The following is a 72,089-nucleotide window of genomic DNA, read 5'->3' as shown; positions in this document are numbered from 1 at the left end:
GTGGAGGGAGCAGGTAAATGAAATACATCGTTACTCTGAGGCTGTGCTTAAGGAAAAGAAACATCCATAAACTGCATACATATACAGAAACGGTCTATTACGGAATGATGTATAAAAGTTATTGCCTGTCTGGGGAATGACATGCACCCACTGGCGTCAAGGAAGAATGATTTCGTTGTTTCCAATCAATGTACCGGCACCTGCCTCCTCATTCTATCATTAAAATGCAGTTGTGCTACCATGTAGTGAGAAAAGCTAAGGGCAGATGACATATTTTAGGTGACTTATGTGCAGCTCTGAACTGGAACAAGCCGTGTACAGCGTAATCTTCGAGGCTGAAGGGACTCTCCATGAGAAAAGAGACGCATACTAATAATCGGGCTCGTATCCTGTGGCGTAACTACGGGGGGGGGGGGGGGCCACGGGGGGGCACGTGCCCCCCCCCCCCCCCCCCCCATCCACTGGAAAAAAAACACAAACAAACAAACTTTACCAAAATGGTAAGGTAGTAACTGCTTTTGAAATCTACATGAAAGGGTGATCAAGAAATAAGATATTTTCTAAGATTTCTTTTAACCATAATTAAAGAGGGATATAGTGTGAAACATTGTTCAAAAAGCCCGGAGCCGACAAAAGATTGTGATTCACCGTCAGACCTGGTTGGCATCCTGAATATAAGCAGGGTGTGTGCAGTGTACTCAGAACATCTGAACGGCAAAAAGAGTGCTGCAATGTTGCGCAATGTGATGTAGAATGTACACCTTTGTACCTTACGCTTCGTTATATCAAAGCTAGATCATTGATTTTGCAGTGTTGCTTTACATTCTAGTCTATATTAAAATGCCTTGCATTGCCAATAACAAAACTTGACCTGGCTATTTCGTAAATTTCCATGTATATAAAACACACACACACAAACACAAACAATTAGGGGATGCTCTGAAGTGCAGATTTTGGACATCTTTCCCCGCTTGGTCACTTCGACACCCCCTCGCTGGTCAGACCTCCCCCAATCATGAACATAAACGACACCCTCGACTACCAATGGCGGATCGGGGGGGGGGGGGGGACCGGGCGCCCCCCCCCCCCCCTTAATTTCCAAAGCGAAAAAATATAGCTACTAAACGGCAGTTTTTGGACTGTAACACGCCAAAATTTTCAAGCTCGCTCGCTCCGCTTGCTCGCATTTAATCGTTATGCCATTCTCCTGATGTTGCTGCCAGTAATTGCCAGCAGTTGCGCCCGGTGCGCCCCCCCCCCCCCCCCTTATTTCCAAAGCGAAAAAAATATAGCTGCAAATGGCGGTTTTGGGAAGGTAAAATGTCAAAATTTTCAAGCTCGCTCGCATTTAATCGTTATACCATTCTCCTGATGTTGCTGCCAGTAATTGCCAGCAGTCAAGCGCGCCCAATGCGCCCCAAAGCGGAAGATGTAGCTAGAAACGGCAGTTTTTGGACTGTAAAATGTCAAAATTTTCAAGCCCGCTCGCTTCGCTCTCTCGCATTGTATTCGTTATGCCATTCTGATGATAGGGGATGCTCTGAAGTGCAGATTTTGGACATCTTTCCCCCGCTTGGTCACTTCGACGCCCCCTCGCTGGTCAGACCTCCCCCAATCATGAACATAAACCGACACCCTCGACTACCAATGGCGGATCGGGGGGGGGGGGAACGGGCGCCCCCCCCCCCCCTTAATTTCCAAAGCGAAAAAATATAGCTACTAAACGGCAGTTTTTGGACTGTAACACGCCAAATTTTCAAGCTCGCTCGCTCCGCTCGCTCGCATTTAATCGTTATGCCATTCTCCTGATGTTACTACCAGTAATTGCCAGCAGTTGTGCCCGATGCGCCCCCCCCCCCCCCTTAATTTCCAAAGCGAAAAATATAGCTACAAACGGCAGTTTGGGGACTCTAAAATATCAAAATTTTCAAGCTCGCTCGCGTTTAATTGTTATGTCATTCTTCTGATGTTGCTGCCAGTAATTGCCAGCAGTCAAGCGCGCCCAATGCGCAACCCTTAATTTCCAAAGCGAAAGATATAGCTACAAACCTCAGTTTTTGGACTATAAAATGTCAAAAATTTCAAGCTCGTTCGCTTCGCTCGCTCGCATTTAATCGTTATGCCATTCTCCTGATGTCATTCCAGTAATTGCCAACAGTTGCGCCCGGTGTGCCCCCCCCCCCCCCTTAATTTCCAAAGCGAAAAAATATAGCTACAAACGGCAGTTTTTGGACTGTAAAATGTCAAAATTTCAAGCTCGCTCGCATTTAATCGTTCTGCCATTCTCCTGATGTTGCTGCCAGTAATTTGTCGTTTCACACCGTCATTTCCATAATCCATGTAAGCAGGGAGGTCACCTCCCTGATGTAAGGAAAACTTACAATGTTGCTCAATGACTGCGCTGTAGAATGTATCACATTCCGTTATGTATTGTAGTCCCCATTATTGTTTGCAGACTGACAGCGCACGCACACACGCGCGCACACATACATACACACGCACTCACGCACAAGCATACACACCCTCAAAATCACTTTTCCTCGAGGTGCCCCCCCCCCCCCCCCCAATGTCTTGACCCACGGTACGCCACTGATCCTATCATATCAGACTAGACGTATCTCCGCAATGCTATCCCTTTTTATACACCCATAGTGCAAAGGATTTGACGCCAGATCCGTGAGTTTTCACCATGATGGTTGCAGCTTATAGTGTATATTGTAGAACAATGGAGGAGGTGGAATGCCACGGAAGCTGAAAGAACTGTAAGTATGTCTAGAAATATTTGGTAAGGATGACAGAATGAGTCAGTTCCAACTGTTTCTCTATCATGTATAGAGACACATCACAGGCGCGTAGTGAAAACTATTTTGTGTCTCACTATGGATCCTGCAGAAAAAAAGAAATAATTAAATCATAATATTTGACATTGAATCATTAAATGATGTATAAATGATGTACCTAAAATGGAAAGTTACAATCCAAGCAAATAGATTATGGAAAGTTTGAAGTGATTTCCAGTGCAAACATTTTGTTCATCTGGGAACCGTTTCATGAAAGTTGTCAGCCCTGACAAGTTGTCAGTCACTGACAATTACCATGGTAACAGTCAGTGACAAGAGCTTCTCAGCCAATCAAAACCAAGGATTTTGCTGAAATTGTCAGCGCTGACTAAATTGATGAAACACCCCCAGGAGTAACTTGTGGAGTGGTTGGGAATCTAAGAATAGGTCTGTTGAATAGTTCGTCTTGGTGGTCGCTCTTGCATGCATGGGAAACGACAGCTGCCGAAGGACTTTGTACAGATATTTTTGAATGGCAGAGATTTTGCTCTGCTATTCAAATAAATCATGAAAAGTTTCAATCCATCCACTGATATGACCAAGGAGGTTTTATACATGGAGTTCCAACTGGCTGTAATTATTCAAACAGTTGTCAGATTTCCATTGATGTACAAAAGAATTCCACAGGTGCACTTGTGCCTTTGATAATCGATGTTCGACGCCGCCGTCTTGCTGAGCAATCTGAAGATTTATTTTGAACGTTATCATAATGTTGGCCATATTTTGCCTATTTATTCATTAAATGAAATGAAATTTCACTTAATGATATAATATGTTTGAGGAGTTGTGTGGACCAGCCCACTGATGATGTAATACAAAGAGATGAGTGGGGCCAGCTCGCTCCCTGTGGAATGTGGATAACAAGGGTTACGATGTATTTGGCCGCTAGAGGGCGGACTGCGTAACATTTTTGCTGTGGGAACATGGGGTTTCATCCGCTATACAAGAAGCCTCCTTTTTGTGAAGTGGCGTCTTTTTGGCACTGCGCTGGACAGACACACGGACTTTATTTTTTGTGTATGTTTATTGAAATGCCGACTACGAGAAGTGCCGCCGATATCATGTGTGTCTTTTCAAGAGAGCTTTGTATATCTCAGAAGTACATGCATAATGACAATACATTGTAGTACAATGTACGCCTATAAATTCGCTATTCGTAATGCTGAAATGTTGACAAGTTCAAGTCATTGTTGAAAACTTATCCGTTTACTCATTCTTAATTTTGTTGCTGTTGTTGCTGTCGTTACATCATAAATATTATGTTTGTTGCTGTTGTTGCTGTCGTTACATCATTAATATTATGTACATAATGCTGTATTTTACCTCAATACCATACTTTTTTTCCGGATTGATGCGCTTAAAAACATCAGTATTATGCGATATATAAATGTTATTCATTATCATTGTCATTACAAATTACAAGAATGTAGGGCCAGCTACTTGGTGCAAAACGCCCTGTGTTTTAACATGCAGTTTTGTGTTCCGGAAATCAAGAGTCTTCTCTTTTTTTTTAATCCCTATACAACGACGTTTCGTTTGTTTAATAATCAGCTATAAAGCCGAGAGTTGTTGTTTTTTTTTCCTCCATCTCCATATTTTCGCAATAGTTATCACCCATCTGCCACTTCATTCATTTTTTATCGTAATATCGCAGCTTGAGAAATGCATTCATTCAATTTTGTCCTACACATCTGTATACATAACAATGCCCATTGCCTTATCTGAAATAATATCCGCTTGAAGTTCTCTAATTAAAAGGAAATAATTCTCAATAAATGGTAGGTAGGGCGAAACTGGGGAAGTCCTTCAAAGATTCGGTAATTGGAACCAATGTGTTTTGTTGACCCATAACCTCGACAGACATGATTTATTCAGCTTTGACATACCAATGATATGATTTTCCAAAGATAGTGATGCGTTTATTATAGTATGAACGTGGCGTTTTGCTTTGGTTAAGATGTATAGGTGAATTGAGTATCCCGAACAGTGAAAAGAGTCCACCCGGCCCATGCTTGAGTTGTTTTGCTGTTTAGAGCAAAATCAAACATAAACTTCTTTTTTTTTTGGGGGGGGGGGTCTTCTTCTTTTTCTTGAGAAGTACAGTCAACCTCCTGGTGCACTACAGATAAAACTCCATAATCACATACGTCATTTTTGTTCTGTGTCTCTTTGTTATTAGGCCTTATATGGGCCTACATAACTTGCTGATATCTCACTAACTATTTCATCTTTTGTCAGACTGGGGTAACAAAAAAAAGTAAAAACAGTTTGGATACATAAGAACGAAAGGGCATATCTTATGCCCAAATGCCACTACAGAGCTCGAGTATCAGCGGAGTGTTGGCCTTGATTGTTTAGTGTCGGTTTCGTGAGCCTTTTCTGCGTAGTGTTGAACTCATGGGCTGTATGACTCGTGAGCCATAACTTTAGTGGGCTGTATGACTTGTGAGCTGATGTATAACTCGTGGGCTGTATGACTCGTGGGTGTTGGTCTCGTGACGTGCACCCTTGGGGCACGAAAGTGCACTGATAAATCAATTTCTATTAGGGGCCTAATCTATATTGTCCTTGATCAACATACATACACACAAACGTGTATGCAAGTATATCAACGTTAGGCATGTTAGGCCTATATTGTTACTTGTGTATAATTATCATGATTATATGACAAGTCTAAAAAAACAACACTCTATTATGACATCAACGTGAACAGTCTTTCAAGTACAAAGAAATTTTATTCTGCTTACCTACGTGTATAATAATCCACTGTTCTCGTAAACAAAACTAAATATACACTGCTTTCGTTTCCATATTACAGTTAAGTAAAGAAATCTTTTTGAGACTATAATGTTTGTAAGAAATTCGAACAATGATTGATTTATTACCTACAACACTGATTTACCATCGCCCCAGTCATAAGACTTTCGACTTCGAAAGTATTCTTTTTAATTTATGTGAGTGTATTTGTGTGTGAATACCATTGTATCATAGCGCTTTTCCTTTGCTCCAAGCGAAAATGATTACGTTCCGCCGCATCGAAAGCCGACGTATAATAATGTTATCCTAATCCTAAAACCTTCGTATCTTGATGAATCGTGAGTTTTCACGAAGGGAAATTGGTGGAGATTGCTGCCATTCAAATTTTCACGTAGCATTCTGTAGTGCTTCCTCTTCTGTTCATTCTAATTTCCCCTTATGAATAATGTACTTGACTCTCCATTGTTGATACGGTATTGACGTTCCACGTAATAGGCGAGGCAAGTTAAGTTTCACCATATTGTTAGTATTCCAATGTCTCTATAAATTACAAATCGTCATTTGTTCATTATTTTATCCTTCTGTCTTCTTGTTTGTTTTTATCTTAATGTATATTTCTAGGAGAATTTCATTCATTTTTTTCTGTGTTTTTTTTTTTTTTGAAGGTTTAATGAAACTGACTGAAATAAAACAGACTGTCAATAGAGCACAAGCCGGTTGAGTTCTGTTCGTGAGATAATAATATACTGCCAAATATTCTATAGATTAAAAATGGCAGGACAGGAGACATGACAAAGGAGTCGATCTTATTGCGTAGAAACATCGCAAACAGTTTTTCCTGCAAACACCCCAAACACTGTACGCATAATCTTTTTCGTCACGTTTTTGTGACAGGTAGGGCGTCTGCCCTTGTCATACTTACTTGTGCCGCCAAGTTTGAAAATCGTGCACATATCGAAATTCACGCTTTGCTCATAATATCCTGTCGAAGTTATTAATTCTACAGTATCAAGACAATCCCTTGTGAGAGAGGAGAAATGAAATGGCTTTCAAAGGGCTGACCTTTGTTTAGGAAGGTCGGCTGTATGATTTATTTTCATCGATTTTGGCGAAGATTTTTCAAGAGGCATTAAAATGGATGAACTTCTAAAAACACCCTCATTGTCACAGGGCGCTGCCGCCGCACCACCCCGTAACTGGATCAAAGGCTTTCTCTTCTGAGAGTCTACAAAGTAGGCGAAACAAATGCTTCTTCAGTTCAATAATTGCGTGGTTTATTGTATTGAATTTTGAAACGTATCTACAACATTGGAATAAAAACAGTGATTAACAAACCTTGACAAAACTGTTGCCAATTAAGAGATACATTCAGTTAATGTTATCGCTAAAGTCAGTTGGTTCTGGTTCTCGGATGAGATCATCTGTCCTCGCCCATGGGTCCTACAGTAGTTTCATCTAACTTGAGTACCCCCTTTGGGCGCGGAGTCCCTTCGATCCCTGTCTAGTAGACTCTTCAGTCCAGTACAGTTAGAGCTTACTCCAGCCTAAAACTCCTTGCTCCAACCTTAAACTCGGATCCTTGCTCCGACATTAACCGCCAACTTTCGTTGGCGTTTCTCCCCTTTCTGTGCAAGTTACTTTCTCCCTGGCCCCTGACGCAACCTCCTTCGGGTTGATGAGAGATTTCTCTAGTGCTCAGACTCTCAAACGTACACTGAATGTGGCCTTTTGCCACCACAACCTCTTTCTCCTTGTTCCGAATCAATCTACCAAAGGGTAGACCAGTATGTCGGCGACACTGATGTTCACCGAACCCTCCCGACGAACTGGATACACACGTAATGATTTCACAAACAATTTTGTACTCTGGTCTGAAGAATTTTGGGTTTTGCATCCCGGTTTTGTTCTCCAAAATTTCCTTCTTAACTACACTTGTCTATGTAGGACCAATCACTGTATATTAATTTATTAAACAAGTTATCTTATTGGAGGGGGGATTAGATGGTTCAGAAAACTTTCTACCAATTGGTCAGACTGGACACACCCCTATGAGTGACTTTTCCTTAATTTCAAAGAATTGTTTTTGAACATGATTTCCAAAGAAGGAGGATATTCCTCTGACGTTAGCTGACCACTGCAGCTGGGTGTGACTATCAATTTCTTAACCTATGCCTCTTCTGGGCTGTCCTCCCACTGGTGGACATTTGGCAGGTTTATGACCCTCGCCCCTGGTAGCGGTCTCCACTTGGTGTGAGTCACCCTCTCCCTCTATCTTACGCTTTATTACACTCGTGCTCCTGACGTAATGAGGGCTGAGGGGTTACTACCCTCTTGCTTCCTGTGCAGTGTAAACTCATTTTGATGGATGCCTTGCACATAAACATAAATTTGATGTAAAAGGGCTGATAAGATTATCAGTGGGACTTTCACATGGACAATGTAACCTACCATGTCGTGACACTCATCACATTTTTTTTTCATGCATTAAGTTGGCCATAGAGTCCAAGCCGTCTACGTCATAACCCCATGACTTTAGGCTTTCACGGGAATTTAAACTTTGCTCTACCTTCCTGTACTTTTATCTTGGGCTTAACCCTATAAAGCCCAAGCTATTTTGACCCTTCCCAGGCCCATACAAGGGGGAGGGGGCACATTGTGCCCCCTATATAATTTCGTTATTGTGTGATGTTTCATCGTCATATTTGGCACATGGGTAGAGCAACTCATACTCTACATGACCGCATACTTGAATTTTTCAAGGTCACCCATAGAGGGCGCTATTTACGAAAATATAAAGAAATACATAGGAAATACGCTAAAAACATGATTTTTCTGTATAATTTCTTTATTCCCAGTATATATGTCTTATCATAGACCAATATTTTTCATTTGCCGCAAATTATGTGCAAGTCAAAGCTCATTATTAATTTTTGTTATAGTTGAAATATCTCAAGGTCACCACATGGGGGCGCTATTCATAACAAAATAAAGAAATACATTATAAGACTTGTGATGTATTGTTTGGGATAGGTACATGCATAGTTATCATATTTCATATTCCCATAATATTGGAATTTTAAGTTTGCAGATTGATAATGTGATAAACAAATGATAATAGAGGTATAACTTGGGTGAAGGAATCAAAATGACACAAAATAGAACCGCAATCTTTGGAAAATACTGTTATTTTCAAGCATCTCTATTATATGTATTGTTTTATGCTGTCGTCACAGAAAAACAAAGGAAATAATAGGAAAAAAACATTTTCAGGGCCATAATTACTTCACATTTTGCTTCTTCATCAAATTTCAGCCAAGAAACGCCCTTTTCATACATTCTAATATTGTTAATTGGAATTGGAACAGAAAAATACGCAAAATCTGACTGACATGGTTGTCAGTTTATGGTTGCCATGGCAACCAGCCATATCAAATATAGCTAGATTATATATCAAAATGTTTGAAATAAGATTCTAGGAAAAGTCACCAATTTTGGTTAAAATTGGATTAAGGGCAAAGGAGTGGCGAATGAAAATCTGGTAGGGGGCACAATGTGCCCCCCCCCCCCTAATTGGGGTTTATAGGGTTAAAGGGAAAGTTATAGACTTTTTCACTATGAAGTTTTCACGTATACTCTCTCCCTCTCTCTCTCTTTCTCTCTCTCTCTCTGATGACTGCATGAAAAGATTGTCCACGACTGAAGACCAAGACTCTTGATATAACGCAGGGACGATATTGACTATGACGATGGCGGTAAGTCGAACGATTGTCAATATTTGAAGGAAATATATATATACGCCATAAAGAAGTTTGTGTTCCATTAATTGTAAGGGTGTTATGTTTGCCACAGTTACTAACCAAGAAAAAAGGACAATGATAATAAAAAAAAAATGATATGTTTATATTTGTAACGCGCCAAATACAATGTTTCTAAGCTCAAAGGAGAAGAGACGAAAGGAAAGAAAAGAAAAAATGAAAAATGGGAGATATTAAAAAATTACACGTATAAGTAAAGAAGTAAAGGACATATTTATATCAGTGTCTATCACTGAATGGGCAGGTAATACAATTAGGTCTACGCTCAGTACATTGGCGGGGGGTGGTATTGAAAAAGTGGATTTTCAGAAGTGACTTAAATTATTTTACTGATGGGGCTTCTCGTACAATAAAATGGGGAGATCATTCCATAACTTGGCTGCAATAACTGCAAATGAGCGTTCTCCATGTCTTGGTTCGAAGTCCCAGCAGCAATTGAAGGAATAAACTTGTAAAGATAATTAAAAAAACCGCCCGTAATTCTTTGACCAAATGAAGGTCAACTTTTCTTTTGGAGTCATGCAGATCTTATTTCTTTCAAAATGCCATCTTATCTTCAGCCATCATCACAGTGTCAATATAATTATTTATTGAATCATGCATTTAACTGTCAGGATTGTATCGTTATTTAACCGATATGGGTCTGTTTAACATCATCTGAGAATTAATCATGTTACGATTTGACCGACAAAATTTTGGCAAACAGTCCTCTTCTTTATTGATTCAGTGGTTAGAAATAATTTGGTAAACATCACTTCACTTGTACAGATCACGATATACAGCACAGGATATGACAAGATTTAGACTTGTGACAGTGAGCCCAATTTAGGGTATGATGGATTCCCTCATGTGAGTGAGTATATGAAGAGATTTCTGATTGTATGTATGACTAGCATAATTACGCTACATATGCATATACATATTACTTATACGTGTATATACGTATGTATATATATATATATATATATATACATACATATATATATACATATATATGTATATATATATATATATATATATATATATATATATATATATACATATATATATATATATATATATATATACATAGATCTTCAGGCAGACTCCTAAGTCTGCCTGAAGATCGCGACAGCGTGAAACCACCAAATTTCCAAAACAGTTATCTTCTGGTGGCCCAATCGGGCAACTGCGATTCAAAATGGATTGTTATGTTTACCTTTATATCCTTTTCAGACCTAAAAAGAATGCAGATTCTAAAATTTAAGTGACCCGAATGGGACGCATGAGAACAAAGTTATCGCCGATATTTAATATATATATATATATATATATATATATATATATATATATATATATATATATACCTTGCGCCGCCCCGCTATGTTAATTCTGGTTTAGTCCATTGCTGTCATTGTATAATGATTAGAAGAAGAAGAAGGAGTCTTGAGTACGCCATTTGTAGTTTCAACAAGGTTTTAATTCTCAAAATTTTCAGCCCGCCTCGGGCCGAAAATTTTGTGAATAAAAACCTTATTGAAACTACAATTTTAATGGCGTACTCGAGACTCCTTCTTCTTCTATAACATCATAACATACGAAGTCCAACACATGGAAAATTCCAAGATAAACATTATATATATATGTGTGTGTGTGTGTGTGTGTGTGTGTGTGTGTGTAGAGAGAGAGAGAGAGAGAAAGTGAGAGAGGGAGAGAGAGAGGCTGTCAGTGAGAACAATTTGAAGATCCCCGTGCTTTGCTGCGACGTCGTTCCGGGTTTTGTTATGTCATTCTTGTCTTTTCTACCACCCTGCTGCATGTAGTTATAAATCACTTCTTACTATACATGCGTTTAATTTCTCTCCTTTTGCAAACATCTTAGATGTATAATTTGCGCCCTGTTTCATTTTTTATATGATTTGATTGAGGTGATTTGATCTCTGCGTGTTTTGTAAACCATTCAACATAATTACAAACTATACATAATGCGTGACTACTAAAAACTCAAAACATAGTTAGTTTGTACCATTTGTGTTCATTCACATTATTGACATGACAAAACTAGAGGCCAACTGTTCATTACATCGATGGGGAATAAAATTAATGCAAGGGACCTCTGTAGTAAGAAATTCTTCATCGTGTCTCGAAAGCCAATGTGCATAACTCCAGCAATATTATAATATCTATACCGCAAAGAAAAATTATATGAGGATCCTAGAAGTATGTCAAGCATTTATCGAGTTGTACTCGATATATATGTCAACGGATCATCGCTCTGTCGGACCTTTATGAATGTATATTAGGAGTTTTAGATTATCATAAGGTCTTTAATTTTGCTTAATGTATTTAACAACAAATCTAATTTTCAGAATAGTCAGACAACTTATAACAAACCAGCTGATAACGTCTAATCCAAATGAATGATAATCAACGTTACTGACCAAAGTCTGTAAGTTTTTATGAGAAGCAATTAAAGTCGTCACGTCGGCGCACAGAATAAACTTAAAAACAGTTTACTACATTGTATGTGTATGTAAATAACAATAATGGTCTAGGGATCGAACCCTTTGTATAAAGTTCACCTGATGATATGATTTTGGGATCGGAGGAATACCCTTGATACATAGAAAACAGTTTCGGCTAGACAAATCACTATTTAACCAAAGATGGGTTATGCCTCTCATTCTATAATAATTCAACTTTGACAAAAGTATTGAGTGCAACAGAAAATCGAAAGCCTCGAAAATCGAAAACATTAAGATGCCTAGAGACAGTTATTGAAGTATACAAAAGAAATAGGGGTGAGTACACTGTAACATCACATGATGAAACAGCATTTGTACAGCACCATTTATTTGTAGAAACATTCAAAGGTTGACTCCAAATTACTCAAAATTTGATCATAAAGATTAATGAGTGCAAATTCAGCGGGATATTTTTTTCCTGAATCCACATTGCTGAGGAGTTAACTAACACTCGTCAATTACATTATGTACAGAGTCGTTAGGGTGAAGGTTTGTCTCTTTTCAGTAACTTATTCTTCAGCTATATGGTCTAAGGATTGATAAGGGTCATTATCATAAATATGAAAATATATTACATTTCATTGTTTCTGCCTCGTAAGTTTCTTTTGTTTTTAGATCCAATGTATAGATCTTACTGAAATTATATCTATTTTTCTCGTGATCAATGCCAGCATTGCATCAAAGTCTTTAGATGAACCACAGACTTCATAAATGTAACCATGATATTCACAAACATTAAGAAAGATGTTTGATACATGATGTAGGGCCTATGTGGAATCTGAACACAGTATAATCTTCATCGCTAGAAAAACCGCTTGTTGAAAATCGCTTGATTTTAATCGTGATGCAAATGCTGCCTAACTCTGCGAGAATGTCTAATTGGCCACTGGAAATGGCACAAAGAATGTACATATGCCAGTATATCATGCGAAATAACAACCGACCAATCTATGTTTATGAAAAATAATTACGAATTTTGCGATATCTGTCAGTCAGTTTACATCGTACTACAATGCTTTGGGCAAACAGTGTAAAGCGCGATTTTTTTTTTTTTTACATCCACTAACTTGAATTTGTAATTCTTAATCATTCTCATCTTTATTCTACATATTTACAGTTAATACATCAATTTCCGATGTATATCGCTACACACCTTTCGTGACCAAATTAGAAATCGTTACATTCACTTCTTCACTGTTATCATAGTTTTATACTCTAATTATGTCACACGAACTGTCATGATACAAGAAAAAAAAAAACTGATACGCACTGACTGTATAACTTCTGTGTTCTATTTTTTTTTTACTTCGTGTTCTGAAATTAATGGATTTAATTTATAACGTTACCACTTTCATCAAAACAGATTTTTTTTATGCAAAACGCTTGGTTAAAATAGACACAAATTCACCTAAGTTTTAACTCGTCTGCGTATAGGCTTGTAAATGATCATACATTCATTGGTCAAGGTAAACGTTGTGCAGTTTCATGCAAACTGTAGGCCATATTATGAATACAGCGAATCTAGTGAACGAAAATGTGTAGTGTCAAGGGCACACTGTGACATAACTAGCATACAAAACAATGTCTGTCCAACCAAACATTTTATAGAACACATCATGGAGTACTAGCAAGGCATACAATAAGCGTTTTTGAATGACAAAAAGAATGTTTGTCGGTGACGCGCTAACCTTAATTACATGTTAAAGTTTTTATTAAGAACTGTTGTACAAGACTCGTCATTCACTGTCGCAATGTTTGATTGATTCTTCTTCTTAGACGTTTTGCCGCAAAGTTTAGATAGACCCTTGCGAAATCTCCTGTATTGGAAGGTGTATATAAATGGATTGATACACATATTTCCAAACGCTAGAAAAACCGATAGTTTATAAAGCAACAAGTCTGCGAAATTCTTGTTTAGAACAGAGTAGTACATGTAGATTACTTGATTAGGGGTCCAGCATACCACAAAGAAAACGGAAATGAAAAAGAGGGTCTTTATGACATTCTTCCTAGCCCTGGTCTTGGCGTCAGCTGTCGTGCGCTCCAGGGCTGTGAAATTAGATTTGTTTCTATCGTGCGTGGCGCCTTCAGCCCTCTTTACCACACTCTTGCGTAGTTTACGCAGTATTCCGACATGCACGTACATCACAACAATGACGGGGAGAATAAACTCCAGAAAAACACCCAAAAGCCCGAGACTGACCAGATGTAACCGACTGGGAAACTGAAATAGCAGACACATGTCGTCTTCGACAGATGTAAACCACAAGAGGTTTTGCTGATACAGAAAACCGATTATCCAAGGAATAGGGGCGATTACCTTTGCGCGATGTGAGTTGATCTGGCTCCGATATTGGATCGGGTACATTATGGCGTAGTAACGTTCTAAAGTCATCAGCACGAGGTTAAGAGAGCTAGCTACGATCAGAGACCAGAAGAGAAACCTTGTATTCCAAAAGGCACAGATGAATCGTGCCAAGAGAGGAGAATCATACGGCATTGCAGGGAGAGGAATGACGTAGCTACCGATGAGAAGAACAGATGTCATCATGTCGACGAGCGACTGGTTGGCAATAAAAAGATTTGCGACATCGCGGAGATCGTCCACCATTGCGATAACGAAAAGAACAAGGCCATTGCCCATTATACCAACTGCGCCGAACAGACTATAAATGACGGTTGTCAAGATAGCAAAATCGTCCACTCCCTCAGTCGTTGAAGTTTGATTCATTTTTGCCGATATCGATTTCAGATTAAGACAAGAGCTGACGGGGAAAAACGCAGTGATCAGGCCTGTCTCACAGTGCATATATCAATAATGGTATCAGCTAAGCAGTGTTTGAAGATGTTCCGAGGAGTTGGCGTTACTGGAGTTGCGTTACCGAAGGTACATTCAGTTGCAGCGTCGGTTTAACTGAACTGAGATAATCGCTACACAGACAGACATGTAATCACCCTTGAGAGGATAATTATGATTCAAAGTGGTTTCAAAGCTAATGGTGTTGGAACTTCTTTGAAATATGGTTTAGGTTTGTAATTACTTTAGAATTGTTAATGCCTTATTTTGTATGCCACTTTAGATAGCGATCTCAAACCTTTTTTTTTTCAAAAATTTTCTTCTCGACGGTACTTCACGTCAGTGTATATTGCAGAAGATCAACTGCATGACGACAGTAATTTCAAGTCCATGAAAATTGGTGTTCACGTCCGCTTCCCACCACAGCTCACTCTGCAAAGACACTGGGATGCGGAGGATTAGTAAATTCCTTCTCTTGTGAAGAAGGCGTATTCTGAGCATGCGTAGTGTGAGATGGCATTTGCTGGGAAGCTCTCTGCCGAACAATGACTTAATCATATTCCAAAATATGTTTGATTCATTCTGTCACCTCCCATCTTCAGCTATGTGCATAGTCTTCCCCTTGTCGCACGCAACGTTTGTTTGTTTGTTTGTTTGTTTGTTTGTTTGTTTGTTTGTTTTTCGGCCTCTTGAAAACTCATCGTCACGCAAACTGCGTTCATTTGTTGTTGCAAGGCTGGCAAGATTCAGAATGGTCATGGTTGTCCACACCTGATTATTCATGGTAATTTGAGGAAAAGTTCCCAGAGTGCCCCCATATCAGGCTATATATCTGTAGACTGACGACAATTATTCCTTTTACAGTCAGTGGAGGGTGAATGGTAAAGAGCAAAGCATCGCATTTATTGATATTGTTACTTGTTCCATCGTCGCGTTTTAAAGAAGTATTATCTCCTGCTCTTTCACCATACTGTGGTGTAGGATGCGTGGTAGAAATGTTTTGACTTTGTGAACTTGTGTGTGATGTACATTTATATCCAAACTTTCCAGCTTGTGAAGAATTATGTTACCCTTGGTCTTACCTAACACATGTTCTTGTTTCTATGGAACTGTATATGAGAAGCTTTAGAAAGAGCATATACACATTCGCCAAAAGAAGCTTGCCAATCATTCAGGAACAAATTAGACTATTTTATATGGACTATTTTTTTTTTAAACAGTTATTTTCAAGTTATTTTATTCTATCCGTATCATATATTAAGTAAAATGACATTGTACAAGTTTGAAGCACAGCGCGCCTTTCTTTGCAGAGACAGCATAATACAACGGCTAATTCCCAAGACCCAGCCGTCAATATCACGAAAATAAAATGCACTTGGCCGTGGTTCATATACAGTGGGATCAAGATTATGGAAATGTTTCTCCTGATTGCTCAGTAACCAGCAATTACTTCTATGAACCAATAATCGAACGAGTGATACGCATCGTTTTGCTTAATCAGAATATATATCCCAGACTTTGCTGTTTTGTTTTATGAGAAACTCAAATAGGAGTATCGACTGTAACATAGCTATATAGAAAATATGCTACGTAGGGGATCTTTAAAAGATCCGTCGTAGAATATACAATATTTCCACTAAAATCAACGCTTATTATGAAGGCTCTACAATGCTCGCAGACCCCTTTTTAAAGGAGACTTCCGGATAATTTACATCCTTATGCATTTTACCATTTATAAATATTGGTTATACTGGGCCGACAGTTGCAGAATAATCTTTTATTCAGTGATTGGAATGAGGAACAAGGATGTTTTCAAACTTTATGATAAAATTGATAAAAACGAACTGCGCTGGTTGTTCAGCGAGTGGTATTGCAATGGAATTGCACTGACTACATTACTGGAATAGTTAAGCCTCCTAGATGATGTCATCAGCCCTGTTCAGTGTACTTTATTACTGCATGGGTTTGGGTTTTTCAGAGTCTTGGTTAATCTGCTAAAGGAACATAGTAAATTCCTCAAATCTACGGATATACATATAGCACTTATATACTACATGATGTGAAATGAAGTGTCCCTTTAAGAAAAAAAAATATAATACAGCCAGCATGAATACTATTGTGTATGCACACTTATTTAGAATTGCAAAGTATATTTTCATAAAAGTGAAATGAAATCAGATGTGTGGATTGAGTGAATGAAACAATATTAGTAGAACACATCAGTGGTGTTTGAGGAAAATAGGACAATCCGTTCAAAACTTGGTATTTTTAAAGTTTTGGTATCGCCATTGCTGGATGAGGAGACTATAGCATTTCATGTTATTACAGTTTGACACCAATAAAAAAAAAATAAACGGAAAATTCCACAAAATGTCTGTTTTGTCAAAAGTGCACATTCCTTCCACTTAATACTGATGACGTATGTTGAGGGTACTATCATTCCCCTGTCTGCTTTCTGAAAGAGACTAGCCATGTGATCTCTTATTATGCTAGGAAATTGAAAGATGTTTAATTTTCGATATTTTTCTTTATCCAGTTCTCTTACTGTAATGACATGATGAATAATATTGTTGTATATATCATTTTATATAGCCAACAATGCTTGTACAAAACTTAAGAAAAAAAAACTTTTTGAACGGATTGTCCAATTTTAGTCAAAATTTACTGATCCGTTCTACTTATATTTCTGCATTCACTGTGCATGTTCTACGTATATTTCTACATACACTTAATCCACACGTACATACATATTTGGGTCTCCTTTGGATTCTATCATAACACCATCCTTCGAGAAAATAATATAATCTTCGGAAATAACAAGAAGCAAACATTCTTTAGAATTATTGCCGATGCACAGTGCATTGCAAACTGAAACCGGTTAGCATTCAGTGCTTCAACGTATCAGTATCAACGAGAAGGTTTATTCTTCTATCATGCCCGAAGTTAATCAAGAGCAAAGGGCGAGGGAGATGTGAAATATATTTTGTAACTTCCTTTTAAACGATTATTTTATTCTTACAGTATAATATTTTCAGTATAATATTTTGTGATTCGTTATTCTTTATGGGATTTTTTTTTCTTGCGCTGAAATGCCGGAGTGTCTTTTTGTTTGTCTGTTTGCTTGTTGTTTTTTGAATTACGCTCGAAGTACCTCGACCGATTCTTTGGAATTCAATTCAACCATCTTGAGGTTCAGACGAAAAAGAATCTTGAGTTTACTAAGTGTATCGATTGACTTTGCGCATAAAGGCTGAGTTTCAATGTGACCCTTTGCGTCTGCTTATATAATGGTACTTCTACGTATCGAACTTTTTATTAAAATGGACACTCGCTTCAGCGAAAAAAAAAATTCAAAGAGAGCTGGCTGCATTATAGCATGTACTGTACGACAAAGAATGCAAGTCAGGAAGTGGCTCCACTTATTTTGTAGATCAAAAGAGTTTTAGAATTAGAAGCATGGCAGTTGCTCGTAGAAATGGTCAATTGAACATTGACTTTCCAAACATTGGTTACCATGGTCACAAGAATATATGGCAAACTGCTTTTTCATCATGTGTTTTTTTTTTTTTTTGTCGACTGGTATGCCGGTATGTATCGATGTGTACTCACCCCCTCTTCGGTATGTTTGAAGTTGGTGTATTCATCAAAAAAAAAAAAAAAAAAATCATCGCCAAGATAAGTTCATCTCCCACGCCAAGATAGATTAATAATCAATGCTTCTTATTAAGGTATTGCATGCATGGGCGATGAGAATGGGTAATGTGTTTGCCCTCCTCCTTAATGGGTATATTTCTGTAAAATGAATAGTGAATGAGAAATAATTAGTATCTGTCTGTGGTAGCATGATGTGCCATAAGAGTATACAATGACATATTTGAAAATTGTTTTGTCTTCACACAAAGTGTATTGTGATTTAGACGTCATATAGGTTGACGTTTATAATGTTGATTCATCGGCCGCTGCAGCCAAGATGATAAGTCATTTCCAGAATACAGACGCGAATATTTTTTACGTAAATTGCATGTTATAACGTGAGATATTTCGCCGTTATTTTCGAAGTACATCTTCCAGGTGAATAGAGAAAAATGGAAAAATAACCCGATATCAACGTGCCTTTCACTCTAATTTCCTTACCAGCGAGCAAACGGGTGCATTTCATCATTTCATCACTACAAAAAAAAAAAAAAAGAAAAAAAAAGAAAGAAGAAAATTGTCAATATGGATAGGCAATTTCTATATACACTTCTACCTCAAGTCAGGGGACATCAAAGCAAAACAATTTAAGTATACGTACCAGTGTATTTCAATCTAACTGAAATAGACACATTAAGAAATATCGCATGGGAAACCCGGGATGGGAAAGTGAAAAACTGACACACGTCATCCTCTTCAGGTGCGCTTTTCTATTACTGGGCAACATCCGTTTCGATGTCTGTGAAGAAAGTGATACATGTAATTGCATTGACAAGGTGTCTAGATATTTGGTTCTAAATTCCTTGGATAGTGTCTGATGTTTGTCATAAATTTTTATCACAAGATTCCAATAACTGATAACACCTCTATCATAACGCTATCATAACGTGTATAAACGACAGTTTGTTTGTGTATTTATCCAATTCTACAAAGCAATTCCTATTTTCATAAGACGGTTTCCATCGCTAGCACAAAAATTAACTTTCAGTGATAAAAAAATACAGAAAAACATATGAAAACAAATAAATTCATACGAATTGTAAATCATACAATCAGGTTTAAAAATTGCCATTATTTTCATTCCTGAATCACTGCCATAAGTCAAGTGATAACTAGCTTCCAATCTACTTTGCACTTTCAGTTTATTTAGACGAAATGTTTTGCAAAATATGTCATAACACGCATAATACTTACGAAATGACAATTAGTGAATATTTAGAAATGTAATTAAAGGCAAAGCATTTACTCCATTCTCCGATATTCGTCAAACTGTAACTTGTCAATCTTATATGCACAGAGCAATTACGCAGAATCAATGGGAGACGTGCTGCCCCTCCCCCACCAAAAAATAACCAACAAACACTAACATACAACAAACAAACAAACAAACAGATAAAAAGTATTCCCCTCTATTAAAGGTAACAACATCAATAAGTCGCCTTTTCAAGCTTTAGCAAGCTCTCGTTTCATAGGTCTTCAGTCACGCTGTAACCTCTCACTGTAAAGTGGAAATTCTGGTGATTACGCCACCACATATACGCACTGATAGGGGATCTATAGCTTTTGTGGCATTTAAGTGACATAGCCTGACGGTCTGGAAAGAAGAATATGTTCAAAGTGCCTGATGAACTGATGGAGTGTGTTATCTGGCTGTATCATGTTAATAAAAATAAGTTATTAAAATCTAAAAAAGAAGAAAATAAATACTTTGGCAGAGATCAAGCTGTAATAAACAGGATATTATGTCTCCATCAAATTTCAAGAGATAATTGATTGTACGTGAAAAGACAGAATTTCTAACGATGTGTATCTGCAGGTGTGCTTTATCACATCAAAACCAAGAGTGTGCAACTTAACTGGTGATGACTGAAAGGATAGAGATTTTGCATGCTGCAATGCGCAAGTGGTTTCAAGATCTTCTGCACTGCAAAACTGTGGTCGGTTCTGGATGTATCTGAGTTGAGAAATGATTCCCCAATCACAGAATATGCAGTTGAGTCGGCTACTAACAGAGGGTCAATCCCTCACTTTGCTTGGATTTGTGCACACCTTTGGGTACAGAGTCATAAAGAACTTGAAGGACACAACAGAGCAATATATGCATATGTGTTGTATGACAAGGAAAGCAGTCATGAAGTTACTACATTGTACATGCATTATACTTAGGCCTGGTTCACACTTTCAGCAACAATCAAACTAGAATTCTACTGAAAAGAATGATAAATACACCAGTTTGACAAGTGTCTATTTGCAACATTTTTTTTTTTTTGGTTTTATTTCAGTGAGTACAAGCAAATATCTCACAGATGGATGAAGTCTTTTGACCATTGGTATTTGGTATGACATGTAGCAGTGACAAATACTTTTCAAAATCTTTTCTTAACTTCATCTACCAATGTAAAATGATGAGTTTCACAAAGTAATATACATGGTAATTGTACTACAAGTAATGCCCAAATCAACTATGTGTTCAAGAGATATACATTGTATTCAAAAATGTTTACAATATGATTATACTGTATGATGATAATATGCTGTCATCAGCAAATACATGTAATCTCTAATCAAGGTAATGCACATTTGTTTGATTCTACTAGCTCATGTGAGGACTATTACTGTGGTCTTTTGGTAATGTATTCATAACAATGAACAGTTTATTTTGAATTAATGAAAACAGAAATATACAAAGCGAGCATGGTGTCATCATCTGACGTATCACGAAAATAAGAATAAAAATGAAAAGACCAACCTGAGCCCTGTTTTATGAAGAGTTAAAATTGATTATAAAGTTGATTTCAACTGTAAGTCTACGGCAGCCTGAGTGGTAAGGAAATTTAAAATCTATTCTATCTTTTGATAAAACGGGGCCCTGGAGTTGAATTAAGCATGATCACAAATCAAACCAGACCATATCTTTAAATGAACACCATGATGACATGCAAAACAGAGACTGAAGCGAGTCAGAATAGACAGCCTTCTAGTGTAGTAGACAGACTAGATACATCAGGACTTTCACATCTAAATGTAGCACTACAATCTACATAGGGATTCAACAGATAGAAGCCATATCTGAACATTTCTGTTTCCAGTACGGAAGACTTAACTTTTAGTCATCAGTTAAACAAATATAATGATTCCATTGACTTTCAGCACAGGTGAAACATTCAATATCTACAACTGATAGTAAGCATGTAACCTATTAAGTCTCATAGTGCAAATGTGGTTGATCCCTGCCAAAACAACATGCTTTACTTTTTCTTCAGTACGATATACTTGTATATCAATCATCTTCTCCATAACTCAAAACCCATTCAGTGATCTGTGACTTGAGAGAAGGTCATTACTAGTACCGAGTGTCTATTGATTTTGCCCATATAAAATGTTAACCATAACATTAAGGCAGTGTCACAAGTTTTGTTTCGAACACTTTCAACCCCCTCCTCCCCACCCCACCCCCTAAAAAAGTAATAAAATAAAATCCTTCTGCTTTCTCAGAACTGATATATTCCAATGAAAAGTTCACTGCAAATGTCTTGAACATCAATCGTAAAAGAGAGATGTCAGTTCAGTTGTGTTTATTTTCACAGATTAAAATACTTTTAGGTAGCATTTAAATTGAATCAAAAATAGCATTTAATGTCTTTCACAAAAGAAAATACATTGTGTAGACAGAATTAGACAAAGTATTCATGGTGAATTTAGGAGGCACATCATAGTTTGTATCATGCTATACAACTTCAGTGCTACTTAAAAGACACAAGGATGACAACTTAAGCCACTTATAAACCACTTGTATGTGTATACTCAGCAAAAGTGGGAATGATTTCAGGACACACTTCACTCACTACCATGCTTTCTGTTCATTGTACTAATTACCAACTCAGATTCAAACCTGGGAGCCAGCCAGTGTGCACTGCAAAATCACAGTATCAATGCAAACTAGATTTTCTGATCAATACTCTTGTGATCATGTCTCACATAGCGTTAAGTCATAAAGAATACAAGACCATGAATTACCGGCCTACAGATTCCATGCATTTGCCAAATATCTCAAAATTGTGATTTTTTTTTATTTTTTAACTCAAACATGTGGCAGCACAATGTTTTTCTGAGCTAAAAGGAGTGCAAATGCAGATAACCATAGGTAAAACTACATCTGCAATGACTGCACAAGCAGTCACACATGATCTTGAATGAATAAATATAATTTATGAATTATTCATCATACAGCATACAGACAGGTTAACAGTATGGAAACTAAGTCATTACAAAGTACGACTTATCTACAAATAGCCACAGATAATCAAGAGTCATGATTTCACTCTTGTCAGAATTCAGCAGAGCATACAATGGATCATACTTGCTTGTAGAAAATGTTCCAGACTTTTTTATTGTTAGTCAAGAAAGATTAGGAAATTATGTTGTCACTAAAGCCGTAGTGTTCCGAGTCGAGGCATCTTAACATCCTTATCATATTCACACCACGTTTTCATCTTACTAGTATTGCCCTTAGATGTATTAAATACATTCAAATTTTGAATGACAGATATTAGAATGTCAAAAAAAAAAAAATGCCAGTTACATCTCCTACACCCTTCTTGTACCTTGTCATGTTCCTCAAAGGTCTTGCCTTGGCCCCTATTATTTACTCTGTACATGGGCAATCTTCACAAGAATGTTCAGAGAAATCCTAAGTGTATCTTGTCACTGTTATGCAGATGACAAAAAAACTTTACACCCTATTCAAGCTTGATGCTGTGGCTCAAGTGCAAAACCTCTCAATTCTTGAAGCTTAGATGCTGCAAAACAAGAAGACATAACTAATTGCGAATGTATCATCAATAAGTGAGAAAATTATAAGGGTTTTTCTATGGACTTGTTTTAAGAACGAGGTGACTGAGGTGGGTTAAAAAATGTAAAAAACTGTTCAATGGCTGCTGCAAATTCTCAAATATCCCCCTTCTCTTGAGAGATTTATAAAAGCTACCAGTACACCACAGAATTTCATGTTGATGACTCGTACAGCACTCAGAGGTCAAGTCCTGAGATGCATTTCTAAACTGCTAATGCTGAATTCTTGTAAGCATATCCAAAACCTTCATAGTTTCCAAGGTACATTACTACTAGATATTCTACATTTGCAACAAAAATAACATCAGAGGTTTGTGGACTGTATGTGCATAACTCAAACTGTAAAAGGAATTAGGCCTACCTCCACAAATTAGAAATTCAAGACCGCTTCACTCTTGAATCAAAATTACAAACACATATTTTTTTTCATCATGTATCTGTCATTCATAATTTCAAGTACTGCTGGTATTCAGAATGTTTTGTTACCATCAAAATGAAACAATATGATGGGTAAATAAATGATTATGAAGATTAAATCAAAACATGCTGGATTAATCACATTCATTAAGTCAAATGTATAGACAGTGCAGGACTGTACATTCTAGAAACACATGAATGCTTGTAGGCAGTGATACATTCACTTGGCATTTAACAACTACTGTATATACACTAAGTTATTTGTTTTTTGAGAGCTATGATATAAAAATATCGAAACTTCATATGAAATTCCATGCTAATCAATCCTCTCCAAAGGATCAAGAATAATTAGAAATTTAAGAGTTCTCAGAAGTAAGTATACTTGTGTTTTGTCTCGTTTGTAACTTTTGTTGATGTCATCACTGAATATACATTATGTGTATACAGATACACAACAGGTGTATGCTTTAGGGGAAAACTCCATAACATACAATGACATCTTACCTATTGCCTCTACAATGTGAAATGAACAACACAGAAATTTGATCAAAATATTTCAACATACTTGTTTTTAAGAAATAACCATACATATTTCAGGAACATGGTACGTTGTACTGATATCCATGTGGGAATAGTGCTAAACATTTACACTCTACTGCAAGTTGCGGTGTTTTTGCTTTTATTTGCTCTCCTAATGAGACAACATTAGAATTTATGTCATTATCTTTTCACAACAAACTTCATAGTTTGAAATATCCAGTTACACTATCCAAACAATTACTCTGATTTGAAATGCTTCAATTCAATCTCTCAGCCATGACCTGAATTTTCACTTCTTGTAATAATAATTTATTGTAATCATGTTCATTATAACAGGAGTGCCCTGTGTACAAGCTTTGCCTTCAGAATAAACCCTTAATTTTTTTTTTTTCAACCCGTTCCTGTGGGAGTAACTGATAAACGGGAACCTGGTATACCAGGTTCCCAAGATAAAGACAAGAGTGCCTGCTTTCATGGCCTAAATTCATGTTTCTTTGTGTTATAAAGTCCCCAAAAATGGGTTTGATAAAAAAGGCAGAGTTAATTCTATCAGCATTTGTTCTCTTTCTGTTGGAAGAATTCATTTATCACAGTATTTTTTTAACTTTGTTCTGATTTAGTTTGCCCTTGCTCTGCTACAAAACTCGTATGAACATGTACATTAGCAATTAAAGCTGATCACAGTAGATATCTGTATTCGCTGACCCCAGTCATCGCATTTTGGTGCCTGATTTGTGTAGAACAAAAGAGTCTGTGAGCCCATCAGCGCACGCTCTATTCATACATGGCACCCGATCGATGTTTCTATTGTTCAAGGGCACATATAGTTGACCGTGGGGAGAGGTTGCATGCACCGCTTGACTGCTTTCGCACTGGTGGATTACCAACCTGTCCGTTCTCTGTCAACGGGCAAAAAGAATCTTGTTTGGGGACATTGAAGGTATATAGAGAATTGCAGAAGGAACGGGTTAATACACAATCACAATTCCTGATCCACAGGTACTCAAACAGAACTGTCAAACCTGTTGTGTTGGAGAGGAAAAAAAGATAGATGTGGATTTTACTGGGTGCAAAACTATATTTCCTTTGTTCCACTTGGGGCTAAAGCATGATTTAACCTTCCATCTATTCTTAAGTTATTGTTTTAAGTTAATGGTTTCATGTTTCCTTTCAGAACGTGGTCTATTCAAGTCAAGAAATGATAAGCTAAGGTCAAACATTGATCAACTAACATGGTGTATAAGCACTGTTAAAATAATACCTTATGAGTGCATTCTGTCTTACATATAACTGGTCAGAGAATCAATTGTCAATTTAAGATCATACATTATATCACCTGCTCTCAATTGATACTACAGAAATTGGATGAAATGTCCATATAATTTGTTTAAAAAAAAGTTTTTCAGAGATTCCTTCTTGCACATTTATCAGAATATCAGTAATACCACTATTGCATAATTCACTACAGTGCACTCCTGTTATAACTAACACAGTTACAGCAAAACTCTTGTTCCAACCAAGTAAAATTTAGGCCCTGAAAGTTTATCTATACATCTTTAAATGTTATATTGTTTGATTACAGCTGAATTTTCTATACTGAGAAAAAAAAAAACTGTTGGTCCTAAGTACTACTTTACAATTGGAGACCCCTGTATATGCAATGCTATTTCTCTCTACTTTCTTTGAAACACTGATGTATTACATACAGGAACATTCTTTCTTTTACATATTATGCTCCCTCCCTATCCTTTTCTCTTAATACCTTAACTTAGACACATAAATTAAGCTCCAACAGAGAATCAATCTCGTAAACATGCCATTGTACTGTAATGAGAGCTTATGTGTATCCCTGGACAAGAAAGGCACCTTTGCCAGAAGGGCATGTCACGGAAAAAAAAAAAAAAAAAATATATTGATCTGAAATATGTCCATCTTGAAGTCAAGTTTATACCTATATCACCCACAAGTTTACCTCACTCAGCGCCTTTCAACTAGGAGCCAAACATCGCCACCATTCTTATTGGCCACATGTGATACAAGTCCAAACACCTGTTCTGTTTCCTGGCCAGGCACAAGGCTGATTTTGAATGCACGGACAAACCATGCAAGAAAGATGGCCACCTCCTTGTAAGCAAATTGCTGCCCAGGGCACACACGTCTGCCGGCAAAGCCAAATGGTTGAAAGGCATTGCGATGCCGATTTTTCACATTTTCTGCAGAAAAGTTGTCTGGGTTGAATCTGATATGTGCAAAGAAGAATAAAAGAAATGGGTAAAATTCGAACTTGAATCAATGGCTCTAAACAGTCTTTTTTATTATGCTGAAGGAAGGAAGTCAGAGCATGATTCAAAGCAAATTTTAATCATATTGGATGGCAACAAATGGAATAGCATGAAAAATTGGCCCCAAAGAGTGTCAAATTCACTGGTATTCCATGAATTAAAGCCATCCAATATAATCATTATCATCCATAATCATCTACAGCAGTCATAATCTGTACCGAGGTACTGACCTGATGTCAAATTCGTTCTGAAAAAGAAGCAACTCACACTTTGCGTATGTAGCGAAGATATTTGTGCACTTGTGAGCTGTAACAAGAGTTCGCAAACTTAGTACAGTAGCAAGCACTCACACACTCAGCAGGCTAAAACATCCTATATACCTGTAGATAACTCAAAATTTTGCTGTTTTCTCAGGTAAATAAAAGAGTTGGAAAGATAAAGAACCTTTATCCTGATATATCATGTAGGGCCTACATTGTCAGCCTGTGAAGGTGATGCATTATCCATGCTTCTGTTACATAGGCTAAGCGGGCTGTACCCTTTCACAGAAATATGCATAATCAACATGGAATTTTTGTCTGTACAGCCTGGAATAGCTTGAAATCCAACTGGACTGCCTCTCAAATATCCCAGACCACAAACATTTTACTGTTAGGCCTGCCTTGAGGTTTCATGCATTTTCATCTTTCATAGCAGATTGTCAGGCTGAGAAAATGAATCATTACAAAACCTTGGCACATTTCATTTGGTATTCAGCAGCTACTTGTATCACTGGCTTACTATCTTAAGAAAACATCTGAGAAACATCATGGTTCTCTAATACATTTCTCATACACACAGTGGGGTAGTTTACATTGCTACATGTCATAATGCTATCAGTACTGTATACACTGTTATTTTCGCGTACAGATATTTTCGCAAATGATGAGGTCATAGACATTTTTGCGAGATGTTGTTTTCGCGACTCAACGCCGACGCTTACGTTAATGCTCTATTAATAAAATGCATGAAGTCATTTTCGCGAGTTGTTAAATTCGCGATCCAACTGTGATTCGTGAAATTCATGAAAATTAACCCCTCCGAAAATAACAGCTTATACAGTATTCCAAAACACACTCTTATCTACTTTTGCATGAATTTTAAACATGTAACAATCAATGACTAGTTTGAAGAAATGAGCACTCACATTTGCCTGAGTGTCATTTAATTTGTTCCCTTTTCAGAGACTCCAACACCAAGCACCATCTGATCTGGAGATTCTCCCGCCTGAAACCCCTAGCAAAGTTGATGTGCACAAAGCACACATAACGAGCGCAAAGCGCGAACTTCTTTGCGGCCGGGGTCTAGAGTTCTAGATGCTCTCTCGTGCTATCTAAGGCTTATTTTTCAACATACGATGGCAATAAGTAAGAAATCTTTTCCAACAAGAGACACAGAGCCAAGGCGGAAGAACGGGAGATTTTGAAAAAAACTGGCTTTCAGCGGGAGATCTCCCGTCGAAAGCGGGAGAGTTGGAGTCTCTGCCTCTTCCAAAGAGATTCTCATATTTTAATTTACTTCGTACTGGACCCACCAGGTTCATGCACACACTGAATTAAATGCCTCCTTAACAACATGTAAAAGTTCATATCATAAAGAACTGCGGACAATACTTACACCTCTGGATTAGGGAATGTTTTCTCTGACCACAGAGAGACACCAAGGGCATGCACAACAGGAGTCTGTTTGTGAAGCAAAAAGGGGAGAAAAGTCGATTAGATGAATTAGCTTCAAAATGATTTACTTCCAGTATTCCTTTGAGTACATGATTAAAATGTTGGCATTCCTCTTTACTGGCAATAGAAGCATAACATTTTGTAAAGGTGGCATTCTTCTTTTCTGGCAATAAAAGCACAATATTCTTGCTGGGCAACTTCATCACAGACTATCTTTTCAGTATCAAGTGGCTGAAATATTATTATTCATAACTTAATCTACTTGACAGTACAATGTCTCACACATCCTTTCCACAACTGTAACTTCAGAGTAACTTCAGAGTAGATGGTCTGCAATATATAATAGCCAGCTCAATAAAAATCCCATAAATTTTAATTCTGCATTGTGCCATCAGGATTACAGTGACCTTAGCCTTCATGTACCAAGCATGATATGGCCTTACCACTGAAAGAGGATCCTTGCCTTGCAATTGGCACTATACATTCCTTGTATTGGCTTTACTCAACAAGTTTGGTGCGGTGTCATTTTATCATAGTTTTTACATTGTTAAATATTAAATATCAAATATTAAATATCAAATATCTTTTTGAGCCCTTTATTGTTCAGCCATAATTGAAATGACTGAATAGATATCCTGTTTCTCACTTAAATTTGCAAGTTTCTGCACATTTTAATTTTGTGCAGAATAAATGAAGTAACTCAGTTCCATAAAATATTTCCCTTACATACTATATGCAGTGAAATCCAGTGGAACCAATTCAATGATGAAATTATAATTACTGCAGCAAAATTAGATACAAGAATTCTCTTAAAAGTATATCATTTGGACTTGGCCGCCCACATTCAAAAATATAATTGGGCCAAGGCATGTGGATACATTGGTAATTTACTTTCTGGCTAAGAAGCAAAAAAGCTTGAAGTGCTACAAAGTCTTTTTTTTTTTTTCTGTTGTTGTTTCTAGTTGTTTTATCCTGATGCAGGACATCCCTAATACTACACAAGGACAACTCACACATTGTGGTGACCCTGGTCATACAATCTATTATATGTTTAAACAAGCTTTGGCATCTTCACACAATCGCTCCACTTGTTGTGATACCTCTAGTCAGCAAAGGTGGTATTATCAATGTCATAGCTAGATGTAAGTGTGATTTCATTTTAAAGGGTGTGTACAGTTCTGGTTGAGGTGAAGATTTAGCTTTTAACGTTTTGCGAGATATTCAGAAACCACTTTATGAGATGTCAAAGAGCGTGCAATTCTAGGGGGTATCAAAAGCTTATTTGATGAAAATCGGTTTCGAAATGGATGAGATATCCAAAAACAATGTGAAACAAAGAGATCCTAATAAAAGGCGTGGCCTGTCGTCTTTTATCATTATCACTTTTTGGACATCTCAGCCATTTGAAAACCAATTTTCATCAAATAAACTTTGAATCCTTCTTAAAATTACATGCTCTTTCATATTTCATAAGAGGTTTCTCATTATCTCACTTAGGAATGTTATAAACTTGAATCCCCACCTCAACCAGTACTGTACAGTCCCTTTAAGGATTATCAGTTTGGACTTTTCTATCTCATAGCTGCCTTGAAGTTCTAAGAACATTTGCATCCAAGTCTGAAAGCACATTTCGGATAGCCCTCATCAGGGAAAAAAGGGGGCTGGTGTGCAATGATTGATATTCCTGCAAAGTTGAGGGTAACAGCCAACATGCGAGCAGGAACTTGTGACAGGAACATTACTTGTCTGGTGTAATGGGTTCCATAGTCCAAACACTGTCCATACATGGACAGGTGACCACAACATTATGCCTCAGGTCAGTCTAACAATTTTTGTAATGATTTAAAGGTGACCTAAAGGCTTGTGAAGACTTTTTCTTTATCTGTTTTTGCTTTAAAACACATGGCAATAAAATATCTGTAGAATGGCTACAATTGATGTGAAGAGGAAACCAAGAAGTAATTGATAGCATTTAAAGGACAAGTTCACCTTCATAAACATAAGGATTGAGAGAATGCAGCAATATTAATAGAACACATCAGTGAAAGTTTGAGGAAAATTAGACAATCGATGCAAAAGTTATGAATTTTTAAAATGTTTGTCTTGGAACTGCTGGATGAGAAGACTACTACAGCTTGTGATGTTATATGCGTACAACAGTATAAAGAAAATGTAAGGAAAATTCAACATATTTTCACTTTTTTCGCATAATAAAAGAGCTCTTTACTTGCCTCTTTCCAAAGGCAGGGGGAATAATATTACCCATAACATATGTCAGTAACAAGTCAAGGAAATTTGTACTTTTTTCGAAAGATGAAATTTTGTGAAATTCTCTTTATATTTTCCTTATATTGTTGTACTCATGTGACATCATATGCTGCACTAGTCTTTTCATCCAGCAGTGACTGCACGAAAACTTCAAAAATTCATAATTTTTGAACGGATTGTCTGATTTTCCTCAAACTTTCAATGATGTATTCTACTAATATTGCTACATTCTCTCAATCCTTCTGTTTATGAAGGTGAACTTGTCCTTTAAAGAACTGATCAAGTATATAAATTCTGTGTGCTACTTCCTTCTGTTTGTGTATCTTAAAGATACATGACTTGCCAATACCTGTGATAAAAACACCTTGATGCAAGAATCATTAATTTGAATAAATATGCAGTACATGCTGCTATAAGGATTAAGAATCACTGGCTATCAGGCTGTAGCTCACTGGTCTGGAAATCAGGATGTTGTTGGTTTGAGTTAAACCTGAGTACGTATGGCAATTATTTTTATCACGGCTACTACTTAACACTGAATCATGAGTGTTATTCATGATGATGTAGGGCAATTTATCAACTAAAATCCGACATCTCCTATCTGGCCGCCCTTTAACCGGCTCTCTCTATTATGTGGATGTGATTTCGGCATAATTTTTGTTTTTGTTTTTGTTTTTTCAATCTTACAATTATGGGGAAAAGGGGGGTTTCAAACTCAAACAAAATTCCTACAAAAACTCACATGAATCACATATCATTCCCAACAAAACTAACATATATTCACATTTAATTTTCATCTAAATTACATGCATCACGACATTCACTACCCCTAAATCACTGCAGGAACATGAACAGAAATTTTTTCATTAAATCAGGGCATGGTACAGACGATGGTCCATTGAGCAAATTATCAGAGAATTCTGAATGCAGACAAGCTGACGAGGACATGACATGTCCATGCAAAATTAATACATGTGCATGTAGCTACCATTTGGGAGGCAGCAGCGTGTTTTAAACATTGAGTCTCCCATATCCTGCTAAATTGCTTATCCAGATGAGTGCTGGTCCCGACATGTCCAGACAGGAGAAGCCGGACTGTATGTCAAAAGTCTGGAAAGACTTTGTATATACAGACCGGTATTACCGGACAGTATGGTAATTCTGGACACCCACATCTCTGTGTAATAATGACATTCAATAAGCGTGGGACTTTGTAGACTACCCTTACAGAGCATTGTATGAGCTGAATTCACCAAAAATGTGACACAAACATGTAGAAACACCAAGAAATTCACATTTCACCTCAGATTTAGAAGAAGATGTCAATTTATCACAACATCTTATCGCATAAATTGTTTGCAATGTTCATGTAAGACCTTTTACTGTACAATATGAAATTTGAGCCTCATTTGCTGATTTTCTCTATGTCATCTGCTCAGTACAAATGTGTACAATGAATTGTGGGTATAAATTGTGATTCTGGTGCATGGACAAGATGTGGAAAATGTCTACATGTTCAATCGATCCCACGGAAAAACAGATTGAAATGTCTTGAAACATTGCAGAAATCATGAGGAAAATTCAAGAACCAGTTTAATTCTTTGCATGTGGACTTAGCACCTGTTATGCATTAATATATATTGTACTTTTCATGTCTATCTTTGTGTGAGACAGACACTCCTTGTTCTATTCACCCTGCTGATTTAAACTGACCCTAACATAACCAATGCTCTGGTAGCAAATTGAATGATGCACTTACCCCTTTAGGAATTACATGACCACCAAGTACAACATCAATATCTTGGACACGGGCAGCGAATGGAGCAAGAACAGAAACTCTGAGAGTTTCATCCAAAACCTGTCTCAAATATCTGTGTTTGAAGAAAAAATAATTATATCAGTAAATCCCATATCTACCACTAATCATGAGTTTACATACCCTGGTACCCTCTCCACTTGATGGTGTTGATGGTTTTTGTCACACAACTTGGGTGATAATGTCGTATTTGACTTCTACTGTAAGCAAATGTCATGCAGTCGGAAAACATAATAAAAGACCTAGTAAACTATCTGTCAGTGTAGATGCATTTTTTTTTTTTTTAAATAAAAGGCATACTATTAATACTTAAATTAGCATTTTTCTTTTACCATTATAACTGCTCCTTATTATTCACACCATTACACAAAACTACAAGAATATAGTTTTAAAGGCAATGGAAATCCAGATGCTTTTTTTTGGGGGGGGGCATGGATATATTATTGACATATAAGGGCATGCTGCAATGATGACTATCTGACCATCACTGGACAAATTTTTCTGGTGTGACTGCTTCAGGGAATAAGGGGCTAACATAACAACGCAGAGGCAAGACTACTGTCTGCAGCAAAATGGGACTTGAAATTGGGGGAATAAAATACGAAAACAAAATTGACATCCCAAATTTAAAAATTCCTTCTAAGGTTGAGTAGCTTACGTCATATCTGCAATGTGATCCATTGTAACATCGCCAGTCTTCCCAACAATCTTTGTCACATGATCTGCCAGTTTCTCCTGTACCTTTTCATCTTGGGTAAGGAAGAACACGGCCCAGGCAAACACTGCAGGGAGAGAAATGGCAAAGAGCAATCTGTTAGGATTCCCTGTGAAAGTCAGAGCACTTTTGAACTATGCATTACTGAGCACCTGAAAACATTCCATATGTAGGAACTTACTGGAAAACTTCCACATGCAGGGAAATATTGAGTTTGTTGTCATGATACATGACAGTTTCAGCATCTGGGAAAGATGTAGGCTTACTGCTTGCTCTGTGATTATTTCAAAGGCTGTGTCTTGGAAACTATTTGACTCTATTTGTATGATGATCTTTTGTCTTCTTTTTTAATAGTCTCTTCAGCAAATGCACCTTTCTTTTGATACCATAGAAATATTGTAGAACAATGTAACCTTTCCAACTAATATTACTTAAACTCAACCTCAAATTGCAAAAGCTGAAATATAATACTTCAAATTGATTTTGCCTCCTTGAAGTATAGACAGTGGGAGTTTGTCTCTTTCATACCCATGTCAAATCTTCACTGCCTATATGGAACCCACTGCATAGAGAAAAGAGTCATATCAGGGATCACGTATGTTCTCACAATTGCCAGAGGTGTGAAAGCCACCCACAAAGTATGTGATGGCATCAGCAAGCAGCCTGGACTCTGGGTAGTTAGCTCTCAGTAGTACATCCAGAAAGATTTCCTGACCCTGATCTGCGGGGTTGGCCCGACGTTGCTTGATTGCCTGTCTGATGGCATTCTGCATCCTTTCTTGGGCTGTAAATGAGTGTGAATGAGTACTTTAACTACAAAAAATCAAATGTCATTACAGTATACAAACTCATATGCACCAGCATTTAAAGAGGAAATCCAGTCCAAATATAAGTTAGTCTGATTTAAAAAAAAAAAAAAAAAAAAAAAGTATAATTTTATGAGTCCAACGATACAAATTTGACTGAAATCGGATGAAAAATAAGGAAGTTATAGAATTGTGAAGTTTTGATAATTTCTCCAAAACAGTTCTTGTACAGTGGGTGTGAATATGCAAATGAGTGAGCTAACCATGTCATACCCTCATAATTTTGCATTGATCGTGTACAAAAAATGACGAAAATTCAATGTTTCTGTCATTCAAGTCTGAAACATGATGTTACTCCTGGTTGAATAACTTCAGAATAGTGATCAGTTAAAAATGTGAGGATTTGAGCCTCGGGCATAATTGCATTTGAATGAAAAACAGGAAATTTCAAAATTTTTATGTACAAACTATATGGTAAGTTGTGAGGGAATGACATGCTCACTTTGCCATTTGCATATTCATACTGACTGTCCAAGAACCGTTTCCCACAAAAATAGCGAAAATTCAAAATGTCATAACTTCCTTATTTTTCATCCGATTTTTATCAAATTTATACCGTTGAACTAATAATATTTGACTCTTTCTTATCAGACTAACTTATATTTGGACTGGAATTCCCCTTTAAGTCACCACTATCCTATCACCTCACTCAACATGGGATAGCCATTGGATAGATCAAAACATGCAGATACTGATTGATGCTACATTTACATGTATCTACATTGTATTGGATATATGGTATGTTTCCTACGGCTATATGCAATGACTATGACTCATATCTTCATTTCTGGTAAATTCTCATGCAGACTTCCCTGACTGATTTTTTTTTCTCTATTTTCCTCATCCGAGGTACTTTATTTTTTCACATAACTTCGCATATTTACAATCACTTTATCTGCAAGTATCCAAAAAGCATTCAACATAATCATTATGACAGGAAAAAAAAAATAACAAGGAAAAGTAGAAATTATGCGGTGCATAATATATGTCCCCGCTGGAAGTAGCATTTTGTAGCAAACGGAATTGAAATCGGGTTAGAAATGGCGAAGGAGTAGCATTTTGTAGCCAATGTACAATATAGGTCAAAAATCAAGGTCACAGGTCAAAGAAGTCAAAGGTCAAAATTCTGTCTACAAGTTTTGAAGCCCTCACCTAGTGCCATCACATAAAGCAAACAGAATTGAAATCGGGTTAGAAATGGCGAAGGAGTAGCATTTTGTAGCAAAATGTACAATATAGGTCAAAAATTAAGGTCAAAGGTCAAAGAGGTCAAAGGTCAAAATTCTGTCCATAAGTTTTGAAGCCCTCACCTAGTGCCATCACATAAAGCAAACGGAATCGAAATCGGGTTAGAAATGGCGGAGTAGCATTTCGTAGCAAAATGTACAATATAGGTCAAAGGTCAAGGTCAAAGGTCACAACTGAAATTCTGTGTAGAAGTTTCAGAGCTCCCATGTAGTGCTATCATATAAAGCAAACAGAATCAAAATTGGCTCATAAATGACAGTGATTAATAATTAAATTACTATTCCTTACATACTTTTGCAAAGAACTACAGGCACAACAATGACACACAAATACATTTTCTCCAGAAGTCTTGGGTAATGCTTGCTTTTTAGCTTTGCGCAAGCAAATAATACCTACAACTCATATCTTGAATACATATCAAATGGACAGCCATATTCACCTTCATCAAACTCCTTCTCTCGGTTGCTCCCAGGTTCTGGCATGATCCCTCCCAGCCGGGATTCAAGATCTCCCCACACCTTGAACACCAAGACAGAAAAACATTGAGAAGGATGATTCACTTTCACACAAGATGCATTACTGTAGCTCAAGAAGATTACAATTGCTCATGATAGTACAATAATTATGAATTTTACAGCATATAATTTTGTATTCTCATGATGACCTGCCTTCATGAGGTTTTCAGGTTAAAAGAAACTAGAAATGTTGCTATGCCAACTGGTATGCCTCCGCCATAATGCATGTTCTCCCACTAGGTCTAACATACATCTTGACAATGCGAGATGACAGTTTCACATACCTGGCTAGAAAAAATAAATAAATAAATAAAATGACATGTTTGTTATAAGTATGTCAGGTGTTTACTTTCTTTGAACTGGGTTTCATTTAAATGAATGGCTACATTGTTTAAGAGAGCAGGTCAAAATAAGGACAAAATTGTGACATTTGAAGATTTCCCCTTGACATTTGACCCCATGGCCAAAATCTTTCCCTACAGAATCATTGTGCAGTAATACATGCATATACCTAGTTTAATCAAGTGTAGGTCCCTATGCATTGAGTAATCCTCAAGGTTTGGATAGAATTTTAACATTTCAACCTGACCTTTGGCCCTTGACCTTTGAAACCCACAGTCCCATATGATCACTGTCAGGCAGTAAATGCACATGTAATAAGTTTCATGATGGCACCTTGAGCCATTTTCTAGATGTATGGAGAAAATAGTGAAGTTCTAGCATATTTCACTTGATGTTTGACCTTTCACATATGACCCCATGACCCACAACTTTCCCTATAGATACTAGATAATATGTATTTAGTAATGCATGTACTGTATACGCCATATATTTAGTGAGTTCAAATTTTTGTGAATCAAGACTTCCTGATGATTTCACGAGTGGTTAAATTCACGATCGTGGAGTACTGTTCTGAACGGAGAAAATACATACGTGTGTGTCATATTCATATCGGGATCAGAGTCATTATTTTCGCGTGTCTTTAATTTCATGAATAGCACCCGACTCTTGAAATTCGTGAAAATAAAAACTTTGTGAAATATTCAGCGTATACAGTATACACTACATTTAAAGAAAAAATATGTGAGGCCTGCATGGATAAGGTAAAATGTAGTGGAATTGAAAGACTTGAACTTGACCTCTGACCTTGAACATATGCAACCACAGCTGACATGCACAAATTTAAAACATACATATGGCAAGTTTCATGAAGACACCTTACGCCATTTTTGAGACAAAATTTTAGTATTTTCTCTTGACCTTTGGCCCCCCTGGCCCAAACTTGTCCCACAGAATCCTCATCTGGCAATGCATGCAAACACTAAGTTTCAGCAAAAAACCTTCAGGTGTTGCGTAGATATGGGTGAAATAGTGACATTTCAAAAAATTGACCTTGAGTTTTGACCTGTGACTTTCAGCATGTGCGACCAAAAGTTGATAGGCACAATTTTATCCACTCATACATACATAAGCCAACATTCATTTGAATACCTTTGAAGGTCCTTAAGTTATGCTGTCCACAAAATAGATTACGGACCGACGGAAGGATGGACGGAAGGATAGACAACCCGAAAACATTATGCCTCTGATGACACTTCATGGTGGAGGCATAAAAACTAACAAAGAACTTGAGAGTGACATACGATGTTACAAGATGTTTGAAATCATCATACTATAATTCGAGCAACGTTTGTCTGTCTGTTTGTTCCTCTACTCCGCCCAGGTCCTTGGTCCGATCTCCATCAAACTTAGTGGGTGGATGCAGGTTGACCGCGAAATTGCCCTTGAGGGGTTCATTTTTGGAAAGGTCAAGGTCACTGGGGTCAATGGTCAAATAACTTCTAATCTTAGTCAGCTGCAATAATCAGACACCCGATAGAGGGTGCTATATTGATTTCTTACTTTTCCTACCTGGGCTGCATTAATAGATAGTGGCACCTCGGTATGACAATTTCCCCCAGAAATATCCTCAATGGGGATTTCCCAGGTGTAGGCCTACTTATACGGGGATTCCCCCAGAAATATCCTCAATGCGGATTTCCCAGGTGTAGGCCTACTTATGCTTCCAGCAAGTTTGGCCAAGATCGGACCAAGGAGTAGCGCAAAACAGTTATTTGACCTCCGTTGACCCAGTGACCTTGACCATTTCTGGGGAAATCCCCATAGAGGATTTCTGGCACTCCACGGGTACATTGACTAGTTGCTATAAAGGAATGCTAATGACATCCATGGAAGCACCAAAATAATTTCTTTTCCACTAACTGCTAATCTATTTCCACTTTTTTTTTCCTTTCTAACACTATAAAGTGAAATCAAATCACATAATGCACCAAAATTAGCACAAATCATTCATTACTACATGATGCACAATGTACTGGTCAGGTAATGAAGGCATTTTAAAGGGAACGTAAACCCAAAGAGCAATGTGGGTTGAGTGAAAGCAGTAACATTAGTAAAACACATCAGTGAAAGTTTGAGAAAAATCGGGCAATCGATGCAAAAGTTATTGATTTTTAAAGTTTTGGTGTTGGAACTGCTGGGTAAGGAGACTACTAGAGGTTATGACGTATGAGTGGACTACAATATAAAGAAAATATAAAGGGAATTTAATAAAAATTCATTTTTCGTGAAAATTACACATTCCATCGACTTGATACTGACATATGTTAGGGGTAGTAATTATTCCCCCTACTTTCTGAAAGCGGTTTTTCAAGTACTCTTTCATTTCGCTAGAAAAGTAAATATTTGTGGAATTCCTTTTATATTTTCTTTATATTGTTGTCCACTCATACGTCATAACCTCTAGTAGTCTCCTCATCCAGCGGTTCCAACACCAAAACTTTAAAAATTCATAACTTTTGCATCGACCGTCCAATTTTCCTCAAACTTTCACTGTTGTGTTCTACTAATGTTAATGCTTTTACTCAATCCACATTGCTCTTTGGGTTTATGTTCCCTTTAAACCCAAATACATATATAATGGATAGTAAATGCTAAAATATTAGTAGAATACATCAATGAAAGTTTGAGGAAAATTGGTCAATCTGTTTAAAAGTGCTTTTTTAATATTTCTGCATGCTTTCGATCCACATCTTTGTCTTGGTTTCATTGTTCTTTAAGATTATTTCAATGTCACATGCATCAAAGGGGAATTCTGGGTCAGTTAAGAAGTTGGTCTGAAAAAGAAAGACTAAGCTTTGACAAGCTTTGACAGCAGCAATAATTTGATCAAAATTGGGCAAAAATTAGGAAAGTTATGAAATTGTTAAGTTTTTGCTAATTTTCACAAAATAGCTCTTGAGAAGCTGATATGAATATAAAAATCACGAAATGATGTCACTGCTTCACAGCTGGTCATATAGTTCATACATAAAACCTTGAATTTCAAGTTTTGGTTGAAATGCAATTCTACCCCAGTCTCATCATTATTTTGTAGACATTCAGCCACAATTAACACTAGGGGGATTCACGTGTACACAAATTAGCAGATTTGTAACCTGCTAGCAAACTTAAGTTTTTGTGCGTGTGGACACAAAAACCCCACAAATTGGTGTGATCAGCAGCGTGATGCTAAACCCAAGAAATCTGGCTCTTATTTCTGAATTAGCGTGCTAATTTGCCCAGCGGTGACAGTGTGAACGGTCAACCAAATAAACTCAAATTTTATATCCAATCATTCAAAGTGCATGCCACAACAGTGTGCTCTCCACACGAATGTGAGGGACAAGAACAATAATTTATTGATTTATCGATCGGTAATTGGGGGTTATTTCTGTATGTATAAATGGTTGCAAGAAAAAAAGAAAACTCGAGTCCTGGAGTGTGCTTGCTAACCCGCTAATTTTAAGCATGTGAACAGTTGCAAAAAACCCCAAGTTACGGAGTCCACACTCTAGCTAGCCGCTATTTTGTATGTGTGAATATGGCTATTGTTCCTACACTTTTATAGCAGAAAATATTTCATCACTTTTTTTGCACATTAATATAAACTGTTTAAGAATTGTTTTGTATTATAAGCAAATCTTTCAAAATGTCATAACTTCCTTACTTTTGTCTGATTTTGATCACACTTTCAGTATTGTGCTTGTAAGATATTCCTCTTTCTTTTCAGAGTAACTTTTATCTGGCCCAGATTTCCTTTTCAAGTGCTTATCAGTAGTTTCAATTCACTTTGACTGAAAAGATCAAAGCATACATGATCATAGTCTCTCCTCATATCTGACAGAGCCTTGTCATCTTGGAAAAAATCTCCAAACGATGTTATGGTGATGCCCTTCATGGCAGTGTCTAAGCAAGTGGAACGAAGAGGGATGTGTTCATTGGGAGGGCAGTCTGAGAGCTTTTCAACCAATTCTCTAGAGATCTGAAATATAAATCAAACACACACACAAAACAAAATAATTTAACATGTGGTTCAATTCACTTGGTGGGGAGTACAAATGCCAAAGAGATTAATTACATGATATTTTCATGAGCAAATCAGGAGAGTTGTCATGAAGTGTAATCATTGCAATATCTGTGGTACTTTGCACAAAGTAATTATGATCAATGTAACAGTTTTCCATAAGAACACCAAGCCTCAAAAACTTTTTGTAATGCTCTTCCTGATTTGTTTGTTATTCTATCAAAGCACTACAGTAAATAGGAATATGAAGTGGACTTCTGACTATTTGAAATTTAAAGGACAATCCAATAAAACACTTCTTGAGCCCTTCAAATACAATGTAGCCTCTTTAGTATGTGAACTCTTACATGATACCCATTTGTTCTGCTAATGAAATAAACATGAATATTAATTTACCTATGAACTGATTTTCCATTACTAATGCTACTACTAAATAGTGGACACATCTAAGAAAGAGTACACACTATGATGTCATGCATGCTTATCTGTTCAACATTTGAAATTGCATCTGCTATGTTATGTCCAATGCCTGCAATGCAGGGCAATGCATTTTTCATGACTGCAATCTACACATATCATGACTCATATATAATCCCCCCCCCCCCACACACACCCAGGCAGTCAACCATATGCTTGTTCCAGATTCCTAGAAATACCCCCTATTCAGAGGGAGATGGGGTTAGGATTTTGACCCCATCACAGGCTTTTGGAAGGGGAGCCATCAAAAAATACCCCCCCCCCCCCCCCCCCCATTTTAGGGTTTTGGAACTGAGGGCAGCAGAATTGCCCCCTATCACATGCTTTTGGAAGGGAACTAACAAAATTATCCCCTAAATGAAGGAAGAGTGCTGAGGTAAAGAGTGTCAACAATTTCAGCACTTGCATGGACAGGAATATATTTAGAGACATTCTCATGCAGATTGTACCAGAGAAGACATACTTCCTCCAGCACTTTGCCTTCACTCAGGGTCCAGGCTGGGATTTCTACAGATGGACATGTCTGAAAGATGTTGGGAAAGATTTGTAAACTTCCCCTAATTACAGATATTTCGGGGAAAATGATAAAAGACTCCCTATTTTAATGAATTTTCGGGGATTTTTCCCCTGAGCTGAGCCCTGAAAATATACCCCTTTCCCAAAAAATCAGGAACGTGCATGCGGTATGGATGACCACCTGAGGGGGGGGGGGGGGGGGGGGGGGAGGGGGCTGGGATATAATCCCACTTTCTCCATGACAGCATATCTTAATATCACTTAACGCATCAAAAATTATGAACATAGATCTTTTGAATGAAAAAATAAAATGAAGCTACAAATTAGGTCCATACACACCTTCCTGACATTGCGACTTCTGTGACAAACAAGAACACATTGCTTTGCGCAAATATTTACTGATCTGTCGCTTAGATTTACACAGTTTTATCAAATTTCACTAGTGAAATATGTTTATGTGTGCATGACTTATGATGGTCACACATATATATAGAACATCAACATACAAAGCCCTACAATATACATTACATATACATACATACATATGTTGCTGCTGCTGTTGTTTTGTTCAGTATTCATGAAGTCTCACTTGTACCTTGTTGAAAACAGCCACATGGTTCTGGAGCGCTTGAAACCCAAAGCATCGGTCAGTGAGATCCCTTCGCTTCCTGCCGTCAGCCCCATTGGCATACTGGATGCTGTCTGCTGTTATTAGTGGCTCAAAGAGCTGAAAGAGAAGAGCTGATGAGATAAAGATGGGAATGAGGGCTGAATTTAAGAACAGTCTCCAAAACACACAAAGGATGAATGCACAGCAAAAATGAGAGGTAGAATTATCCATCTGAATTAAAAAGTGAATATAATCCTCCATCTCAAAACCCATACAATATGTATAGACCATGATAAAGACCATTTCAGAGAATGACCATCTCTAGATGTGACTGATTCTCTTCAATAATATTAGTTATCCCCTGCTTGTTCACGAAATACGGGCAAATATCTACTGTCTGCTGCCATATTCCATGAGGCCGAAGGCCGAATGGAATATGGCAACAGACCGTAGATATTTCCCGTATTTCGTAAGAACAAGCAGGGGGTAACGATATTATCTTTTAGTGTAAGTGCTAACCTTCTTCTCGCTGATTTCCCCTTGTGAATGATGTTGAAATCGCCGGCTGTCAGCCATGACCATGTTGACTTAGGCCTACGTTTCGCGAGCTGATTACTGCATGCATGCGATGCGCGCATACAAATACGTACACGTACACGCCATAAGATACTGCAGTGCAGTAGCCAGATAGATATAAGTTGCTGTTGTTTATCAAGCATCTAGTGGTCTCAGGTTATGTGCGCAATACGCTTGAGGACCGCGCGCTGTCCATTTGTTTTGTACAGGATTAGCGCGCACTTTCCTATAAGCGTCTTTGGTACACGCGCAGCTGGCTGTGTAATACAGTATCATGACGTCATATCACGTAATACGGGATATATTAAGTGGTTGATTGACCAATGAGATTACAGAATTCACGATCACTAAAAGATAATTGTTATTACGAATTTTTAAACTGCAGGTAGAGTTAAGGTGTGAGTTTCTTCAATTTGTCTCCCTCTACAAATGAAATTTGTTAAGATCGCAACTGCTGATCTGTAAATGAACAATTAAGAAAATTGAAGAAACTCACACCTGAACCTTCACTCCTCATGCTTTCAGCAGGTAGAGTTTTTTTCTTTTTCAAAACAATGCCTATCATGAGCATAAGAGTTTTCTTCAATTTGTCTGTCCTCTGTACAAATGAAATTGTGCTGATCTACATTTTTAACAAACATGTTGGAAAAAAGAAACTAGCCGGAAGCAAACCTGTCATCTATTGCTTTCCAGGTAGCGACACTATCACCAGGCTATCCCTGGTTGCCTTGCCAGCAATGCCTACGGCTCAAGTGAGCTAAAAATTAAACTTACGTGGTCTGTCAAAGACTGCTTGGTGCTCCTTATAGAGCTCAGGGGAGGCAATGCTGACACAAAGCTGATCAGTGTAGTAGAAGGAAACAATGTCTCCAAACTCAGCATGAAGTTTGACGAGGAACTGGTGCAGACTGCCAGCATCAGCAATTTCATCCAAGTTACCTTTTCTAAGAGATGAAAGTAAGTGACAATGAAAGCAATGCGAATCAAAGACAAAGCACACCTGGACTATTTCAACAATTCTCTTGACTAAAGCTGATTATAAAAGTCTCTCTCTCTCTCTCTCTTTACTGCTTACTTAATTTTACCAATGGCGTTCATCACACTATCTGCTTTCTAACATGGCCATGCCCTACTTTGAATAACACAACATTTTCAGGATTTCATCGTCAAATATGTTTTATGAAGCTGTGTTTTATAAATCCCCCATTTCTGTGACTTTCATTTGAACCCCCCTCCCCCAAAAAAATTTAAAATATATATAATATATATATACATATGAATAAACATATGACAAGTGCTTACTTGTGGGAATGAATTAGTTTTCCTAAATGATGGAGTACTGAAAATACACTTACACAGGATCAGATGGAGCCACACCAGGAACTGTGGTAGCCTTTGGAGGAGCAGTCTGCCATTACAAAAACATAAGTAAAATTTGATGAAAGCAATATGTTGACAGGATGTCTGTCCAAGACAATGATAAAGCAGATGGCAGTGCATTCTACATAGCATTCTTATAAAGTGGAAAGGTTTTATAAAGTACAAGAAAAAAAAACCTATCCAGATTATCACAATAATTGTTTTCTTTCATGATCATTATTTTGACAATTTTAAAATTTTAAAATCACATTGCTAAATAGTCAATACAGGCACATAACTAGGATTTTTATGGGAGGGTTTAGAATAAGAAAAAGTGGACCTTTATGTTTATGTTCCATATTGGGGATGCAAACAGCATTTCTGGTGCCATTAATCAGCTGACAAGCAACAAAACAAAAAGAGGCTCCCTGTGCAATATTTTCCATTTCTCCTGCCACTTCTGGTTTTCATCGGCTGACAAAAAAAGAAAAGAAAAACAAAAACAAAAGTTTCTGTTACCAATTTCTTGGTGCTGACAAAAGGCAAAAGGGGGGGGGGTTCCACTGCTCAAATTTTTTTTTTCATTTTATTTCTTTTAATTTTTTTATTTATTTTTATTTATTTATTTTTTTTGCTGCTGGCAAACATGGGGGGGGGGGTTCCTGAACCCCCTAGTTTTGGGCCTGCAATAGCAATACTTCTAAAGTTGCATTCAATACTGAGAAAGTCATGTCAAGTGTATATTAAATCCTACTGTTGTGAAAAGCATGCATCATACGCACAAAACCATTAAAAAGCAATAGTATACCAAATGTACAAACTGTACTTTGAATATATTTGACAGTAATGAGAAATGAAATGGTATAGCTTGCCTACCTTTGCTACAAAACAAACAGCACAAAACAAAGAAAGCAAAACAAAGAATTGTAATCCTCCTACCACCACACACACACACACACATACATACACAGTGTGTGGGAAACATAGGGATTGGTTTTGCAAGGTTTTCCATAAGATTCTAAGGATTTCTTTTTCAGTGATCACCAAGACAATTCACGAACAAAAGAAACCTCAGCTTTGAACTCACTGGATAGAAGTAGATGAGTAGAGCAATGAGAAACACCACAAAGGTGACAGCAAAGATGGCAAAGTCCAACATGCTGAGTACACTCCCTGGATAAGTGTTTCTGACAGAGGCTGAAGAAGAGAAATACAAATGTTGAATTCACCTTATTACAAGCTAATTTATAAAGCACATGAAATACAAAAAAAAAAAAAGAAGAAAAAAAAAAGAGAAATGTCCCTTAGATGACTGGCATGCCTCCGCCACAATGCACGGTTCTCCCTATACGTATGTAGGTCTCGAGTACGTCTTGAGAATGAGAGACAACAGTGTCACATCATAAATTGGCAAAAAAAGAGAAGAAGAAAGAATTAAAACTTGTAACAAATGAGTTGAGTGTTTACTTTCCTTGAACTAGGTGTAATATGGAGGACTAGCTAAATTGTTTGAGAGAGCAGGTATTTAAGGATTTGAGCACTTTCACTTGAATTTTGAGCCACTTTTGAAATATGGAAAGAGGTAAAATTTTGGCATTTTTACCTGAACTTTGACCCCATGGCCCAAAACTTTTCCCACTGTACGGAAATTCAATCGTACCTTATACATATACACAGTAAATACCAAGTTTAATCACACTGTCAGTGTATAAACATTCATTTCAAGAGTATGAAGAAAATAGCATAATTTCAGCATTTAAACCTCATCTTTGACCCATGACCTTTGACCTCATGACCCAAAAGTTCCAAAGAGAATCAATGTCAATATATGTACAATGTACAACATTTCATGAAGGTGCCTAGAGCCATTCCTGAGATATGGAGGGCAAAAAAAACACATTTTAGCATTTTCTCCTGACCTTTGACCTTGTGGCCCAAAACTTTCCCCAAGAGAATCTTAATCTGGTAATACACCATGTTTCTAGAAAATACACTCAGGCACTGTGGAGATGGGGAAGTATTGAAATTTTTGCATCTGACCTAGACCTTTGTCCCCCAATAAGCATAGCTTTGTCCACTCGTACAGTACCCTCTGTCTTTGGCGATGTTTTGTCACAGAGGCATTCATCCTATGTCCAAGATAATGTGCACGTTATGTGGACATTTCAGAGGCTTTCATGACCTCAAAAATAGTGTAAAGGGACTTTGATTACATTAAACATCATCATGACGATTGATATCAAGAATAATAATCATGTACACAATGGTGACCAAATGACCTTGACATTAGTGAAAATATGTGCCATTTTTATACATATGGGACCTGAAAAAAAAAAAAAAAACATCAGTTTTTTGAAAATTTTCTCAAAACGAAAATCTTCTAAAAATATGTTATAAACAACTTCACTGTGATAAACATCACAATACTCAAGTTTATCAAAGATAGGTTTCATGTCATAGGCAAAAAGCTCTAATTATAGGCTCTAATATTAAAGACAATACAATGTGTTCTGTACAGTAAGGGACAGTTTGTCTTTCATCTGTTTAGTGTGTGGAAACCCTATTTACTGTAAAACGAGGAATGTTTGTGTGCATTTTAATTTCGCGAATTTCGCGAGCGCAAAGATTCGCGAAATTAAAATGCACGCAGAAGTTCTTGTCCACACTATATGCATTGAATGCCAGTGGCAGTTCACGAAAATTTCATGCTGCAAAAACGGCCGTCGGCTCCAATTCGCGAAAAATTAATGCCGCGAATATTATGTTTTGCAGTATTGGAATTTGGGGTAATTACTAAATCAAACTTAGGTGCAGTTATTCAGATATAAATGCAAACTGTCACCAAACAAAAATTCCAAGGACAATTACCATCATAATCATATTTTATCATATTTCACATTTTTATTTCCAACCTGAGTACATGTACATTTGTGTACATTAATATGCCCCTTACAACAACTGTATAATATCATAATGCATGGATACTACTAAAAAATGCAACAAGCAGTGAATAGCTAGTTTGTTGAACGGCAATTTGCTACCGGTAATCCAGGGCTGCACACTAAACCATTTTTTCTACTGGTCAAACCTGTCTGTCGGACCAGTAGATACCCACTTTTTCATGCATGATATCATGAACTGCAGTCTTTTCATCCAGTGATGGTGGCAGCAAAAAATAATAATAATAATAATAATAACAATAACAAAATAAATGCATCAAATAGACCGATGGTATCTGTATCTTCACAGTGGGCTTCTTATCTGACATTGGGACATGTAATTGTAATGGTCAGCCCCCCGTTTAATTAATTGGTCAAGACAGAATCTAATGCATCAACAAAATCTGGACCTGAATACTGGGGCTTTGTATAAAGCCTGCGTTCAGTGTCATCCATAGGTATCCATTCGTAGGTAGGCTAATTAAATTACTACTGAAAATTTATGTTAAACCGTTGGTATGAAAGTGATGACAATAACACTTAACAGCATATCTCAATCCTTTGGAAGCATGCACCATGTGACTTTCACCATCAGTACTGGCAGACAAAATCAAAATAGAAAGTTTAGAACGCGGGCCAGGGTCTGTACACTAGTTGTATCTTTATCTTTGTATCTTTTTCACCAACTAGGACTGAACTCTCTAAAGCTGTAAAACGATTGGAATTATGTATTGATGATGTTAAGGCATGGATGGAAAGAAATGGTCTCAAATTTAATGACAGTAAGTCCGAATTTATTCTCATAGGATCCAAACAGATGTTGTCTAAAGTGAATTCTGATACATGTTATATTAGAATTGGCAATAGTAATATCAAGCCTTCAAACAAAGTTCGTAATCTTGGTGTTGTTTATGATGCAAATCTGACATTCAAAGACCACATTTTATATGTATCCCCATCTGTAAGATTTCATTAGCGTAACCTGGGGGGCGTTTCGTCAATGAGTTCGTCGGAGATTTCACCGATAAATTTGCTATCAGCCAATCAGACCAAGGATTTCATTAGCTTTTAACAGTTGTCAGTGTAAATCCTTGCGTCTGATTGGCTGATAGCAAATTAGTCAGTGAAAACCTCCGACAAACTCGTTGATGAAACGCCCCCCTGGGCTCAATTCGGAGATATTTAACTAGATCAGCAGCAGAAAAACTGATGCATGCTCTTATTTCGTCTCGTCTAGATTTCTGCAATTCTCTGTTTTGCAGCCTTCCACAAAAAGAACTCGGTAAACTGCAACGTCTTCAGAATTGTGCCGCTAGATTACTTACTTTCAAGAAGAAAACTGTGCATACTACCCCAGTACTTCGGTCCCTACGCTGGCTTCCTGTAGAAAAACGTATTAAACTTCAAGATTCTACTTCTTGTTTACCGTACATTGCACAAATTTGCCCCTGTCTACTTTCAAAATACTCTTCATCTTCACCAACCACCACGTAATCTCCGTTCATCAAACTCGCTAAAATTACAGTACCTCGCATCAAGCATAATTGGGGGGATCGGGCTTTTTCATATATGGGCCCAAAACTATGGAATGGCCTACCAAAATCTCTTAGAGAAGCATCTTCCATTGATGGTTTTAAAAAGAATCTCAAGACATATATTTTCAATTTAAATAACAATATTGTATACCTGTATGTATAGTATGTGTACATATATAGGCCTATTGTTTGTTGGTTTATTGTCTTAGTTTCTGTGATACTGTTGTAACGTGACACAATATCAGTTCGGGAAACCCACTCACAAGGGGGGCCCCTCCTTATAAGTAACCCGTCCCCCTTATAAGTAACCCCGTCCCCCTTATAAGTAACCCCCGGGGCACCCCTTATAAGGAGTCTCCATGCTTTTTTGCAATGCAACGCGAAAATGAAAGGACTGCGGCAATTCGCTTGATTATGTCCATAAAGCTTCACAAGTTTCCTAGTTTCTCACGAAATTTGAGCAAAATCGGTTCGAGGCATCATATCTAAAATCATGGATTTAAATGCGATGTCAAACGACCCATGCGAATGCTGAAATGCGAGCGATTACTGGCGTGAGTGTCGCCGGGCGCGGCGGCGCGGCAATGCTTGAGTGCAGACGTGGCGACTGAGTATAACGACCCGTGCGAATGCTGAAATGCGAGCAATTACTGGCATGAGTGTCGCCGGGCACGGCGGCGCGGCAATGCTTGAGTGCAGACGTGGCGACTGAGTACGGGTACTCAGTCGCCACGTCTGCACTCAAGCATGAGTGTCGCCGGGCGCGGCGGCGCGGCAATGCTTGAGTGCAGAGTGCATTGCAAAAAAGCGTGGAGACTCCTTATAAGGGGTGCCCCGGGGGTTACTTATAAGGGGGACGGGGTTACTTATAAGGGGGACGGCCGGGTTACTTATAAGGAGGGGCCCCCCTTGTGAGTGGGTTTCCCGAACTGATATGTACTCTGTTCTATAGCGCCTTGAGTATCTTTTTTAGGTAGAAATGTGCGCTTTATAAGAGTCTCACTATTATTATTATCATTATTATTTGTGAAACTGACGTTAAAGGTTTTGACATACAAATCATACCAAATGCATGTTGATTTGTGTTGATTCATGATACCCTCAACATCACTTTTGCGTTGAAATGAATATCCAGAAACAATCCAAATATTTTTAAATAATTGTTGTTCTATTTTTCTTCAGATTACTTGGATACACCCACACACACACACACACACAAAAAAAACCACTTTAATTTAGCAATGATTGACAGATGAGGTCACGGGTGCTGTTCGTTTATTCCGAAGGTTCGCTATTCAGAAAGTTTGTAATATTCCGAAGGGTCGTTAATCCGAAACACACAAATTCCCTATACCTAGAGGTTCGTTAATCCGAAAATGAAAAAGGGTACGTTAATCCGAAAATTTGTGGCGTTATTCCGAAGGTTCGTTACTCCGAAGATTGGTTAATCCGAAAATGAAATTCTGAACAATGAACCTTCGGAATAACTAATCTTAGGAATGAAGAGCCTTCGGAATAACGAACCTTCGGAATAACGAGCTGTAACCAGTAACCGAGGTCACAACCAGAATCTTAGTTTGGAAGGTTTTTTGTGGGCATATCCAACACTGTCCAAGTAATCTGAAGAAAAAGAGAAGAAAATTATTAAAAAATATATGGATTGTTTCTAGATATTCGTTTCACCGCATAAGTGATGTTGATCATCAAGGGAATCATGAATCAATACAAATCAACATTCATTTGTAATTGTATAAAAACCTTTTTACACACACAACACGATACTGGACTAGGTAGCTGTCTAGTGAAGTAGGCGGCAAACGCTTTTACTTTTTAGCACTGAAGTTCATGAGTTTGGCTGCTCGCAAGGACGAAGGAGCCTTTGCAGCTTTGTTCTACGTCAGTATGCGTATGCGTACGAGCCGTGACACTATCTACGCTACGCTATCGCGCTACGTGTATCGCTTATCCGTGGCGCTGGCCGTGCCCGTGGTGTAGGGGGATATAACGCCTTCTCAGGCGCGGGCAGGCCACATCATCATTGCTTGGGCCTGGGCCTCTTTTTTTTATGTGTGTTCAAGACAAAAAATCTACTGGCTTTAATTATGGCTCCACTGTCAAATTGAAGACACGGATTAAACGCAACAAGTAGATAGACCTAGATTCATACAACTTACAGAACTATATCGGATGCTGGTTGCGGTTGTGGAGCGTTGTATTCTGATGATGTAAATTTGAGCATGCTCTGTCCCTTGTTAGTACGTGGTTAGGTTGGCGTGCGGTAGATCGGAGCGCGCGCGACGAAACTTGTTCATCCAGCTAGTACAACTGTACTACTGTAGCTAGCTTTGTATACACAGTAAAATTATCAGGTGACTTTCCGTCACGTGATCAATGGTGACCCGATTTACACGTTTGCCATGTCCATATGAACTAGCTGCAACAAGCTTCGAGCAGCCAAGTTGAAGATAAGATATGCAGAGTAAGCATTCTTTGATTGGGTAATTGTGATTGGGGATGGGTGAGTAATCGAGATTGTGTAATCATGTAAGCAAAGATCCTATGGAGTTTAGAATCTTTGATCATGTTGATGTTAGGTCTTAGGGTAACTTAGCCCGACCAGACGCTGTTACGCTATGACTATGAGGTACCATGTACAGCGACTGGGCTGTGTATAGTTAAGGGTAACTATACACAGCACAGGCTCTCCACAGCCCAGTCGCTGTACGTATGTATTCGCACAACGTATTATAACAGCGTCTGGTCGGGCTATCACAGGGTAGCCTGACCAGACCGCTGTGCAAACAGCAGTCTGACATGTACTAGTGTTTAAACGTTGTAAACGACCGTCGCTTTTGACGGCAAGACCACAAAAATGTCTTTTATTTTGCTTGATTTTAACAGTAATACCACCCACCTATATCGTATTTTGCTGATGGTTGAGTTGAATTTGGTGTTTTGTTGGTATCCAAACCTTATTTATTGTTGAATTTTTCGGAGTAGATTGTGACGTGATGATTCACAAAATCAACGAACTACCACGAACGCTCAACCCGAGGTACCGTGGTAGCATTTTACGTACGCCCGTGCGTTTCTTGTGTTACGTAAAGCTTGTCGTCTTCTAGTACATGTATTTCCGCGCGTGCTGCTCTCATGATTTGACGTCATTTCCACTCCGACTAGCTCATCCACTTCCGCTCCGACTAGCTACGTTGTAGTATAGGAGAGTGATTGCTATTCAGTAACACGCAGAAGATGAGGAGTGAAGCAATATGGACGCTTACAGACCTGATTTTATTTTTAAGGACGGATTTCGGTGGGTTTTTGACGTAATAAAAAAAAAAATACGCATACCGATTATTGAATGATTGTCATAGATTACGGGGATTCCTTATATTTTAGTTTTCCACGATTAATAAAGATATTCATGAAGGAAACGTACACCCACCGCTGAAAATAACAACGTCTGCGAAGGAGTAGAGGTGCAGCCGCTGTCGCAAAGCGACAGCGGCTGCGTGTAGTTAGTCTTAGGGTAGCTGTGTACATGTATTTAACTTAGTATACAGTGCACTCCCGTTATAACGAAATGCTCGGGACCGGCGCAGCTGGTTGCTTTAAAGAATTTGATAAAAACTTTTAATTAGTTTGACAATGATGGATGTAACGTCAGTTACCAAAAACAAGGAATATTTAACTTTATTCATCGAAGAAAGTGAGCTGTATGATGTAAGTTGGGATTTCTAATGTATGCCCATATGCCTTCCTTTCAATACCAGAAATAAGGATAAATTTACTTGTGGTCTTGGCATACTGAAGAGTCAAAATGAACACTTCAAAATGTGTAACGTCACTTACCGAAACGTCATATACCAGTACAAACGTCAGTTACCATGACAGTAATTATAACAGAGGCAAATTTTTTGACTTTAGGCCATTTCAATACATCTGGGAAGTCAAAGGTTCATGGACGATCACATGGTATGTCCATGGATAATTTTTGTTTCCGTTTTATTTTATTTTAATTTATTTATTTATTTACTTATTATAAGTATCATTTTTTGGGGAGGAGGCTTTAGCTTTTGATTTTCGGTTCAGCACAAGTTCAGCACAAGGTTAAATCATCTGAAAGTTTAGGTATACCACATGCAATATATGCACTCAAATTACTATAATGCAGTACATTCACAGTCCTACAAGATAAAGCTACCAAAGTTTGTAGGCGCAAGGCCTAATCAATGATGTGGTTGCATGGTAACCACCCTTTTCTATTAAAAAGCTTGTGTACAGCTGTATACCAATAATTTTATAATCTTTACTAATGATTGCTTTTGCTAGCATTTTTCTCTTTTTCTGGAAGCTTCTAAAAGTGAAGTTTCTACCTGAAGGCAAATGCACAAACAGATATATTTCTTCGCTTGCACTTAAATGTGTGGTTTAGTTAATATGGCACATCTTGTATTATGGTACATATGGCATGTACTGTGTTTGAAACTTAACACTGATGTTGCTCAAAGTGAGAGGTAATTCTAGGGTTAAAAAAAAAAATTGTTCAGATTTGTTGATTACTTTATTTCATTCATGCAGGGACATGTTGTAATACATGATAATTATGAACAGGAAGATTCGTTTATATTGATCTTAGAATTCTTTAGTTGCAAAGTTCTATTTCTTGGTATCTGAGATGTATTTGCAAGCCTTGATATACCAGTGAAAAGGAGAAGAAAAACAATTGTATTATTTCAAGCAAGGAATAAACCAATAATGCCCTTTTGACCAGAAAATTAGCATAATGTTTCTTCTTCACAGAAAAAATATTAAAAGTGTAACACTATTCATTTAAATCAATTGATGATGGAGATCATTTTTTTTTTAATTCATTTATTTGTGGCCCTAACAATGCCTTGAAGGAGAAGGAGTAAAATAAAGAAAAGAAGAAGAAATATATCACAGTAGATTTCTTACATATTTATGCATATTTATGAGTTGATGTTTATATGTGTTTTTTTCCCATGACCTGAAAGATATTTTTTTCACACACAAAAATATTTGTGTTTTGTGTAGTACTGCAGGGTGGGGCACTCTAGATAGAAACTTTCCTGTTCATTTAAAAAAAAAAAACAAACAAAAACCTTAGTTATGTCAATATCTATACTTGGAACTGCTAAATCTAAATGGCTCTGTGTAATCAGAACTGTTGAATAAGCATTCAATCTTAAGACAAATGTCAAGAAATATCCTCTGGTGCATTTACATTATTTTTGCTCAACTGTGCTATGGCATGGGGGGGGGGGAGCTTGCCCCCTAAGGGCCCCACCCCATTTGTGTCTTTAGATTTTGTTTTAATTTGTTGCTAATTGAATGCCTGGGATTGTTACTGGTATACTGCAGCAGTATAATAACCTGGTAAATAAATCAGGTCTATGTAAACCCCATAGCAAAAGTGTGTGTAATGTCAGTTACGTAACGTCAGTTACTAACATGTTTACCTTTAAGTTTTCATAGAACACAAAGAAAATGGACTAATGTTTCATTTCATTTTGGTATTTGTAATTGATGAACCAAGGTATGATTCCATATCAAACAAATCACTCTGAAAGGTCAGAATTATAAAATATCACAAAACTATTCCCAATCATGATTTTGCATGTGTAAACCCTATGGCAAATGTAAGCGTAACGTCAGTTACCGTCATGCCTTCACTGAAATTGGCATGGTGCTAAAAGAATATTTCTAAAGTGCACATTATTTTGCACACCTGTTCCTAAGAACCTACGTATATTGCCATATTAAACACATTTTAAGGTTAGAAGTCAGGGACATGAGATATTTCCATTTAAATCTACACCATAATTTCCCATGTCCTTTTTCCGTAATGTCAGTTACCGACACATTTTCACTTGCTATGTGATAAGAAATGCAGTTTGAGGGAAAAACTTTCCACCAATTCCTTCACTCTCATGAACTCATTCATCAATGCTAATTACAAGCTCCAGGTGCTTTCATTCACAAAACTACAACGTAAACAATTTCATGGAAATCCTTCCGCGTAACGTCAGTTACCGTGGAATTGCCCATTACATGTATCGTGTACACAATCAAGATCGTTGCGATGATCGTGAGTCGATCGAAATTGTGACTTCTGATACCTACTGTACCTTTTGTAAACACGTGTCCATACCAGTCTGTTGTGTATTGTTACATACGGGAGATTTGTACAGGGAAATGGACTTTCGAACTAAAGAGTGATGCAAAGCATGCATACGTCAAATTTCGGGCTGTTTCAAGCTGATGAAGATGCACATTCGCAATATCGGGCTAAATTTCCCAGACCGCAAAATATCCCGCTAGTTCGAACTTCGTGCTGATGAAGACACGCCTGCAGCAGCCTAGTGCATCATAATTTATGTCTATATAGCCCTAACCCCGGGGCGCTCAGGACTTGTACACAGTTATTCGCATTTGGGTTGGTTGCAGTTAGGCTAGCCCTACCAGAGGCGACACTTGTGTACCGACAGCAACAGGGATACCATGCATGCTATCATGCGTCTGTGAGACTGTCCTGTGGGCTAATCAAGTGCACAGTGGTTATTAACGTTAGATCATCTTTACTAAAAATTTAAAATTGTCAATACCGGTACTAAGACCCCGTTTACAGTGCGAGGCTCGGCCGCGGCTCGGCCGCGGCCGAGTCCAGCCCCGCTTCAGTGTAAACGCGCAAAAGGCCAAATGCGAGGCCAAAATTGGCCTCGCATTTGGCCTCGCTCTGGAGGTGGTCTCGGCCGCGGCCGAGCCGCGGCCGAGCCCGGCATTTTCTTGGTGTAAACGCAAACTGGGCCAAATGCGAGGCCAATTGCGCGGCCAGTTTTAGTCTGGCTTCCAAACCCTCTGCCTGTATCTTTCGCTGTTCAGGATATTAAACCCCTCAATGTCGAAAACTAGTATAGTTTAAGGTGGTTTTGTCCTGCAAAGGATTTTTTCCTTCGGCAAAGGCCTTTGCCTGAACGGCGACTTCGTCGCCACGGAATTCAGTTGGCAAAGGGTCTGAAAACCAGACAGTACCAAATTGCGTTAGTTTACAAGCAGAGCGCCACTACGACCAAATAATGAAAGGTTTGAATCGAAAGCGCGGCCGAGCCCAGCAGTGTAAACGGACAAAATTGCGAGGCTCGGCCGCGCAATTGAGGCCGGTCTCGGCCGCGGCCGAGCCGCGGCCGAGCCCGGCCTCGCACTGTAAACGGGGTCTTAGTTTACTGCACTAGAGAGTCAACTGCCACTATTAAACCCTGGGGCGCTGTACCAGTACTAACTGGTTACAGCGCCCCGGGGTTGTACTGCCACCTGGGTAAACAACACAACAGTCAACACTGGAAAAGATTCTAGCGCTATCCAATTGGTTGATCGCTCATATAGGCTCATGTGACATGCAGTTTATTGTTCGCTGTTTTTTGCTGCGCAGTTTTGTTAGAGAAGAAATGGCGTGGCTACTTACTAATGTAGCGGTTTCCAATATCTCGGTATTTTTACTGTCTGCCTGCTGTCAATTATGCTGTCTGACAACCCAGCATTCTGTCAACATCCATGCGAACTTTCTTTGTGCGCCGGCACACGACAGGTGCGCACTACATTCTTCGCTTTTGTCATCATGCCGAGGTAAAGTTTTACGCGTATTTCACATTCCAACACTAGTCGGATTTTCATAAACACACACCTTGTTTTGCTGTCACGGAAACAAACTACCAATTAGTGGCGAGCTGTGCATTCTCATCAGCCAATTACCACTCTCAAAGCTCCTGTCCGTGACACGTTTTCTCCGACCACGCTGTTTCATTTTCCACGCTTCCTCACTTCACGATTAGCTTTCATCCCGAGAGCACGTCCTAATCGTTGGAGTCACTCACGTCCGCATACTACGTCCGTATACTTCACACGTCTTCTCGCGCTGACGAAACCTCGCGCCGTGGACTGGCATTTCATACGGATTATACTCAATACGGATTATTACACTTTCCCGGATTTCGTACTTCGCGGCATTCGCTACTTTTCATCGCGACTCGCCCTTTCTTCAGGCTACACTCCAACCTGGGGATCTTAACATCGCTACATTCAACGCGACCGGCGCCTCGTTACATCGCTGCATTCAACGCGATCTGAACGCGATCGGCGCCTCGTTACATCGTTGCATTCAACGCGATCTGCGTCCCATCACATCGCTAGCTGCTTCTGTCCTGCTAGCGCGTGGTCTGTGGTGTGCAGACTCTACCACAACCAGCTAGGGACCGTGCAGTTCTTCTATCCAGCGCTCCAGCTGTGGATCGACTCTACCCTCGCTTGTGCTAGCCGCGGCACTCGGAGGATACTCCACGCTGCTGCTGGATATTTTGTACATACTTCTGTGGGACACTGTCGTCTTCGGACACCCTTAGTGCATTCGGAGTTAGTCCATATTATTTCGGGAAGTGCAATACAACCTACAAGGACACTTTGCACCTTTTCTGGTGCCCTAGTGCATTCCTCTACTGATACGGTCGCCTACCATTCCTGCTGGTGGTGCCTTCAGCTCCAAGTCCCGTTAGCCACTCGGTGAGTAATAATTTAGTTAGGTATTTCATTATAGGCCCGCACCATAATACCCTACATTGGTGACCCCGACGTGATCGTATAGGGCCAATTTCACGTCCCATTCTACACGTCCTCACCCTTCACTTCGACGAATACAATGGCTACCACCAGCCCTCCAGCGGACGTCATAGCGAACCTCACGGCACAGGTCCTGCTGCTAACAGAGCAGCTGTTCATACTGGTAGCACGCATGGACGAACGACGGTCTCAGCGAACATCACGCCGTTCGCAACGGAAATACCGTCCTCGTCCTCGTCAGCGGTCCAGAGGCGGCAACCGCGGCCATGGAGGCGGGCCGCGCAGCTCGCCGCGGAAGCGAACTCCTTCCGAAATCCGACACGCTGGCAGCGAGTGCTACTTCCATTGGAAGTTTGGTGACGCCGCCCGGCAGTGCTGCTCACCCTGCTCGCGGCGAAAGAGACCAATCACTTCCAACGCACCAGGGAAACAGCCCAGCCAGACTTCAGCGGCGACGAGCCCCTCTGGCAGCGACACAACTGGTCGCCGATCTCCCATTTCGGATCGACAACACCGGGCTGTCGACTACGGCACACACTCCTCGACCGTCACCGGAGCCGAAGTCAGCGCCCTCCCTCCTTTCCCCCCCAACAAGACGAAGCCCCCGCCTACACTTCATTTACAGGCGGAGGTGAAGCCCCCCGTCACCATTCTCGGAGAGCGCTCGTTCACACCTGACTTTGGCCCGCGTCGCAATCTTCGACGCAATCGCAAGCGGAACACCACATCCCACGCTCCCGCTCGTCCACACAACTCCACGCGTGATCCCAAGCATCTCACTCTGGAGATCAACGCCAAAAGGGAGACAACCACGACGAGCATTCCGCTCACCACACCGCGGCAACAGCCTACGCCTGTCCCTGCCAGGAGCACAGCGAGCACACCGAGCGTCCCTCTTACCACACCGCGGCAGCAACCTACACAACCGCAGCAGACGACACTGCAGCAGCCTACACAACCGCAGCAGACGACACTGCGGCAGTCAACACCACTCCAGCAGCCAACACGAACGACACGCACTGGCGGTAAGCACGTACACTGGCCAGCCCATTACGTTCAATACATGTATTTTGATACCTGATATTTTCAGCCTCTACTTGGTTTACCTTTTCGTATCGATCGCTTGTTTTTAGTCTTCACTCCATTGACTTTTCTACTAGCGATCTGGAAGGGGGCTAAATGTAGCGGTTTCCAATATCTCGGTATTTTTACTGTCTGCCTGCTGTCAATTATGCTGTCTGACAACCCAGCATTCTGTCAACATCCATGCGAACTTTCTTTGTGCGCCGGCACACGACAGGTGCGCACTACATTCTTCGCTTTTGTCATCATGCCGAGGTAAAGTTTTACGCGTATTTCACATTCCAACACTAGTCGGATTTTCATAAACACACACCTTGTTTTGCTGTCACGGAAACAAACTACCAATTAGTGGCGAGCTGTGCATTCTCATCAGCCAATTACCACTCTCAAAGCTCCTGTCCGTGACACGTTTTCTCCGACCACGCTGTTTCATTTTCCACGCTTCCTCACTTCACGATTAGCTTTCATCCCGAGAGCACGTCCTAATCGTTGGAGTCACTGACGTCCGCATACTACGTCCGTATACTTCACACGTCTTCTCGCGCTGACGAAACCTCGCGCCGTGGACTGGCATTTCATACGGATTATACTCAATACGGATTATTACACTTTCCCGGATTTCGTACTTCGCGGCATTCGCTACTTTTCATCGCGACTCGCCCTTTCTTCAGGCTACACTCCAACCTGGGGATCTTAACATCGCTACATTCAACGCGACCGGCGCCTCGTTACATCGCTGCATTCAACGCGATCTGAACGCGATCGGCGCCTCGTTACATCGTTGCATTCAACGCGATCTGCGTCCCATCACATCGCTAGCTGCTTCTGTCCTGCTAGCGCGTGGTCTGTGGTGTGCAGACTCTACCACAACCAGCTAGGGACCGTGCAGTTCTTCTATCCAGCGCTCCAGCTGTGGATCGACTCTACCCTCGCTTGTGCTAGCCGCGGCACTCGGAGGATACTCCACGCTGCTGCTGGATATTTTGTACATACTTCTGTGGGACACTGTCGTCTTCGGACACCCTTAGTGCATTCGGAGTTAGTCCATATTATTTCGGGAAGTGCAATACAACCTACAAGGACACTTTGCACCTTTTCTGGTGCCCTAGTGCATTCCTCTACTGATACGGTCGCCTACCATTCCTGCTGGTGGTGCCTTCAGCTCCAAGTCCCGTTAGCCACTCGGTGAGTAATAATTTAGTTAGGTATTTCATTATAGGCCCGCACCATAATACCCTACACTAACATGGCCTGCCTGGCTGACATCACCATTTTACATCGACTCCCATGTTAAACTCAGATCATGATCAACTCGAAGTTTTTGCACCATACATGCTCCTGTTGTTTGATTGAAAGATCGGTCTGTATCTTGTTGTCGGGGATATGTTCTGCAGAGACTGCATCTGACTTCATGGAATGAGAGCCATTAAAGTAAAAAAATGACTGCACTCTCATAACGAAGTCCTGCTGGGGACCAGCAGTTTTCTGTTATTATATCAAAATTTCATTATAACCGAACAAATAAGCAATAATAAACAGAGAGTGGATAATATTGCAGCCTGAATTTTTACTTTGTTGTGACCGGAATTTTGATATAACCACATTCGTTATAGCAGGAGTGCGCTGTATAGTAAAGCTGTTTTCTTGATGTTCAGAAAAAAGAAGTGGCATTTCTGCAGCAGGGTGGACTAGCACCCAGTTATCTTTTGAGGTTGTCTTGGCAATAGGTCTACAGTATGCTTTTCCCACTTGAGATCATCAGAGATTGTGATGCCAATGTAATGGGTGTCGTAGAAATGTTGAAGGATACAATAGTTTAATTGACAGAAGTAGCGTAGAATGACCTGCTGCAGATGCTGATTACAATGTATGTACCACTTTGTAGCACTGAAGTATTTTAGTACTGGTATTCTATTTCTAGTACATTACTAAACTATAGAATCGCTAGACATCAGTGACTGACCTAATTCATTCCACGTAGCGTTGAGCTGTCTAGTAGCAGTAAGGTTTTATGACATACAATGCATGTTGATTTGTGTTGATTCATGATACCGTTAACACCACTTTTGAGGTGAAACAAATATCTAGAAACAATCCATATATTTTTTAATAATTTTTATTCTATTTCTCTTCAGATTACTTGGATACGCCCACAAAAAACCTTCAAAACAAAAATTCTTGTTGTGACCTCATCCGTCAATCATTGCTAAAGTACTAATGTTTAACAAAAGACATTGGGATGCACATTCCCCTCAACTCAGCATAACTTCCATGTTTCTGTGATATTAATATGACTAACAAAAGACATCTTGATTAAACATGCAAATTATGCTCGGTCTCGGGGTATACATGTTTTTTTTGTAAATTGTAGACTTCTGCTCAAGCTCAGCAGATGCATTTGACACTGTCCAGTGACTACCGCTAATGCCGTTTTGTACTCCATCAGCATTCTCATATTCTCATACTGGCATTAATTGTTAAAGTTTCTGTTAATCCAGCATAATTTGCATTCATATACCGGTACACATCCAAAAATGATTACTCTTACCATGGACCTAATATACATGGACTGTTCATGGCAGTCTTTCTTTGATGTAATCATCATCGCCGACACATGATTATGTGCATGATTATGTACATTAAGGTGTCTGGACAATAATGATTGTGTGATCATGTATCGTCACTAACAAAAGAATTGTTTCCCCCATTTCAGTCTTGTTTCGTTGATGTTCTTTTTTTTTCAGACGGTAATGTCTTTGAATGAATACAGATGATGAGGAGCAGCAAACCTGGGGGGTGTTTCATCAACATTTGCCAGTGCTGACAAGTTGTCAACGCTGACAATTTCAGCAAAATCCTTTGTTTGATTGGCTAAGATGCTCTGGTTACTGACTGTTACTATGGTGATTGTCAGCGCTGACAACTTGTCAACGCAGACAAACGTTGATGAAACACCCCCCTGAGATCATGACAAATTTTGTGTCAAAAGATGGGTAATTGCTGATTCGCACATTTTCGCACACGCATAAGACGTTGCCTAATGGAAAGATATACCTGTTCTCTACCATTACCGTCCCTTTTTGCTCTGGAATAAGCTGCGGAAAAGTGAAATATTGAGATCTCAAATGACAATCATTCTGCCAAAATGTTAGCTTTCTTTTAAAAACTGCCTGCTTCTCCCAAGCGAAATTGTTTTGAGGCATGATTTCCTAACATACACCACAATTGCACATTCACTTTACTTGATTTTTGTGAGTTATTTTCTTCTGCGCATATAGTTCTAGATTTCTCAAATCTCCATCTTGTTCTTCTCCCGGCTTGCTGGCAGTGACGATCATGAGATCAAAGCAGTGAAGCATGCTAAAAATGTCTTTGCTGCGTTTTTGAGATGTACAGGTGCATGAATTAATTTAACAAAACGATGAATGTCCTTGTATATTAGGTCCATGCTTTTACTGTTGTGGAAATAGAATTAACATTTTAGTGCAAATGATTCTATATGTGCTTTACAAGTCTTCCTAGACATCTGGGAAGCATGCTAAAAATGTCTTTGCTGCGTTTTTGAGATGTACAGGTGCATGAATTAATTTAACAAAACGATGAATGTCCTTGTATATTAGGTCCATGCTTTTACTGTTGTGGAAATAGAATTAACATTTTAGTGCAAATGATTCTATATGTGCTTTACAAGTCTTCCTAGACATCTGGGGGGGGGGGGGGGAGGATGCCTGTATAACTTTTCAAAGTTCTACAAATTGTTTAGTGTATGTCTCAGCTGTAAGTTTGTGTGGCAACATAGTAATAATCAATGAGTAGTAATATTCCACAAAATTGGTGCTGCAACTGCAAAAGAACGATCTCCATATCATGACAGGTGTATTAAATTGGTACCATGATAAGGAAATGCATAATCAGAATCTCAGCAGAGGTTTCTCGTAGGTTTGTACGTTATTTATGGAGTAATGATGTCTAAAAATAGAAAGGGGATTTATTGATTACAACCCTATATACATGTAGAATAGCTACAGGTAAACAGTGCAGGCAATTCATCATGGGCTTAAAGGGATATTCCAGACGATTTTCATAATTTCACATCATGTAGTACATAAATCGACAACTCCATGTATAGATTTGTGGAATTTACTGTGGTTCTTGAGCAGAGAAACAATACTTTGAAAAACCTTAAACAAATTACACTGAACAAGGATGATGACATAGGAGGTTCACATATTTCAGAAATGCAGCAGTGTAATTCCATTACAATACCGCTTGCTTGCGAGTTCACCTGTGTATAATCTATGCATGCCTTCTTCTTTTGTTCTGCTTCCTTGAGCCCCAACTCATGCATTCTTATGGTGACTCTGCCATGTCATCATCCTTGTTCATTGCAATTTGTTCTAAATTTTGAAAATATTCTAGTTTTTCATCCCAATCATCACAAATTCTGAAACTCTGTCCTCTGTATAACTAATTTATAGTTGTTCAAATGTAAAAATCTAAAAATCATCCGGAGGTCTCCTTTAAATTGATCCCTAGATTACCTTTGCATGTTCCACTAGATGCAATGAGATGACTTATTTCATATGACCATGAAGGAGATATTTTAGCATAATTGGTCTTTATTTTTTATGCCTCCGCCACGAAGTGGTGCCGGAGGCATTATGTTTTCGGGTTGTCCGTCCGTCCGTACGTACGTACGTACGTCTGTACGTCCGTACGTCCGTACGTCCGTCCGCTTTCGTTTACGCGATAACTTGAATAATATTTACTGGAATTTTACCAAACTTGGTCCAAGTATGAAGTATGATGGGGCAATTATTTGATTAGATTTTGGGTGAAATCGGCTAAAGGTCAAGGTCAAATCATGAAATTGTATCCGTTTACGCGATAACTCAAGACTGGATGGAGCAAATTTCACCAAACTTTGTTGGAGGATGATGTATGATGGTACAATTACTTGATTAATTTTTCAGTGAAATCAGACAGAGGTCAAAGGTCTCAAAGATCAAGGTCAAATCCTAAAATTTATCTGTTTACGTGATAACTCAAAACTGGATGAAGCAGCTTTCACCAAACTTGGTCCAAGGATGATGTATGATGGGACAATTAGTTGAGTAGATTTTAGTGACATTGGCAAGAGGTCAAAGGTCAAAAGGTCAAGGTCAAATGCTACAAATGTTGCAATTACCCCCATATCTATGCAATGCCCAAAGGTATTTTCTTGAAACTTGGTGTGGACATGTACTACTGCATAAAGACTCTCCAGAGAGAGTTTCATGTCATAAGGTCAAAGGTCAAAAGGTCAAAGGTTAGGTGAAAATGTTGCAATATCACTTTTCTTGCAAATGGTTCAATGTATCTTCGTGGAATTTGGTACATATGCATGTACTGTCTGGCAGGGATTATCTAGGGAATTTAGGGGTCATGGGTCAATAGTTAGGGGTCAAAGGACAAGGTCAACTCCTCAAAATTTTACTATTTCCCTCATATACTAGTATTTATGCAATGCTTGTATTATTAGTTTCAAAACTTAATACATGCATTACCTAATGGAGATTCTCTGGGAAATTTCCAGCCAGAAGGTCAAAGGTTAAAGGTCAAAGGCCATGTTTCAATGCCCCCCCCAAAAAAAAAAAACAAACAAACAAACAAACAAACAAACAAACAAACACACACACACACACACAAATCTATTTTGTACCATCATCACACTCTTTCTTCATACCTTGGAAATTACTCAATGCATAAACTTCCCCAAAATTCCCCAAATATGTGTACCTGCACTCTTAGAAAATTATAGCAAACCCAGTTCAAGACATTTCTGACAAACATGTCATTTCAGTATTTTGCCAGTTATGTGAAACTGTCATGGATCACACATTGTGAAGACATTGTACTATACGCCTATTGGGAGAATCATGCATTATGGCAGAGGCATCAGTCGCCATAGCAACATTTCTAGTTATTTCTTATTTTCTAATACCGTATGAATGTACCGATTTATTTTTTGACAAATTGTGTTCCTTGACTAAACTTTTCTGAAAGTTTGAAGTGACACTTAGAAAACCATCATCATTATCAATCATTTGTTTGTCCTCCCTTGATTGTTTCAATGCTCAGACTATCTCACCTGGGAATAGACCAACAGTAAATGCTGCATGATGTCTACGGTTCGTGTATTGTGGTGCAAGACAGCTGTGCTTGGGTTGTACCGACAGTTACTCCGTGAGGGCAACAAACTAACATACTCTGACAAAAACTACTACAGGAAATGCATCCAAAAAGAGTTTCGGAAGAATGCAAGAGAGGTTGATGCTTTGGAAAAACAAAGACAGCTTGATGTACGTTTTGCATGTCACTTTATCTTCCATAAAGTTTTAAAAAAAAAAAAAAAAACCCAACACATTTAAATGACAAACCAAGTGCTCTGTGTTTGTTATAATACTCTGTAGAACTTTGTTCTACCATGCTATATTCAAGGCTTTGCATTAGCAATGGTGCAGTGGCCCAGAGCCAATAGACTTTGGGCCGCCCTTGGTTAAGAAATAATATGTTTTGATGGCTGATTGTACCAATAAAAAAAAAAAGAATTGTAAGACCACATTTTCTATCTTTTACAGTTCGTTGTTTCATCTAGAAATGGGAGAATACCATGCGACTCGTGCTTGATAACAGCACACATTTCAGCTACAGTATGTGTCGCAACCAGCAAAACTATTCCCATGGCTAACTTTCATTTATCTAAAATTAGAAGTAGGTACATGTATACCCCTAGTATGTTAGATATACCGGTAATCATTTTGTGAATATGTGATGTCATGGAAAAATCATGTCTATGTCACAATTCACTTCATTAATTAATCATATTAAACGGTTTTATCTTTTTCATGATTCTTATTTGGGGACCACCACCATCAAAAAAAAGAGAAAAAAGTTAAGTATTGAGCCTTGGTATATCCATTCTTGTTTAGGAGATATTTGGCATGAGATTGGATGTAGGAGTTCTGTATCAATGGAGGACTTTAGTTTAACCATGGCTTTTTCATGTGTCAACAACTTGAGGGAAGTGTTGCAACCATCACTCATGACAAGAGTACAACAAGTTAACAAGCATAACTTCAATAATCAACTTCCTTTTTTGTTGTTTATCATTATGTCTTACTATGGAACAGAAAGGATTTCACTTCCTTCATAGTAAGCTGGGTGGATTGGTTTGAGGTCTCCATACATTTTGCATCAAAGTATTAATCTGCCTGAAACAAGGTAAGAATATCCTGTGCTTTATGTGAATACGAATGCAACTTCACTGCGTAAAGGAGTGACAAAAAGTGAATACATAAATCATATTACCTTTTACTGAACTGACAAGCATGAATATGACAGTGATATTGAGGATGCCCTTTTAGAAACGTAAGATCTTTACAAGTGTGTTTTCAGATGTGTTCAGATATACAATGGTATAAAACCTTTGTTTTAATGCCTCTACCATGAAGTATCGCTGGATGCATTATGTTTTCAGGTTGTCCGTCCATCCATAATCAATTTCGTGGATAGCATAACTTCAAAATTGTCTGAAGTTAAGTTAAATCTAATAAAACTTGGCATACACTGTATGTATGCATGAGTGGACAAAGTTGTTCCTGTCAACTTTTGGGTGCACGTGCTCAAGGTCAAAGGTCACAGTCATATTCTCAAAATTTCACTATTTCCCCCATATCTATATGCAATGCCTGCAGGTATTTTCTTGAAACTTAGTGTATACATGTATTATCCAATAAAGATTCTCTCGGAAAAGCTTTGGACCATTTAGTCAAAGGTCAAGTGAAAATGCTAAAATTTATTTTTTGTCTCGATTTTTTATCTCATGAAATGGCTCAATGTATCTCAATGAAACTTAGTACATACATGTATATACTGTCTGATAGTGGTTTGGGGGAAATTCTTATGCCTCCGCCAACGAAGTGGCCGGAGGCATTATGTTTTCGGGTCGTCCGTCCGTCCGTCCATACTTCCGTCCCTACGTCCGTCCCGTTTTGTTTTTGTCGATATCTCAAGAACCGTGAGGTGGTTTTGCATCAAACTTGGTATGAGGGTATATCCTGGGGGGATAATACTTTGTTTGGATTTTGAGGTCAAAGGTCAAAGGTCACAGGTTATTTTGTGAAAAAAAGGTTGAAATTTCGTGTTTTTCTCCATATCTCGCAAATGGTTCAAGGTATCTTCATGGAACTTAGTATATATGCATATACCGATGGGCAGTGATTATCTAGGGAAGTTGGGGGTCATGGGTCAAAGGTCAAGGGGTCAAAGGTCAAGGTCAACTCCTCAAAATATCACTGCTTTCCTTATATTTATGCAATGCCTGAAGGATTTTTTTTTTAACTTGATGTATGCATGTATAACCCAATATATATTCTGTGGGAAGTTTCTTGCCAAAAGGTCAAAGGTCAAAAGGTCAAAGGTCAAGTGAAAGTGCTAAATTGCACTTCTTCCTCCATATCTCAAAAGTAACTCAAGGTATTATCATGAAACTTACATATTTATGCATGTTCTACCTAACAGTGATTCTCTTTGGAACTGTGAGGTCAAAGGTCAAAGGCCAGGTTTAGATAATACTATTTTACCATTTGATACTGAAATTATACTTTTTCTCAATACCTTGAAAATTACTCAATGCATAAACTTTTCAAAGTTCAAAGTTCAAATTTATTTCATATTTCCATTTCTCAATGATGACATTACAAAATTATTGACAACAAAACAAGAATACAAAATATATACAATCATGTCTTTTGATTGTAGAAGAAAAGAAAAAGAAAATATACTTGACACAAATGTACAAGGTCATATTGTGTGAAAATGTCACTAGTAAGTATAAGAAATATGATGGGGCCTACATAAAAGCTTTAAAGCTTGTAAAACTGTAGGTTCCCGAGTTCATAGGCATATAATTTTACACGGAGAACGGATATGTTTGTCTTGACCAACTAAAATTACACAAGTACAAAAAATCGATGAGTAATAACTAATGAACCACATAGATATTGCACAAACCAGACTGCATACAAATCTCGCAGTGTTTGAATAACAAAAATGCTATATTATTAAAAGATGTATCGGTACCATGAAATAACTTAAATGACTTGGTGCTGCGGACAAGGACAAAAGACTGGGAGCATAAAAGGGTTGCTAAAAATTTGGTAGTGTGTATCCACTAAGTAATAACTGTTTTAATTTGCGTTTGAAGGTGAATAAAGATAAGGAAGAAGTGATATCTAGAGGGAGATCATTCCAATATCTGGGTCCAGTAAATATAATTGTTTTCTTTGCAAAAATAGTGCGAGTACGGGGAAGGTGATAGGCGTCACTCTGGCGAGTGGGATAACAGTGGATAGAACGATTCCTTTTGAACATGTGGATAAAAACAGATGGTAATTCATTAGTTGTTAGTTTATACATGAAAATTCCGAGATTGTAATAAAATAGGTCTTGAATTTTCAGAATTCTGTTTTGATGGAAAAAACAATTTGTATGGGCAAAATATCCGGCGTGGTTTATGATTCTTATTGCGCGCTTTTGAATACGGAGAAGGGAATCTAGTAATGAGTGAATTGCATTTCCCCATGCCAAAATTCCATAATTAAAGTGTGGAGATATTAAACAAGAATATATACTCTGCAAAATATGAACAGGAAAGAAATGTTTGAGCTTATTCAAGATTCCAATATTTCTAGACAAAATTTTACTTACAAAATTAATATGAGTTTTCCAGGATAATTCTTGGTCAATCCAAAGCCCTAAAAACTTTGTATTATTAACCTGCTTTAAACATAAATCATTTATTTTGATATCATATGGAACAACATTCAAGGAATTACTGAATACCATATAATGAGTTTTTTCTATGTTCAAAGATAATTTGTTCGCATAAATCCAGGATTGCACAGACCTGAGCTCAGTATTCATCAATTAGGGTCTCAATGTGAAAAAAACAAGCTAGTGTCATCGGCGAAACAGATAAATGACAAAATTTGCGATGATTTTGGAAGATCGTTTATGTATAAGATAAATAAAAGTGGGCCCAAGAGGGAGCCCTGCGGGACTCCACATGAAATAGGCTTTAATTGCGAATCATGGCTATTGATATTAACAAATTGCTTTCTTTCTGTTAAATAACTCTTAAACCATTCTAAGGGGGTCCCGCGGATTCCATAGTGACACAATTTATAAAACAAGATTTCATGATCTATCGTGTCGAAAGCTTTAGAAAAATCAAGAAAAACTCCAATTGTATGTTCAAAACTATCTATAGCATGAGCTACCTTGTCTATAAAAGTAAGTAAAGCATGGGTTGTGTTGTAATGTTTTCTAAAACCAAACTGAGAATCTGACAGAATGTTATGATTTGTGAGAAATTTTAATAATCGTGTATAAACCACCCTTTCAAGAATTTTAGAGATTGAAGTCAACAAAGAAATTGGTCGGTAATTATTTCAATTTTAATTAATTAAAAGGGTCAAAAGTCAAGTAAAAATCATCAGTTCCCCCAAATACCTGCACTCTGACGTTTTAATCATTCATCCAATTAAACCTAGTTCTAGGAAAGTGAACATTCAGCACATTTGTGGCAAACCTGTCATTTTAATATTTTGCCAATTGTGTGAAACTTTCATCACACATTGTCAAGACATTGTACTATAGACCTATTAGGAGAACCATGCATTATGGCGGAGGCATACACCAGTCGCCATAGCGACATTTCTAGTTTGGTCATGGAATCTAAGTTCGAGGGTTAAAGGGCATATTAAAGTACTAAAATTTTAATATTGATGCTGAAGTTATACTTTTTCTCAAAACCTGGGAGATTACCCAATGAATGAATTGAAGGACAAGTTCACCTTCATTAACATAAGGATTGAGAGAATGCAGCAATATTAGTGGAACATATCAGTGAAAGTTTGAGCAAAATTGGACAATCTATGCAAAAGTTATGAATTTTTAAAATTTTTGTGTTGGAACCGCTGGATGAGGAGACTACTAAGGCTCATGATGTCATATGAGTACAACAGTTTAAAGAAAATGTAAAGAAAATTCAACATATTTTTATTTTTTTCGCATTATAAAACACCACTTGACTTGCCTCTTTCTAAAGGCAATGGGAATAATATTACCCATAACATATGTCAGTAACGAGTCAAGGGAATGTGTACTTTTTTGAAAAGATAAAATTTTCTGAAATTCTCTTTATTTTTTCCTTATATTGTTGTGCGCATGTGACATCATAAAATGCAGTAGTCTTCTCATCCAGCGGTGACTCACTGCACAAAAACTTCAAAAATTCATAACTTTTGAACGGATTGTCCGATTTTCCTCAAACTTTCAATGATGTGTTCTACTTATATTGCTACATTCTCTCAATCCTTATGTTAATGAAGGTGAACTTGTCCTGTAAACAAAACTAGGTAGGCCCTATTACGTACATTCATTACTGCACCATGATTCTGTAGGAAAAGTGTTCAAATGTCACAATTTTCCCATATTTTGAAAATACACTGTAGCTCAAAGAATTGTCATGACAAAGGAAGTTACCAGTTAGTGATTATTTGAAGAATTGTGAGCCATGGGGTCAAAGGGCAAGGGTCACAGGTCAAGGGAAATTTTATGTCGTCTCACATTGTCAAGAAGTACTCTAGACCTATTTGGAGAACCATGAATTATGGCGGAGACATACCAGTCGCCATAGCGGCATTTTTAGTTTACTATGACATTGCTTTCACTTTGTAAAGCATTTATATTATTGCAGTCTTTAAGAGCAACTTTGAGACATAGATGAGGATTCAGCAAGTGCAGAATAGTGAAACATGAGGTGAGAAATTTAGGAAAATCTAGCAATTGGTTAATAAGTTTTGAAATGTTATATTTTTGGTTTATTCTGCAAATGCTTCTCTCTCTAAACATTATTCATTTCACAGCAGTAGATTGGTATTTTAAGAACGACGAAAGGAATTTCAGAAGTCTTAGATTTTTCATGAGAAATACAAATGGAATTCAATGAAAAGTACATTCCTTTGACCTGTTTGAGGCAGATTGTAATAGAAAATTATTCTCCTTGCCTTCTGGGGAGTTGTCTATTAAAGGGGAAAATCCAGTCCAAGTAAAAGTTAGTCTGATAAAAAATAGTAAAATCTAGTATGAGTTAAACGGTAGAAATTTGACTGAAATCAGATGAAAAATAGGGAGATTATGACATTTTGAAGTTTTGCTAATTTCTGCAATAACAGTTCTTGTACAGTGGATATGATGCAAATGAGTGAGCTAACCATGTCATAACCTCACAATTTTCCATTGATCTTGCACAAAAAAAAATGATGATAATGCAATGTTTCTGTCATTGAAGTCTGAAACATGATGTTATTCCTGGTTGAATAACTTCAACATAGTGATCAGTTAGATATACCAGGATTTGAGCCTCGGGCATAATTGCATTTGAATGAAAAACTGGAAATTGCAAAATTTTGTGTACAAACTATATGGTAAGTTGTGAGGGGATGACATGTTCACTTTGCCATTTGTACAGTATATTCATATTGACTGTCCAAGAACCATTTCCTGAAAAATTGGCGAAACTTCAAAATGTCATAAATTGTTCCTTATTTTTCACCTGATTTCAATCAAAATTTTACTGTTGAACTCGTAATATTTTACTCTTTCTTATCAGACTGTCTTATATTTGGACTGGATTTCCCCTTTAAGTGCTCTTTTATATCAATAGTACTTTCATTTTCTGAAATCCTTTTAAGGTTATAATTATTTTCTATTGAGACATAAAAATTAAGAATTTGTTCTCTCTAGAGAGGGCCACACATAGAAAGAATCAAATTATAATTTTTGTCAAGCTTGTCCAATTTTTATCAAACTCTCTCACAGTGTTTCTCTACATTTTCTGCATTTGCTGACTCTATGTATTTATGAGTGTGAGGAAACCTAGAATTATAGTGTTTAAGAAAGCATTACAAAAACCATACATAACATTTGATTGAAACTTGTGTAAAATTATTTTGGAGGGTTCTCCTGCATAATAATTCTTGTTCACTTGTTTGATGTGTCACCCATAGAAAATGGCTGTCATCAGTATATTCAATTGATGTTAAGCATTTTGGGAAAAACTATTCTTGGTTTGTAAATGAACTTATACTTATACCAAGAGCAAGTTTGTTGAGACTTAGAATTTGTTCATCATTATCATGTTCATGTCAGGTGTGGCGTATGTGGCAGCTGTTCAAATCAACCATGAATGTTGTGGAAATGACATTCCTCCTTGAGACTGCAGCTTGGTGTGCTGGAGATGGAACAGATGGCATGGGCACCCTGAAAGAACTGGACATGCATGAAGTGACGTGTCAAAAAAATGCCAAAGAGTCGGGGAGGAAGATTCAGTTACAAACGTGATGTCGAATCCATCCATTGCCTCAGAGAAGTAGGAATACCCTGTAAACAGAGATGCCACTTTTACTTTTGTGCAGTACATGTATTTCATACTTTTTTGCCCAAATACTGCAGGTTTCATGGAAAATACTGCTTTTCCCAAATTGTATTTCTACACAGGTCTATTTGTAGAAAAGTTAGAAATACTGGTTGATATTTTCTTTTTTCACCAAAAGCATGCCTTTTCAGCCCTAGGTTGGCATCCTTGCCATAGGGTTGATAAATGCTCACTATACATGCAACTGGTTACCAATACTAGATAGTCATAGCATGATTGCAAGGTTTAACTTATTACCAGTGTAGCTTCTCCGACAAACGGTCTACATAAGGGGGGTATCGTCATTGGAATGCACAAATAATCATGAATTCATATCCACAGTACTTTAAATTCTGCTGAACAAACTGTTCGTTTATTTCGTCGGTGTACAGAAAAAACGTTCATATGGAGATGTACAGTGTACGCGACTTTATATGGTTGTGTACAAGCGTGTGTACTTCGTACATTTGTGATAGTGTGAGTGGCCGCATACGTTTGTGACTTTGTGGTTCACTGTAATAAACAAGAAACATACAGTTTCATAAGTAAAGCATTATTTACAATGAAGATGCATAATTAGCCTTAACTAACTACACAAACGATATTAATTCATATCCTACTTATTATTCATAATATACAGCAATTACAGCCATATCGTATTCATTAAACTTATCAAATTAAATGCCTTCTATGTTTGCTATATAACAATTGCATATAATGTGTTTTATGTACATTATAAAAGAAACTAAAGTGTTCAAAAACACACCATTTGTAATGAATTCATCAAACTTCCA

At 38.2% G+C, this 72,089-nt stretch overlaps 2 protein-coding genes and 1 long non-coding RNA gene across 4 annotated transcripts in view; 1 reads left to right on the top strand and 2 right to left on the bottom strand.

Annotated features, from left to right (window-relative positions):
* Window positions 1-13,609: 13,609 nt before the first annotated feature.
* LOC140243474 (G-protein coupled receptor 54-like) lies at window positions 13,610-21,838 on the bottom strand. The gene is made up of 2 exons (XM_072323146.1): window positions 21,461-21,838; window positions 13,610-14,582 (listed from the first exon to the last, which is right to left on the bottom strand). Exons 1-2 carry the CDS (start codon window positions 21,481-21,483, stop codon window positions 13,610-13,612), a joined length of 996 nt encoding a protein of 331 aa, XP_072179247.1. The 5' UTR covers window positions 21,484-21,838.
* Window positions 21,839-25,613: 3,775 nt separating this feature from the next.
* LOC140243347 (cytochrome P450 20A1-like) lies at window positions 25,614-44,773 on the bottom strand. Its single transcript, XM_072323022.1, has 11 exons — window positions 44,670-44,773; window positions 43,579-43,631; window positions 42,998-43,167; window positions 41,633-41,778; window positions 39,835-40,002; window positions 35,564-35,642; window positions 33,618-33,794; window positions 32,954-33,077; window positions 32,239-32,350; window positions 28,153-28,217; window positions 25,614-26,453 (listed from the first exon to the last, which is right to left on the bottom strand). Exons 1-11 carry the CDS (start codon window positions 44,739-44,741, stop codon window positions 26,192-26,194), a joined length of 1,428 nt encoding a protein of 475 aa, XP_072179123.1. The 5' UTR covers window positions 44,742-44,773; the 3' UTR covers window positions 25,614-26,191.
* Window positions 44,774-50,500: 5,727 nt separating this feature from the next.
* The window catches only part of LOC140243646 (uncharacterized), a 22,252-nt gene continuing 663 nt past the window's right edge, over window positions 50,501-72,089 (top strand). The window contains exons 1-4 of one of the 2 annotated variants that reach the window (XR_011902236.1): window positions 50,501-50,535; window positions 63,894-63,998; window positions 64,946-65,036; window positions 71,031-72,089. The exon at window positions 71,031-72,089 is cut by the window's right edge and continues 663 nt beyond it. This is a non-coding gene — a long non-coding RNA (uncharacterized lncRNA). Of the gene's footprint in view, window positions 50,536-50,560; window positions 50,575-63,893; window positions 63,999-64,945; window positions 65,037-71,030 lie in introns of those variants that run through there. The other variant, XR_011902237.1, reaches the window with a different exon arrangement.

Source organism: Diadema setosum, chromosome 20 (genome assembly GCF_964275005.1).
Source record: "Diadema setosum chromosome 20, eeDiaSeto1, whole genome shotgun sequence".
NCBI lineage: Eukaryota > Metazoa > Echinodermata > Echinoidea > Diadematoida > Diadematidae > Diadema > Diadema setosum.
Note: the sequence above shows the minus strand (reverse complement) of the source record. Positions and strands in the feature narration are given on the sequence as shown.

Coding starts and splice junctions, on each gene's coding strand:
- LOC140243347 (XM_072323022.1), bottom strand. CDS start 44,741: ATGTTGGACTTTGCCATCTTTGCTGTCACCTTTGTGGTGTTTCTCATT. Junction 43,632..44,669: donor TACTCATCTACTTCTATCCA/GTGAGTTCAAAG, acceptor TTGTAATGGCAG/ACTGCTCCTCCAAAGGCTAC. Junction 40,003..41,632: donor ATGTGGCTGTTTTCAACAAG/GTACAAGTGAGA, acceptor TTTATATTTCAG/ATCTCTAGAGAATTGGTTGA.
- LOC140243474 (XM_072323146.1), bottom strand. CDS start 21,483: ATGTTCAGATATGGCTTCTATCT. Junction 14,583..21,460: donor TTCAGATATGGCTTCTATCT/GTTGAATCCCTA, acceptor CGTCATTTATAG/TCTGTTCGGCGCAGTTGGTA.